This window comes from Vigna angularis, chromosome 3, assembly GCF_016808095.1.
Source record: "Vigna angularis cultivar LongXiaoDou No.4 chromosome 3, ASM1680809v1, whole genome shotgun sequence".
In the NCBI taxonomy this organism is placed as follows: Eukaryota; Viridiplantae; Streptophyta; class Magnoliopsida; order Fabales; family Fabaceae; genus Vigna; species Vigna angularis.
Window position 1 is genome coordinate 34,680,937 of NC_068972.1, and position 72,089 is coordinate 34,753,025.

The 72,089-nt window shown below is 33.0% G+C and overlaps 3 protein-coding genes across 3 annotated transcripts; 1 reads left to right on the top strand and 2 right to left on the bottom strand.

The window, feature by feature from the left end:
* Positions 1–409: 409 nt before the first annotated feature.
* LOC108324479 (uncharacterized) lies at positions 410–1,192 on the bottom strand. The gene has a single exon (XM_017557427.1). It carries the CDS (start codon positions 1,190–1,192, stop codon positions 410–412), a length of 783 nt encoding a protein of 260 aa, XP_017412916.1.
* Positions 1,193–4,813: 3,621 nt separating this feature from the next.
* LOC108326070 (exocyst complex component EXO70A1) lies at positions 4,814–28,592 on the top strand. The gene is made up of 12 exons (XM_017559330.2): positions 4,814–5,168; positions 6,384–6,479; positions 8,180–8,385; positions 9,146–9,406; positions 16,220–16,358; positions 16,431–16,643; positions 19,303–19,508; positions 20,343–20,540; positions 20,645–20,744; positions 27,373–27,482; positions 27,575–27,721; positions 28,320–28,592. Exons 1-12 carry the CDS (start codon positions 5,007–5,009, stop codon positions 28,435–28,437), a joined length of 1,956 nt encoding a protein of 651 aa, XP_017414819.2. The 5' UTR covers positions 4,814–5,006; the 3' UTR covers positions 28,438–28,592.
* Positions 28,593–62,148: 33,556 nt separating this feature from the next.
* On the bottom strand, positions 62,149–65,421 carry LOC108325014 (protein SMAX1-LIKE 3). Its single transcript, XM_017557989.2, has 3 exons — positions 63,976–65,421; positions 63,625–63,853; positions 62,149–63,510 (listed from the first exon to the last, which is right to left on the bottom strand). The coding sequence occupies exons 1-3, from the start codon at positions 65,172–65,174 to the stop codon at positions 62,353–62,355; spliced, it is 2,586 nt and encodes an 861-aa protein (XP_017413478.1). The 5' UTR covers positions 65,175–65,421; the 3' UTR covers positions 62,149–62,352.
* Between the last annotated feature and the right edge of the window lie 6,668 nt (positions 65,422–72,089).

Consider the following 72,089-nt stretch of genomic DNA (forward strand, 5'->3'; position numbering starts at 1 on the left):
GACATGACCGAACGATTTGAGTGCGGTTGCCAGTTTGACGCTCTTGAGTGACGCCTTGCTAGGTTGAATGAATGTTGTGGTCAGGTGTGGCTGAATGACGTGACCGAACGGTGTTCGCCATGTCTCGGTTCACCAGTGACTCCCCATGCTTCTTTGACAGCATTCCCTTCAACGTTTTTCTTCTTCTTCCCAGCTGGAATGTTAACTAGCTTCCAAATTCCATTCTTCCTAACTGAATCAACTTCTTCTCTCATTGGATCCTTCCACACGGATTTCTTCAAGGTCTCAGTTTGACCGTTAGGTTCTACGCCTGCTATATTCAAGGCTTCTGCTTGACCGAACAGTTTTGCACCTGCAAACATAGCTACGTGCACCAGACATTCCTCATTACCAGTCCGTGTATCAGTATTCATCTTGCCAATTCTTCACACATTGCAGACTTCACTAGGTTGATCTGAAATGTTTTATCCTTCGAGATCTTGCTCCTCAAGATCAGGTTTTTCTTTTTATCAAACACTTCAACCTTATTGAAGCCTCCCATTACTACCGTAAAACCCTTTTGAATTAACTGTCCAATACTCAGAAGATTGTACCTTATTGCAGGCACAAACAACACACCAGTTAGAATGGCACGCAAGCCATTCTTCCTTCTGATAACAACATCACCAACTCCCTCTACCTTTGAAGTGTTGTCATCAACAAATTTCACCTTACTCTTCTTGGTTTTATCAAAATTTACCAACCATTCTCTGTGGCAAGTCATATGATTCGAACATATCGAATCCAAATACCAAAGTTTATCTTGAGAATGTGAACTTACTTTAGATGTAGTTGTCATCAATATGATGGATTCTTCTGAATCAGACTCCACTTGAGCTGCGTATGCCTCCTTTCCTTGACTCTTCTTCTGTTCTTCCTTTTCAACATAACACTCACCAGTGTAATGCCCATACCTATGACAATTAAAACACTCAATATTCCTCTTGTCCTTCTTGTGGAAATTCTTCTCAGATTTGCCTTCCTCCTTTGTTGAAGACTCATTCTGGTCATCTTTGTTCCTATCTTTTCTCCACTTCCCTTTACCATGTTTCCCTTTCCATTTTTTGGTTGTCTTCTTCTCTTCATTTTTTACGTGTTGAACTTTCAACGCCTGCTCATCGGTTTTTATAGGATTTCTTTCCCGCATCCTCATTTCATACGCCTCTAGAGAGCTTTACAGTTCCTCTATCTTGAGTTTTTCAAGATCTCTAGACTCCTCTATTGCCACCACAATATGATCAAACGTTGGAGGCAATGACCGCATGATTTTCTCAATTACCATGAGATCTAACAGTGTCACCACAACTATTCATCTGGTTAGCAATTGAGAGTATTTTATTGAAAAACTCACTTACCTTATCACCATCCTCCATCAGTAGGTGCTTGTACTGTCTCCTCAACGCCTGAAGCTTTACCTTTTTCACTTTTTCTCCTCCGACATGGCAACCCACCAAGATGTTCCATGCTTCTCTTGCTGAAGCCGCATTTTGTATCTTCTCAAAATGCATATCATCCACACACTGATGGATAATGAGCAAGGCTCTATCATCTTTCTCTTAAATTCCTCTTTCTCTGTGCCGCGCAAATCAGACGCAGACACCACTCCCTCCATCACGCTGCTGACATCTTGAACACGAAACAAGACACGCATCTATGTGCTCCACATGCTCCAATTCTTGTCTGTGAGAACAGGTAGATTAACAAACATATCTCTGCTGGCCATTCTTTACACCCTTGATCTTTCACCAAGAAACACAATCTTGATCTTCTTCACGCTTCAATCACCTTTCTTCCAAGCCTCCACCAAGCCCTTGATGATTTCTGAAGCTCCCAAGTCACAAACCTGAAGGTCTGGATACCACTGTTCGAACAGAAGAAGAACGAGGGTTTGGACCGAGCGCCTAACCGAATGGTTTGTGATGCCAAGTGTATCTGACCAAACGCTATGGACACACCAGTAGAACACTACATCATAGACGACCGAGAACGACCCAGCAAGAACATGTACAACACCGAACGACCAAGGAGGTAAGTAGAGAAAGAAAGAATAAAACTCAAACGCATAGAAATTTTCGTATATTCACACTAATCTCAAAATCAACTATTTACAAGTATAGAGGTCCAATATTTATAAAATGAAAAACAACTGCCAAGGACAATTAATCGACCGCTGTCCTGGCCAACTAACTAACTAACTAACACTCGGCTTAACTCTAACAAATATAAATAATCATAATCAGCTTTTCTAAAACTTGAAATGCTAAATTAAACTTCCTAAAAGTTAGAAGTAAAGTCCAAACGTAAAATAAAAGAACAAAAAGTAGAGTATACTCTTTATAATTAAATGATATTGTAAGGCCATGCGGATTCATTAAGCTTATATTTATTTATTTTATTTAACTTGCTTTTAATTTTTATGTGCTGTATACTTATGATATTTATACTAAATAAATAAGCTAATTTTTCCTACTAATAACAGGAGTGAAAATTTGGATCAATAACAAAATCACTCATTAATTCATAAGTTCAATACTTTTAAAAATTTAATTATATTGTCTATTATAAATTTTTTTTTATTGGAATATGCAAAATCATACAAAGTTCAAATTATGGAGACCAATCACCAATACAAAGCAAGATATACGACTGGTACTTTTACTAGTCATACATAGGACCATTTCAACTTTTTTTTAATCCTTATTCAAGATATAATTTTTTGTGAGGAAATCAAAATCCATCACTTGTATAAATATGAAAATTGTTACAAATTATTTTCATTTTTAAATGATAAAAAATATAATAGAAATATATCTTTTTTAAGCATTCTGTTAATGATTAAAACCACGTTTATTTAATATATTGAAATAATAAATGGATGGCCAGTCAACACTTTATTTATTTATTTACTTATCTCTTCTACGTTTTCTTTTTCATTTTTAAATCAAATATCTTTAATTTATTTTAACCCTTTTTTATTTATAATAATTATTTATTTATTTTATTATACTTTTTAAACAAACCGAACATTTAACTTATGTATTTTTTTTGAGTTTCTAAAATCGATTTTTAACAATTTAATTCCTTAATTTTTAAAACTTATGTATTTTTTTTGAGTTTCTAAAATCGATTTTTAACAATTTAATTCCTTAATTTTTAATTATCTATATTTTTTATTTTGAATTATTCATAATTTTGTTAACTTTAGATATAACACGATATTAGAAAAGCAAATATAATACCCATATGGCTATTTCCAATGATTGAAAGGGTGGGCACTACGTAAATCTTTACAAAATGTATAAATATAAAAATGTAAATAAAATTATATTAGAATAAAAACATTTTTTTTTCATTACTTCTTAAACAAACGATTTTCCTTTCCACTATACTATTCTATTTTTTTTTTCTTTGAATTCGGTTTCTTTGCTGTAAAATGTACTGAGCTTCTGCTGGGATAATAAATACGGCACCGTTTCTAGTTTTAACTTATTGAAACGACATAATTTTATATTGGATTTATTACTTTTTATGTTATATGTATAATTTGAGGCATTTAGAAGAAGAAGTGAAATAAAAAGTAAAGGGTAGTTTTGTTAACTATGAAGTTGGAGGACATTCCTAATTATGTGCTGCCTCAATCTTTATAAATGCAACATTTAAAGTATCACTAAATTCTAATAATTGATTTGATGCAATATTGCAACTATATTGAACATTCTCAAACAATAAAATAATATATATGTTAGTAACTTCAATAAACGTGTTAGTTATTCTAGTAAGTTATTGTTAATTCGAAAATAAATGATATATTATAAGCATGTTAGTAAAGTTTATTCGATATAGTTGAGACAAAGAATGCAGTGGATATAACTTTAATGGAACTGAAGTTGATGACCCTAATAAATATACATATCGTAAGTATATTAGTGAAGCTCATTTGATATTCTTGAAAGAGAGAATGTACTGGATATTATTCAATTAATGCTTTCACTTAGTTGTGTGCTTCTCATTCAAGGTAAAAACATTTTTCATATAATATGTTATTCATTTCTCTTTTTTCAGATATATTGAATTTAACCATGTATTTTCTTCAACATTATATTTCACTAATAAATCTCTCCATGAATTTTCAAAATATATTTCTTCTTTATAATCATACACATACTTGAAATCTTATGTGAGTTATCCTTCTAAGACATTTTACTTATTGTACTATATAAAATATACCGGAGTTAATGGTCATTTATGGACAATTATCATATATTAATAGGTCATATTACTTTATGCTTTACAAATATACGGTATTAATTATTGATTATTGGATTTGATTCCGTAAAAATATACTGATAAGTAATCGAAGTTTGTCACAAACCCTATAAATAATACAACTGATGTCAGGTATAATGATCTTAATCTATCCTAGTAAAATATATACTTTTTTAAAAAACTGACTTGAGAGTGGTTAATCTCTCGTCAAAATGGATTAAGTTTAAAAAAAAAACAGAAAAAAAAGGAAGACCAAAATACTTATTATATGTCATGTGCATAAACATAATTTCCTCTAATAACCATATGAAAAACTCAATGGTCTCGTCATACAATGATATGTTTCAATTATCTATTAATGATACGTTTCAATTATCTATTAAAAGTTAAAAATGAAAACGATGCCGTATTATTATTACCCAGCAGAAAAGGCTCACTACGCTTTATACAGGAGAGAAACCGAACTCCCTTATTTTTCTGCGATGTGTATAAAAAGTGGTGGCAAACGTGACAAAGCACGAAAATTGAAATTTCACCGAAAGTCAAAAACAGACAAAGTGCGTAAAACTGGTGACAGCAGTCTTCACAGGTGACGCTGTTTTCCATTTCAACTTTCAATTGTTTTCAAGTTAGCAAAAGAAAAAATCCAAATCAAAATTCAGAAGTAGAAGAAGAATAATTCAGAAGAAGAAGAAGAAAGGATGGTAATGGCTGTGGCTAGTGGTGACTTGCTGGGTGAGAAAGCTTCGGCGATGAGAGCGTCTCTGGAGAGAAGCCAGACCATCACGGACGACGTCGTTTCGATTCTGGGCTCCTTCGACCACCGCCTTTCCGCCCTGGAAACCGCCATGCGACCTACCCAGGTCACTCATTCGACTCAAAATCCTTTTTTTTTTCTCAATTGGGTCTTTCAGTTTTTGCAAGGTTTTTTAAAAAGTTTGCTGTTTTTATTTCTGCTGTAACGTCAAGGATTTGGAGGTCTTCATGCCTTTAATTAAGGCTGCACGGTCGCGTTTGTCTCTAATTTCTCACAATATCAGAGATCGCGACGAAATTGAGACCACAGCTGGAAACAGAGACTTTGTTTGGAATCTTGTAATGGAAACTGTGTTCACATTTGTCTGGAGTTCTTACAACATTAGAGATCGCTAACCACAGTAGCGAACAGAGACTTTATTTGGGGTCTGATATTAATTTGTTACGGTCTGATAATTTCAGAAATCTTTTACAATGGATGGAAGACTCATTTGACTAAAGCTAGACCCAAAATAGTTAATTTTTTTTGTTCAGATTCATATCAGGGTCTCTGTGACTGCAAGTGTGGTCGGATTTGTCTGAAATTTTCCACGTTACCAAAGATCGCGAGGAAATCAGATTACAGTAGCGAACAGAGACCTTATTTAGGGTCATACAACTGCAACTGTGGTTGCAGTTGTGTACAATTTCCTACAATATCAAAAATTTGTGACTGCCGTAGCAAACAGAGACCTAATTTGGGGTCTATGCGACTGCAACTGTGGTTAAATTTGTCTGCAATTTACTATATTATCAAAGATAGCAACAAAATGGTAACTTAAGTCAAACAGAGGACCTTATCTGGGTCCTCTGGGACTGTAAGTGCTGTCATATTTGTCTGCACTGTACCCCAATACAAAGGATGGCGATGAAACTGTATCTGTGACTACAAGCAAAGACCCTACTTGTGGTTATGCAATCCCAATTTTGGCGGCATTTGTTTGCAATTTCTGACAATGTCAAAGATCACAGCAAAGTCTGACTGTGTTCACAAATGAATACCTTACCTGGGGTGTTTGTCACTGTAATTGTCACTGCAATTGTCTGTAATTTCTTGCAACACAATGAAACTGTGATTATAAACAAAGACCTTATGTTCTTTGTGATTGCAACTGTGCCTGCATCTGTCAGCAATTTCCCACTGTATCAAGGACTGAATATTATTTCTTGCTTAGCTTTTAAGGAACTTCTGGGTTTTGCCTTTTCTTCTTTTTCAAGATACTCCCATGTGCTGATGAATGTGTGGTTGCTTTCCTTTTCTTCTTTTGTGTTTGGTTTTGCAGATCAGAACACATTCTATTCGGAAAGCTCACGAGAACATTGATAGGACTTTGAAGACTGCAGAGGCCATATTGGTCCACTTTGATCAATATTATCAGGTTCATGGTGGTTACAATTGTTAATCATTAACTGTTTGAAATTTTGAATCACATCATGATCTGCTTCATTCTATACAGTATTCTATTTCTTTTGAAAATTGTTCCATCCTTTGATCTGGTTAAGATGCTGATCTGGGTATAAAAGGCTTTAGAATTTAATTTTATTTGCCTATGCTTTGTCATGGCTCCCTTCACAGTGCTAATATGTTGTCAAATGAAATGCAAGTGTTTGTGAATGAATCTGATACTAGCTTCTGTGTCATACAAGTTTCTAAAAAATCAAAGCAGAAAATTCTGAGAGAAGTTGGATGAAGAGGAAGATTAAAAATGACAAACAAATGGCCTGACATCCCTCTTTCATTTGAAGTTGGAATTGGCTGTGTAAAGATTTGCTAAAAAGCACGACAAAGGCAATTACTGCAAATATATAATGATTATATTATATGTAATGCAATGATACAATTCTTGACTCTTAATTTCGTTGCAACATCATGATGCAATAACCTAAATAATAATTCCAATTGTAGGTTAATACACATTTTCAGATTTAGTGGGAAGAAAAAGTTTCACTGTTTTTCAGTTTATCATGTAAGTTTTATGAGGAAATGTCCTGCCCCGGATAGAACCTCTTTTAGTGCCTGATAACATTGAAGTTGATTGTCATTTTATTAGAGAAAAAATCATATCCGGAGATATCGAGACTGAGTTCGTTAACTCAAGCAACCAGTTGGCAGACATATTCACCAAGTCCTTATGAGGACCTAGAATTGACTATCTTTGTAACAAGCTTGGAACATATGATTTATATGCTCCAGCTTGAGGGGGAGTGTTAGATGTTAAGTTGTGTGTTTATGTTAATTGGGCTCAGCCCATTCTGTATTTAGGGTTTAACCCTTATCTTACATTATAAATAAATCTCACGGCGACGACTGCGGTGGCGATGGGTACCGGAGACTGTGGAACTGGCTTGTAAGAAGTGGACTTAAGCCTAACTCAACCCCACAAAACCGGCTTGTAAGGTGAGGTTTGCACCTCACTTATATATATATATATATATATATATATATTATAATTTGGCCTTTTCTCTAGTCGATGTGAGACTTCCAACACACCCCCTTCACGCCGAGTTATAGACATCTCGTGTGTGATAGTAGAAATTGGGTGGTCCGATAACGGCCCGATAGCGGGTGGAATAGAAGAATAGAATGCCCACTTAGAACTCGCTGGGATAGGCTCTAAACCATGGCTCTAATACCATATGAAATAGTAGAGAAGATTAGGAGAAATCTCCCTTATGTGTTTAGCATACACATAGGATAGTTTATTTATAATGTAAAATAAGGGTTAAACCCTAAATAGAATGGGCTGAGCCCAATTAACATAAACACACAACTTAACATCTAACAAGGTGCGAGTGTTATCGAGTGAAAACTTAATCAAATCGAAGGGATGTTCAGAAATATTAGTGTTTGTTTTATTTATATTTTTTATTTTGCATCTTGCTAATCATATTCTTGTGTGCTTCTTCATATCATTATTTCATCATTCTTTTAGTCTTATATGATGTGTTAAAGTACTACCCTAGTCATGGGTATTTTGAAATCAGTTTTCATTTATCCTTCTTCTGCTTCTGCTTTACAAGCTTAAGGAATTTCCTTCGACTGTCATATATATGGTGTTCCTATTTGTTTAATATGCAGGCAGAAGCAAAAATAATTAAAGGACCACATGAAGATGTGAAGAGCTATCTTGAAGCAATTGATCAGCTGAGACGAAACATTAGATTTTTTAACAATAAAAAGGGTTTTAAGAATGATGATGGTATTGCCATCCGTGCCAATAATTTGATAGCCGAAGCTATTTCTAAGCTAGAAGAAGAGTTCGAGCGGCTATTATTATCTTACAGGTTTGTGTTTATTTTCTTAATGTTGTTGATTTTTTACATTTCAACCCAAAGTTCATTTTCTTGCATAAATTAAATCACCATTGTGGTTCCTTCTCTCAGATAAATGATGTTTCATTAGATAAATCAACCTTAAATAAAAAAAGTAATCTGGTAACGGTCAGGTCCTTTAACTTCTAGCTGCTAACATATGAGCCACTTTTCTGTCATTATTTAGTTATTTATGTATAATATGAATTTGGTTTTTTAGTGAGCCCAATGTCAACTGATGATCCATGTAGCTAAACTCCTTCTTGTGGGATATTGTTGTTGTATAATATGAATGGGGGTAGGTCTTATGAATAATACTTAATATGGGGCAGGTCTTATGAATAGTACTTTATAATATTTGAAATACAACTTTTATGAAATGAATTTAATCCATTTTGAAGTGTATGCTGATGTTGCTCTCTTGTATCATCCACCTGATTGTTATATTTATATAAAGGTTTGGTATTTTTGTTGTAGTAGGTCTTGTGCTTATAACTTTCAACAGTCTATTGTGTGACCAAGATTATAGGGTTGGTAACGACTTGATGATGTCCTTGATAATATTAATCGTAGAAATATGTTTAAATTATGTAGGAAAATGATTACCTGGTGTAGAATCACAGTTTTATTCTTGAGGAACCTTTGACATTTTGCTTGACAAAATAGTTCAGTTTGTTTTTCAATGAAAAATATATTATGTTATTTAGCACCATGCCTTGTTCTCTGTTTACAGCAAACCTGTGGAGCCTGAACGCCTCTTTAGTTCTCTTCCAAACACAATGCGACCTTCATCAGCATCACCAGGTCATGATGATGATTCCAGCAGCAAGAATCATTCTTCTTATATCCATTCTGAGCCACATAAAAATAATGCTGATACTGTTGTATACACACCTCCTGTTCTTATACCACCAAGAATATTGCCGTTGCTCAATAATTTAACAGAGCAAATGGTTCAAGCTGGTCACCAACAACAGTTGCTCAAAATATACAGGTAGAGCTTCTTCTATTGACATTTTCACAGTGAAAGGAAAAAGAAATTGCATTGTTTTGTTCTAGTTATGCATATTGCAAAACAATCCGGAACTGCAAAGTGAGCTTTTTTAATGCTTTTTATTAAGGAGCTTTTTTTGAATGAAGCTTTGAGCTTAGGTGATTAACTTGTGATTGATTCCAGGTGATTGATTGACAATTCAATTGTATATTGATATTAGATGTGGGTGAGATGCCATACATGTTTCAATCTACATTCTTCTAGGCAATTTCTGGTTGGGGAGCTTTGTATTCTTTTTAAGTATGATTGGTGCATCTATGCGAGCTTTGTTTCTTTCTTTGTGTGGTTTGGTGAAGTTGCTGTATAGTTCTTTTGTGTGATCCACAGCCGGTTGGGTTGCATTAGGGACATGAAGGGACAAAGTTGTAATTTGTTATGTTAGGAATAGTGACAGGACTGTAAAGAGGTGGGAACGACCTTTAGAGGTCTATCATAGAAGGAAAAAAGGTGTTAAATTATAATTAGTTGTAATTTGGTAGTTAGTTATGCCTTTTGGGATTAAGGACCTCATAGGTAAGTCCTCAATTGTATTTGGTGGTTTTTAGCTTTCTTTTTTTAACATTGGTGTATATGGTTTTTCAGAGTAAAAGTGAGAGTGCTCTTTTTAAGTCTAATTTTGTTTATCCTGTTGTTTTGGTTGCTATAAGTTTTAGTTTCTATAATTCCTTTGAGTTATGTTGTTCTGTAACAGAGAAAGCGATACTGGCAGATCTTAAGGAAATATTTAATATTTAATATTTGAAGAAATTATTTTCAGACAAAATAGCCAGAAATTAGTCAGTGGAAGGAGTCAATTCACTGAATCTTGGTTGTCAAGAATCAGAAGGAGAGGCAGTAGAAGATGATGAAAGGTATGAAAAAGGAGTTTACAAGAAGATGTTGGACCAAGAAAGTAGAATTACACTTTTGAGGGTCAAGATCCTTTAGGATGGTTGGCATAAGAAAATTTGTTTTTGAAGTTCAACCAATTAGACCTACAGAACGGTTATATTTGGCCTTGATAAGTTATGGAGGGTACTGCTGCTGCTGTACACTGATTTTAATATTGAAAAAAACCAAGAATCTTTCTTTAAAGGGTTTTCTGGAGGTTTTGATAAGGAGATTTGGAGCGAATGGTTTGGGTTTGGTTTATGAAAGATTAGCCTTGTTGAGACAAATTGATGGTATAAAAGAGTACACACTAGCTAATCCAAACGAGAACAAGAAATTGTTGGGGTTTTTCTTTGATTGGGTTGTGCATGATATCAGGAGTTTGTTGTCCACATAACCCTCACGAATTGACATAACCCTCTAAAAATTCAAGGATCTCCAATCAAAGCAACAAGGCCAGACCTAGAGAGAGGAGGCCACATCAAGTCAAGTGATGGTGATCAGAATAGGAGAGCGTCCCCACACGCTGTTGGAAAAAATGGCATCTGTAAACTTTGACCAACGCATGGGAGCGTGTCTGGATTTCGATGGCTGCGATCTCGACGACGTTGGGGTTGCCTGACTGAGATGAGGAGAACCGTGTGGTTGTTGGTTGAAACTAAAGCCTCAGTGACGGTGACATTGGCGGATGGCGACAACAGTTGCAATGGACAGAGGCGACAACATTTTTTCAAAAGAACCTTAGGCTCTTGATACCATATTGAATGTAGTGAAAAATTATGTATGAGATTAATCTTCCTTGTGTAGAAAATACACATAGTGTACTGTATTTATAAGAAAGGAAATATGGGTTAAGGTTAAAATACAAATAAAGGATAATAGTAAAGTAACTGAAGATAAAAGATAAAGATAAGATATCTATCTAAGATATCTAATAATCTAATATATTTAACAATGGTTAATAAAGGCAGTTGAGAAACAACCCCTTTAAGAGGTTTGGCAATCTTACCATATCCTTACACAAATCTTCTATAGTTTTCTGTTAATTCCAGAGCCCTCTCAAAGCCTTAGTATCCTTGGGGCACTTCCCTTAAATCTGGAATGAACCCTTGACACTCCCTTGGCATTATACCTTGTGGTCATCCCCCACCTGAACCACGTAAGGACAAATTGCTTCCTGTTTCAGCCCAAATTTAGTTATCAAATCCTGCTAAATGAAATAATGTGAAGCACCACAATATATCAAAACCACCACTTCCTCCTTCCCAATTGTGCCCTAAAGTTTCCAAGACTTCTTGGTAGTAAGGCTACCCATGGAACACGTAGATAATTGTAAGACCTGTCATTCCTCCATTTCTTATTCCTGATTAAGATCGTTGTTATGTAAATCTTCAAATCCCGAGAAGTTCTTTAAGACATAAGCAACATATGTAATTGTTTAATTCTGCACATATGATTGGGTCCAAATTTCTCATCACAACAAAAACATAAGCCTTTTTTTTGATTTTATCTTGCAATTATTCTTGGGTCAATTTTTGAAAAGGAGCTCCCCTTGTTTGTTGCATTCAGTGCTTCCGGTGGTCGGAACTTCACCCGTTCTCTCCTTTTCCTTTACTAGGGCCATCCACACCCATAGAATTTTCAACTTCTTTCAGATGACTTCTAGTTAACGAAAAAGGTTTGAAGGTGTTACTAGTTTAGTTAACACCTTGAGGTGTTGCTTTTGTTTTTACTCTAACCTTTCCTTCTACCATTTGAGCCTTCATCATTAACTCAACAAGATTGGTAGGTTCATACAACTTTACCTCTGCCCTCGTTTTTCAACCCGTTCAAGAAGATACCTACCAAGTAATCTTGATCAATTCCCTTTAAGAACCCAACATATTGTTCAAATTGCTCAATATAATCATGCACACATCCTGTTTGTCTTAACCCAATCAGAATTTCAAAAGGGTTTTTTAACAAGGTTGGTTGAAATCTGTGCACAACAACCACCTTGAATGCATCCCATGTCGGATTGGGATTACATGTTTCCCATCACTGAAACTAATTTAATGCTTTCTCTTGTAAAGCAATCATGTCAGCCTACATTCTTTCCTCATCACTGACTTCTTTCAATCTGAAATACAGTTGAAAATAAGACTGATTTATTATTCTCAATCATAAAAAATACATTCTGATACTCTCTATTTGTAGTAATCTAATTTTCCTAAAAAGGGAAATAGGGAAACTAGGAAATTAAAATAAAATAAAATATTATATATCTATTTCCTCTAATTAGGAAGATTCTAAAGATATTATCTCAAATTACAACACTCTCCCTCAAGCTGCATCATATAAGATTGTATGAATCAAGCTTGGAATAACAAACCCAATCAGAGATAATGTCAATAAACCAAATTGCACACACAAACAAATGTAGCCCAAGAGACTCCTCAGCATCATATGGAGAATAATGGACAACAATGGACAACCGTGAACTTGCACCATGAAACTTCAACTTGGACAATAATGGACAAGAGGATGATGACTTGCAGCAGCAAACTGCAAGAATGGATGAAGGCTTGTAGTGGTGGATTGCAACAAACTACAGGGACTAGATTGCCATCAATAGTTCGAATAGCAACAAAGCTTCAAGAACTTGATTTCCATGAGTAACATATGGGAGGCCTTCAAAGGCTAAGAACAACGAACCTTTAGGGACTTAACTGCCCTAACAACAACGAACCTTTAAGGACTTAACTGCCCTAACAACAACGAACCTTCAAGGACTTAACTGTCCTGAACAACAACAAACCTTTAGGGACTTAACTGCCCTGAACAACAATAAACCTTTAGGGACTTTAACTGCCCTAAACAACAACTGAAACTTTTCTTTCCTTCACGATTGGACACACGTCAATGACGTGAAGGTGAAAGAACGGGTGAGAACCGATCCATACATGGGGACAAATCTGAAACCCCTAACATCAAACGAGTCAAATCAGCGGGTGGTCTCATAGAACAACTCTCAGTGAGCTGTTACAACAAGGCATTGGCGGTGCAAGGATCCTTTCACCTAGCAGAAAGAACTGACGTAGTGGTGTCGTGAGTGGACATTTGTGGTCCTCAAGATTCTGAACAGAATGATGGTGGAGACAAGCTTGGCCACAGGTGCCGGTGCATTTGGTGGCACAAGCGGCGGAGACGACGACAAGAAGGACCGCCATTGTATATCAGTGAAACAAAGGGAAGAAGAAACCCATTGGGTGTGGCAGAGAACCCTTCACATTGGTGAAGGCAGAGAGCCTTTCTCAATGGAGAAGAAGATGATGGAAGCGGGAGAAGTAGTACTAGGAGCCGGCGCATCAGTGACATCAGTAGCAGAGATGAAGCACTGTTGCTCGAGAAACAAAAACAAATTTAGTGAGAAAGGGAGAAACCTAGTGGTGGAGCAAGAAAGGTCCTGGTCATGAAACGTGAGGTGAAACCCCCTACGGCAGAGCTGGAGGATGACGAAAGCGGAAGAGGATGGTGTGAACTTGAGAAGAAGTCAAAGGGTCAAAAGAAGCTCAGGAGAGTGAGGCGAACAGAAGCCAGTGGCGCGGTGATCTTCCGACTAGGGAAGGGCGGCGCGTGAACAGTACACGCTCGAGATCTACCGGAGAGAGGAGGAGTGTGACGGCGCGTTCGGACGAGACAGAGATGGCGACCACCAGGGTTAGGTCGAGCTTGAAGAGACGATCCAGATCCGCTGGTCACCGATCAGATCTACGACGGTGACTGACGGCGGACGGTAGGCGACGACTTACGGAGGCCGGGGGCGGACGGTGGCCAGCGGCGGTGCACAGCGGAGTAAGCATCGAAGGCAGTGGCCTTTCTTGGGTTCTCCAAAGAAGAGACTTTCAGTCTCTTTGATTCAGCTGGCAGTCAATAAGAATGCCAAAAGGAGCCATAATTGATTGGGCATCAACAGATCTAAAGCACCAGTTTCAGCTATTGGTCCGAAAGGGAATGGGTTCGAATCTCATTCTGATCATACTCAAACAAACTTTGTATTTGGTAATACTGAAAAAAAAAGGCCAGAATTCTAAGGCAGAACTTGACTAGGGCAATTGAAAAGCATTAAAAACACATGTTAAAGAAGAGACTTTAAGGGGGCCGCTGGCGCAAAGACAGCGGAAGCGGATCAGACAAGCTCTGATTCCAAGTTGAAAATAAGACTGATTTATTATTATTCTCAATCATAAAAAATATATTCTGATACTCTCTATTTGTAATAATCTAATTCTCCTAAAAAGAGAAATAGGGAAACTAGGAAAGTAAAATAAAATAAAAGATCATATATGTATTTCCTCTAATTAGGAAGATTCTAAAGATATTATCTCAAATTACAACAAATACCTTCCCATCCTATTAGTCCACCCATAAGCCTCTTCTCCAGCGAACACTGGGATATCCAATTTCCTCCATTTTGATGAAAAATTGGATGTCTCGTTTTGCTCTTCCCCCGTTGCCCACTACCTTCATTCAGTGCTAACACATTTTCGGTGCTTTTCTCTTTGCAAGGAATCTTTTCCACCACAGTGGTGAGCCCTTGAATGAGATCTTCCAATTGTTGAAACAGCTTGTGATACCCATTTTCTTGTTTATCTCGATCTTGCATGATTTCTTGCATCATCTTTTCCATAGTATCCATTCTTGCCTCCATTCTTGTATGCATCATCTGCAAATCCGCCCCACAAAACAAGATTTGGGCTTTGGATACTAGTTTATAAGATCAAAATTACCCAGCTATATAAACTGTTAGGTTTATTCCTCTGCTGCCTATCTCGGACCAATGTAGTAGGAGATTAGACCAAGCAATCAATTACAATTGAGGTGTTTTGAGAAACCTCACCCTCCACTGTGTTTTCCACTTCCCTAGGAAAAACATCATAACCTTCCCACACCTAAAAACAGACTATTTATAATGTCTATATACACCTAACTATCCTAACACTTATTTTTTTCTTCTGCTATATACAATGCCAAACCTATCTTAATTCCATGAGTGATTTAGGCAGTATTCATGCGAGCAACATGTTAGATGTGGTGGAAGAGGAAAAACTGGATTCCTCAAAGGGATAAAAAAGAAAAGAAAATGAGGCAGATTTTTATCATGGTCTTGAAAATTCCATTATTTGGTTGATTAATTTTATGGAACTGGGCCATTCCTCTTCTTATTGAAAAGCAAGTGTAAGACTGTCCAAGACCAACTCTGACTTTGAAAAAAAATCATTTGATACTTGAGTATAATTTTCAGAAAAGTGTTTTCTACAGCAAAATTTGTAAGTATATCTTGTTCTGATACTTCCTTACTGGTGTTTCATTCAGAATGCAGCTGATGGTAACTTTCACACTGCATTTATGGGTTTGTGTTCCAATCAAAATAGAGTTTATGCATGGCTTATCAATTTCCACCCTTTAGTTGAGATAATTAAAGTAGTGATAATTACTTAAGTAGTAATTCTAATTGGTAGAAACGTTGACCTTCTACATCTCATCGTATGTTTCTAGAGCTACTCCTTAAAGGCATATTCTGTTTATACACAAGGAATATCCTTTTGGAATATTCTTAAAACAAATTTCTCTATTCTTTAAGCTTTATGTTTTTTGTATCCTTTTATGTTCTTTTGAGGTCCTCATCAGATATGTATATAACATATACACAATCACAATTGTTCTCCTGCATAACAATTATGTGTAATTAGTTGCTTATGTCCTTGTGCTAACAGACAATTTAAGTCCTCTATGAATTGTATGCCTCCCATCACCTGTTTCAACTGTGTATTAATCATTTGAATAAATAGTACTGTAGTTGTAATTATGATTATCACCATCTTCATCATCATCATTGTTCAGAGATACCCGTTCTAAAGTATTAGAAGAAAGCCTACAAAAGCTTGGAGTTGAGAAGCTCAACAAAGATGATGTTCAAAAGCTACAATGGGAGGTTTTGGAAGCCAAAATTGGAAACTGGATTCATTTCATGCGTATTGCTGTAAGATCACTGCCAAATTTGTTCATATGCTTTTATATATTTTTGGTTAAATATGCAATTGTACATGAACAGGTCAAATTGTTGTTTGCTGCTGAACGGAAAGTCTGTGATCAGATATTTGAAGGATTTGATTCGCTTAGTGATCAGTGTTTTGCTGAAGTAACTACAAACAGTATTTCCATGCTGCTTAGTTTTGGAGAAGCTATTGCCAAAAGCAAGAGATCACCTGAGAAGTTATTTGTGCTTTTGGACATGTATGAAATATTGCAAGAAATCCATTCGGAGGTATTTTCTTTTAAAATCCATTCAGAAAAAGCTTATAAACATTGCCAGACTCGATATTTTTTTGACCTTTGTTTCCATACGACTTCACTATTTATTTTCACGACTAAGAGATATGTTTATTAAAATTCTATTGTTAGAGTCAAACTCATGGGGTAAATTGTAAAACTTTGCAAATTTGTTATGACAGTGTGAATTACATAAATCTTAATTCTCAATTAAAATTTTCATTTTAACTATATATATTATTGGTGTCTTTGCGTCCCATATTTTTGACATTAGACGTGTTATGTTATCTGTCAAATTTGGTGCTTCGTAATTTATGATTTTCTTTAACTTTATTCCCCATAGAGCAATATATATTTTCACGAAGGAATTTTCAAGAAATCCCGTAAGATTAGTGTGTCACACCCAATTCATCTATTTTCCTTCTAACACATAACAAATAGCTTATTCCCCAACAAAATTGCCTAAATTGTACTCTAGTTCATTCATAACAAATTGGTTTATTGTTCTTCAATCAATAATTATGATTAATGTTTTGCTTCATCTCAAGTTTAGAAGAAAATAATTTCTCTCTTATTTAGTCTCTTACATACATGTGATATATATATATATATATATATATATATATATATATATATATATATATATATATATATATAGATATATAATACACATTAATTGGATAAATTTAGAAATAAGCACGGTCTATTCTAGGAAACACATCCCTAAGATTGTGTGATTGATATGCTAGTAATAAAATCAAGATGCAACCAATGTACAAAATAAAAAACAATAGGAATCAAATCTAAAACTTCCTAAAATATCTCAACACACTCCCTCAAGTTGGTGAATAAGTGTTTTCTATTCGTAGTTTAGATATAATTCTCTCAAAAGTTAGTGCTATTCATCCCCTTGGTGAGTATGTGTTCAAACTGTCCTTGATTAGACACATGGGGTGCAAATCAAGCTTTTCTTTGATAAATTTTCTGTCCACTTCAATGTGTTCAGTTCCATCGTGCTCTAGAGGGTTGTGAGCTATGCTGATTGCAGATTTATTGTCACAATATAACCCCATAAGTTCACTGCACTTTATCTTTTAAGTCTTCCAGTATAATCATTAGTCATAACAATTCACATATTCCTTAAGCCATTGCTTGAAATTCTGATTGCAGATTTATTGTCACAATATAACCCCATAAGTTCGTTGCACTTTATCTTTAAGTCTTCCAGTCATAACAATTCATATATTCCTTGAGCTATTGCTTGAAATTCTACTTCACTTCGGCATTAGATAAGGGGGAGTAACAGTTCTATTGTTGTATGTGGATGATATCATTGTTACTGGAAATGATGAAAAAGAGCAATAAAGGTTGAACCAGTGCCTTGCCAAAGAGTTTGAAATCAAGACTTGGCTCTTATACCATCTCAAATTTAGAAGAAAATAATTTCTCTCTTATTTTGTCCTGATACATACATCTGATATATATATATATATATATATATATATATATATATGTATACACACACACATACGTTAGTTGGATATATTTGGAAATAAGCATTGCCTATTCTGGGAAACAAATTCCTAAGATTGTGGGATAGATATGCTAGTAGTAAGTAATCAAATCAAGATACAACCAATATACAAAATTAAAAAAAATAGAATCAAATTTAAAACTTCCTAAATATCTCAACACTTCAATATAAACATAATAATTCCATGTTTCTCAGGACAATAAATTGGCACTTGGCTTGTCATCTGTTTTGTAGTTTTTCTTATAAAGTGCACCTTGAACCTAATTTAACTTCACAAATTTCTCTTGCTGGAGAATAGTAAGAAGAGCTAAACTTAATTAGGTTATTTTAAATAAGTAGCCCTTAACCGAAGTATCAAAACTGGAAGCCAGCAACTTGCAAATGGACCAACCACAACCTTCTAGCCTGTGTGCAACCCAGGGATTAAGGAGGTGTGCCTTGAGCCATTGACTGCCTTCATATTGTATTATTAAAACTGAAACCTGCATGTCCAAACCGTAAGGCCAGCAACCCTCTTCTCTGTTACTTTATTTTTGTCATTGTCAGTTAATTAGGTTTTGTTATTTGTTATTATTGAAAGGTTAACAGATCTGTGTACTTTTTGAACATATATGAACTGAAAATTGAGATGTCTATAACTTATATCGTTCAGAATGCATGGGCTATCTTATGTTATCTCTATGGTATGCTGTATTGTAAAGCTGGAACTTTATTATGGCTATGTATTCAAAATATTATCATGGTGTAAGGCAAACCCTTACTAGTTATGAGTCATATTTACTGCTCTTACTTGAGTTTACAGAAGCTTGAGTTTGTCACAACTAAATAATAATGTCCTTTTGAGTATATATGAAAAGCGGCTCACATGTGCTTTAAGGGATGGAATTTAGTTTATTATCTGTCAAAGTTAGTCTCTTTCTAGGTTTTACTCCCAGCAATTTTCTTCAACCGGTTATACTATTTTGCCTCAACCATGGTAGTTATGGTGTCTATTCCAAGATCTCTGATATATTTTGTGTTCAGCTCATGCAATGTAGGTTTTTACGGCTGTTATGTGGTTAGGAGGCATAGTTCAATGGTTATAACATATTATCTACCTTTTCTATGGACAAATTTACAGATTGAAATACTCTTTAAAGGAAGAGCTTGCTCCAAAATAAGAGAAGCTGTACTGGGTTTGACAAAACAGCTTGCACGAACAGCCCAGGAGACCTTTGGAGATTTTGAAGAAGCAGTTGAAAAAGATGCTACAAAGACTGCAGTAACTGATGGAACTGTCCATCCTTTGACAAGCTATGTGATTAACTATGTGAAGTTTTTATTTGAGTAAGTTCACATGTGCTGCATTCTGCTTCAAATTCTCTAGCATATTCTTGAAATTGTGTCATTTTATATTGTTTTCATGGGGAGAAAGCTACATCTACATTTCCTAAGGATTTGTAGAATTTATTTTAGGTTTTCTTAATCTTTTTGTGGGTACAGCACAGCTTTCTTCAATTTCTTTTGCTAGTTTTCTTCATTTGTTTTATTTATTTATTTGTAAGGTACACTAAAAATTAGTTATTCACTTAAGGGTGTTGGTTCATGAGTCCGAAAACACCTTTTTCTGGAGTTAATAACATTTTGCTAGTTGGAAGTATAAAAAAATTGTGTTTTGGTAATTGGTACAGGTTTGGGGAAAGATTTAGCTTGCATGTGCTAGAAAGATGGTTCCTTGAATGTATATCATTAATAATTTTATGTATGGTCTCCTGCAAGAATAAGCAGGGAGATACTGAATTTGCATCAAATTTCACTATGCTGACAAGATCATTTGTGACTGTGAAGGGTACTATGCTGCAGTATACCTGTACTTTCACTAATTTGTTGTGTTCAACTATGTCTGATCTTTACCAAATCATCCTGATGATTTTTCTTTTGTACTAGTTTGAGTTTTGTTTTCCAAACCTATTGATGCTCAAGTGCAGGAATTGGGATGGGAAATCTCATGCTTTTAATTCTAAGTGAAATTACATATCAACCATTCAATTTCTCACACTTTATGTGAGGATAATGCTTAAAATACTTTCCTCCTTTTTAGTGTGATTGTAAATAATGCCTCTATCTATACTTGAGATCTTGGAATATTTAACCATACTCAAATTCACTAAATATTTGCAGCTATCGATCTACCTTAAACCAACTTTTCCAAGGGATTGAAGGTGAAAGTGATTCTTCACAGCTAGCTTCTGTGACCATGAGAATATTGCAAGCTCTTCAAACCAATTTAGATGGGAAATCTAAGCAATATAGAGACCCTGCTTTGACACACCTATTTCTCATGAACAATATTCATTATATTGTCAGATCAGTTCGAAGGTATATCATCCAAATGTCCTTTATAATTTCACTTAAACATGAGAATTTTACTGCATCTTCTGTCATTTCAAAATTGTTGTTCTCTTAATTCTTTTCTAATTTAGGTCTGAAGCGAAGGATTTGATGGGGGATGATTGGATACAACGACATAGGAAAATTGTGCAACAGCATGCTAATCAATACAAAAGAAATGCTTGGGCAAAGGTGATTTTATTATTGATTGAGATGACCACTTTATGCCTTGCAGTTGCAACTATCATGGATGCTACCTCAGTTTTTTGTTATATCCAAGGATTATTATTATGAAAGGAAGAAAGTAGTGAGGGATTCATTCTTTAGTAGATTTAAATATATTAAATTATAGGAAAGAGGGAGAAAATGAGCTGAAACTATATGTTTCTTAGGTAACATGAATTCTTTATTTATAATATGAAAATGGATTCAATATAATAGAGAGAAGATTCAATATCCTCTAATAATAAAAATATGATAGGAAAATAAATGAAAACGTTCCTAATAATAAACTAAAGAAATATGTACTGAGTTTATTGGGTCAAACGATCAACTCGTAGATGTATTGACCAAGTCATTAAGGGGTCCTCATATTGAGTTTATTTGTTCCAAGCTTGGTACATACAATTTGTATGTTCCAGCTTGAGGGGGAGTGTTAGAATATTTATCCTATTTTATCATCATTATATTGTGTTAAGGGTTACCTTATTTATCATGATTATATTGTGTCTAGGGTTACCCTATTTATCATGTACTTTTGTATCAATTTATTCTTATAAATAGAAGAGTATGAGAGGGATCAATTAAGCCCTCTAGAATTATTTTACAGTTTAATTCTCAAGTTGGTATCAGAGCGGGCCCGCTCTGGTTTATGTCTCGTAATATCTGTCCGGCGTCACCGTCGTCCGTCGCCAGCCACCGTCGTCCATCGCTGTCACAATTTCGTTCGTCTAAACCCTTAGGGTTTTCTTGTTCCTCGCTGGTACTATTCGTCTTCTTCAGAAATGGCATCTGGCAGTACTCTTTCCTTCTCTGGAAGTCCATTAATTACCTCCGACAAGCTAAATGGAAAAAATGATCTATCATGGTCTGCTGCCGTTGAAATGTGGTTCCTTGGCCAAGGGCATTATGACCACCTTGAGCGAGATGGAAGCCATGTGCCTACTGAAAAAGCTGATCAGTGGAAACAAGCAGATTTCCAGCTGTGTGCCCTGTTATGGCAATCTGTGGAACCCAAACTTCTTGTATCTTTGAGGGCTTTCAAAACTTGTCACTCCTTTTGGAAGAAAGCCCAAAGCATTTATGCCAACGATATTCAACGTCTCTATGACACTACGAACAAGCTTGCATCTCTTAAAATGGCAGACCATGATATGGTGTCCTTCATGGCTGAAGCCCAATCTCCTGTCGAAGAACTTAGGATGTTTTTGGAAGCGGACCCATTAGAGGATATAAAAAAGAAACTAGACAAATTTTACATGGTGTTGATCCTTCGTGCCCTACATCCCGATTTTGATCATCTCAGAGATCAACTTCTAACTAGTTATGAGGTCCCTTCCATGGAAACATTGACCACTCGCCTTCTGCGTGTCCCGGTACCTCAAACTCAAGAAGCGCATGAACTAGTGGAACCATCTGTCATGGTTGCCACACGAGGAAGAGGAGGACGTGGCACTAGAGGAGGAGGAGGAGGACGAGGAGGTCGGGGACTTCCTCAATGCACATACTGTAAAAGGATGGGTCATACTCAAGAGAATTGCTACTCCTTACATGGTTTCCCTTCCAAAACCGCCAATATTTCGAAGACTGAAACTTCCACTTCGAAGAATGAAACTTGCACTTCGAAGACTGAAACTTCCACTTCTATGTTTTCTGAGGATAAATATCAAGAGTATTTAAGGTTAAAGTCTAACAGCTTGGCACAACCATCTCAATCTCTCAGTACATCAACAACCTGCGTTTCTCAATCTATGGAAGGTCAAAATTCATGGGTAATTGACTCAGGTGCTTCTGATCACATTTCTGGTAATACCTCTTTGTTCTCATCTATTTCCTTTCGAGAAAAACCTCATTTCATAACCCTTGCAAATGGATCTAAAACTTCCTCCAAAGGAGTCGATCATGTTTCTTTGTCTCCCTCCCTCAATCTCAACTCAGTCCTTTTTGTCCTTAATTGTCTTTTTAATTTAGTTTCCCTAAGCCAGTTGACCAAAATGTTAAATTGTTCAATAACCTTTGATCATAAATCTTTTGTTATACAGGAGCATGGTTCGGGGAGACAGATTGGAGAAGGATATGAAACTGGCGGATTATACCATTTTGGATCTCGTCCAAGGGTGTCCAGTGTTGCTGCTCCTAATCCTAAAGTGCTACATGATCGACTTGGCCATCCTCATTTGTCCAAATTAAAAAAGATGTGTCCTGAACTTAGTGGTCTCCAAACCTTAGAATGTGAGTCATGTCAATTAGGAAAACATGTTAGATCTTCCTTTCCTAAAAGGTCTCAATCAATATGTAATTCTAGTTTTTCCATCATCCATTCTGATATATGGGGACCTAGTCGTATCTCCTCCTTTGGTTTTAGATATTTTGTTACTTTTATTGATGAATATTTAAGATGTACTTGGGTTTATATTATGAAAAATCGTTCTAAATTGTTAGCTATCTTTACATCTTTTTGAATGAAATCAAGAATCAATTTGGTCAAGTAATCAAAATATTAAGAAGTGATAATGCAAAAGAGTATTTCTCATCCTCCTTTTCTGCCATCTTGAGTTCCCATGGTATCTTACATCAGTCTACTTGTCCTCATACACCGCAACAAAATGGTATAGCAGAACGAAAAAATAGACACTTGGTTGAAACTGCTCGTACCCTTTTGCTTGGTGCCTATATTCCTGTCCATCACTGGGGGACGCCATCTTAACTGCATGTTATCTTATTAATAGGATGCCCTCCTCCTCTCTTGATAATAAAGTCCCTTTCTCCATTAATTTCCTAATGATCATCTCTTTCATACATCTCCCCGAGTGTTTGGCTGTGTATGTTTTGTTCATGACATGTCTCCAGGTCTAGACAAACTCTCCGCTCGCGCTCTCAAATGTGTCTTCTTAGGCTATTCTCGACTTCAAAAAGGATATCGGTGTTACTCTCCTGAAACTAAGAAGTATTACATGTCTGCCAATGTCACATTCTTTGAACAAACTCCTTACTTCTCTTCATCTGTTCAGGATGTTTCTATCCTCCAACAGGTCCTTCCTATTCCAATGGCTGAGTCAAATAGCTCCACTGTCTCTGTCATTCCAAGTCTTGATCACAATCCTTCTACACCCGTTTCTCCACATACTGAGATCATCCCACACAGGGTCCCAATGGATAGTCCACCTCCCCAAGACAATGGTGAATCTCCTACTTCAGATTCTTCTCCCTCGTCACCTCCTCCTACGCTTCCTGGTGAAAATGATTCAGCATGGCTTATTGTCCTCAGAAAAGGTACTCGTTCCATTCAAAACCCTCATCCCATTTATAATTTTCTAAGCTATCATCGATTGTCGCCCTCCTATTTTTCTCTTTTATCCTCAGTGTCCCTGTTGTTATACCCAAGAATGTGAAATAAGCACTTGATCATCCTAGATGGCGACAAGCTATGATTGCAGAAATGCAGGCTCTTGACCACAGTAATACTTGGGAGTTGGTACCCCTTCCCGCAGGCAAAAAGGCGATTGGTTGTCGATGGATGTATGTAGTCAAAGTCGGCCTTGATGGTGAAATTGATCGGCTCAAAGCTCGGCTTGTTGGAAAAGGTTACACTCAGGTTTATGGTCTTGATTATTGTGACACTTTTTCTCCTGTAGCCAAGATGACTACTATTCACCTCTTCTTTGCCATGTAGTCATTCGTCACTGGCCACTTCGTCAATTGGATATCAAGAATGCCTTCCTACATGGTGATCTTGAGGAAGAAGTTTATATGGAGTAATCTCCTAGGTTTGTTGCTCAGGGGAGTCTAGTATGGTATGCAAATTGCATCGATCTCTATATGGGCTCAAGCAATCCCCATGTGCTTGGTTTGGAAAGTTTAGCTCCATTGTTCAAAAATTTGGGCTAAAACATAGTGAAGCAGACCATTCAGTTTTTTACTGTCATTCTTCTCTCGGGAAATGTGTTTACTTAATAGTATATGTTGATGATATTGTCATTACAGGAAGTGATGCTGTTGGAATATCGCAAGTACTTGTGTAGACATTTTCAAACCAAGGATCTTGGAAGTCTCAAATACTTTTTAGGCATTGAAGTAGCGCAATCAAAAGATGGAGTTGTAATCTCCCAAAGGAAGTATGCTAGATATATTACAAGAAACATGCATGATTGATTGTAGATCGGTAGACAGTCTCATGGACCCAAACTAGAAATTAAGGACAGAAGAAGGTGAATTATTCTCCGATCCAGAGAGGTATAGGAGGCTGGTTGGAAAACTGATTTATCTCACTATTACAAGGCCAGATCTATCCTTTGCAGTTGGAGTGGTTAGTCAGTTCTTGCAGGCTCCATGTGTTGACCATTGGAATGCTCTCATTTGCATTTTAAGGTATGTAAAGAAGGCTCTCGGGCAAGGATTGTTATATGAAGATAAAGGAAGCATTCAGGTCTCTGGGTATTGTGATGCAGATTGGGCAGGATCACCTATTGATAGACGGTCTACTACATGATATTGTGTTTTTCTGGGAGGAAACATTATTTCATGGAAAAGTAAGAAACATAATGTAGTAGCTCGATCAACTGCTGAAGCCGAGTATAGGGCAATGACATCACTAACATGTGAACTTATATGGGTGAAACAATTCCTTCAAGAGGTTAAATTCTGTGACATCCATACTATGAAGATGTATTGCGACAATCAAGCTGCTCTCCACATTGCATCAAATCTAGTGTTTCACGAGAGGACTAAACATATAGAAATTGATTGTCATTTTGTTCGTGAAAAGTTGTTGACTGAAGAAATATGTACTGAGTTTATTGGGTCAAACGATCAACTCGCAGATGTATTGACCAAGTCATTAAGGGGTCCTCGGATTGAGTTTATTTGTTCTGAGCTTGGTACATACAATTTGTATGCTCCAACTTGAGGGGGAGTGTTAGGATATTTATCCTATTTTATCATCATTATATTATGTCAAGGGTTACCCTATTTATCATAATTATATTGTGTCTAGGGTTACCCTATTTATCATGATTATATTGTGTTTAGGGTTATTCTATTTATCATGTATTTTTGTATCAATTTATTCTTATAAATAGAAGATTATGAGAGGGATCAATTAAGCCCTCTAGAATTATTTTATAGTTTAATTCTCAAGTGATAATAATACATATATAATTTAGACAGTCTAGATTATATAGGATCTACTCCTGAGTAGTTGCAGCAATATAGGTTTGTAAGGGTGTCACCTGAGTAGTTGCAAGCAGTGGAGGGGAAGGAGGTGGAACATGTTATGAAGCCATTGATCACTACCATATTGAATGAAAAACTGATATTAAAACTGAATGCGTATATTCAAAAAATTGTTTTAGTTCTCTATTACCAAAACATATAGATAGATAAGAGAATTACAACTGTTATGAAGGAAAAACAGCATAGTTAGTTATAACTTACTGTAAACAAGAAAGACACATAAATACCCTTCAAATTTGGACACTATGAGAAGTTGTTTAGCCATGAGTTTAGAAGTTACCAAAGCCATGACACGGTATTTTGCTTCAACACTTGATCCCGCCATAACAATTTGGTTTTGACTTTTTTGAGATATGATTTTTCCTCCAACACACAATACCCAAAAGTGAATTTCATATCATTGGATGAGTCGGCCTAGTTGGCATGTAAAGAAAAAAAATTTAATATCAAGTTGGAAGAGAGGCTATTAGAAAATGCTAACCATGCAAAATAGTAGTGTGACAGAAGAACTTGGGTGTAACCGTTTGTTACATTGTAGGCCTCATTGATCATTCTCCCAAAAGGGCCAACTTAAAGGGTGTAAAACCAATGACACTGTTCCAAGTAAAATGGAACCAAATCTCAAGTACCTGTACCACTACTTTCAGAGTGCACATATCTTAATTACTGTTTGCCTCCATTTTGCATGAGATTACACTGAAGACAAAAGAGAGGCAAGTCTAATCTGAAGAAGAATTATATGATGAGTAAGGTTAACATGATGAGGAGATGGGTTGTCCGTGGTTCAAAACCTTCTCATAAAGTAACAGACTAATCAATTTAGGGCTGGGTGCAAATTCAATAAAGAAAATGGCATTTGGTAAGAGACTAGCATGACCTTTTCCATATCACCACGAGCTCTGCCACAATCTTAATTTATAGGAAACAGGAGATATTGAACTGAAACTATGCGTCTGTGAGACATCACAAATGTTTTATTTATACTGAGAAAATGGAATCAATACAATAAATAGAGGAAGTTTGATATCCTCTAATAAATAAGAAATGTTCTTAATAGTACATGTATAATCTAGATATTCTTGACTATATAGGATGTGATCCTTATCTTTATAATTATAACATACAAATTTGTTCATTTAGCATCCTACCTTTTCTACAAGAAATAAATTGTGTATTTAGCATGAGTACACAATCAGAGCCATTATGTTTGTCTTTTTATCAAATTTCTTCCTGAGAAGTAATATCTTTCTGTTTTGTTGAACTCTATGCCCATGATTTAGAGCACAATGTCACCCAATTCTCCATTGATTTGCAATTACTTTAGAAGAAGCTATTGTACCATTTCTGACCTCTTTCTTTATATTGGCAGATTCTTCAATCCCTCTCAATTCAGGGGCTCATCTCATCAAGTGGTGGGGGTAGTACTGCTGGTGGTGATGGGGGCAGTAGTGGTGCTTCAAGAGCAGTTGTTAAAGAAAGGTAGCTTTTTTGTTGCTTCCTTTTGGTTGTTATTTAACAAGTAAAGCCTCTGTCATTTGTTTTCTCACATGTCAGTGTGTCTGTGTTCTCAGGTTTAAGGCATTCAATACTATGTTTGAGGAACTCCATCAGAAACAATCTCAGTGGACAGTACCAGACACAGAGTTGCGAGAATCTCTCATTCTTGCAGTTGCTGAAGTCTTGTTGCCTGCCTATAGATCATTTGTGAAACGTTTCGGGTGCGTATTCTCCTTTTAACGAAGTCTAGCAATACATTCTTTAGTATATACTCTTTTTAAAGTGGAAGCTACAATATCATGATAGACTCATTATGCTAGTTAGACCCACTTAATTTTGTGATTCTCAACAGTTCCATTCCATCCAATAGTTAAGAATGTGTTCAGAGAGTATTGTTAACATTTTTGTAACTATTTTTTATGATTGCTTAGTTTACTAAATTGAATTGGACTTCCCTTCCTTCATCGATTAGTCCAATTTAGTGTGAACTTTTTCTTCTTTGAGACACATTTTCCCCTCCTGATTCTCAGCATCATTGACAGCAGTTTTAATATCAACCCTTTTTATTACAAACGAAGATTTTTGGGGATGTCAAAAAGTTAGACAAAGACAAAAACAATTGGCAATGATAGTGTATCCATGCATGTGAAAATCAATAGACTTTTCCTCTCACGAGAATAGAGCACATAAATTTTCGGACAGTTTTGTATAGTTACCAATTCACTTTTTGAATAGCTCAAGGGTTGTATTCTATGTCTTGTGGTTTTGGTATTGTGGCATTGTTTAGCTATAAATCATAACTGAGATTGTTCTTTACAGGCCTCTGGTGGAGAATGTGAAGAGCAGTCAGAGGTACATCAAATACAGTGCTGAAGATCTAGAGCGAATCCTAGGTGAATTTTTTGAAGGAAAAAACATGAATGATTCCAAGCGGTAATAGTGTGAAGATTTCAATGTCTTAATTTTATCCCTTTTGAGATGCATATATGTAATAATGCATACCTTTTCAAAATTCAAGAGGGAGTTTCTTCCATTTTTCATTTTTTCATGACACTAACTTAATGTCATTATGTTCCAAGTAGAGAACAAAAATAATCCGCACAATAGATACAAGCTATATATGCACACAAGTAATCGGATCTATAAGTAACATAATCAGAAATGATAGCAATAAATAACAAACTAAACCTGTGCTCAATCCTTGCTACGCAATTCTCATTTTCAAGAGATGTTTGGTAGAAACAAAGTCTTCTCGTTTTCGTAAGTTCAGTTTTTGGAATCATGATTTCTGGAAATAATAAAAATATCTTTTTGGTTGATCATAAATATATCTGAAGATATATATATATATATATATATATATATATATATATATATATATATATATATATATATATATATATATATATTTCCTAATAAACACACTAGAGTGATGGTATTTTGGATTTCTTTCCAGAATGGTATAATTTTCTATGAGATTTATTGCATACATAAGTCGTATTTTGTGAGAACGATTTTAAGTGAAAGAAATAATCCTTTTCAGAATCGATTTTAAACGAATAAACATAAGCCTTTAATTTTTAAAAATCGTCTTGTAGACACATTATTTCCATTTACTATTTTTTTTATAGAAATAGTGTATTTTACCAACGACTTCTTCTAAATTTTTAGCTTCCCTATGTTTTTTCTTTACATTTATATGTTTTTAATTTATTTATTTTAGATTTTAGAAGTCGTTATGTTACCACACGATCTATCTTCACATTTACTTTTTAAAATTGGATAATTTTTAGGTTTTTTCAAATTTTTTTGTGAATATATTTTTATTTTTAGATTATTTTTAGTAATTTGATTAATTAATTTTTATTTTTTTTATCTCTTAGTTTTTTATATGATCGAATTAAAAATAATATTTTTTATTTCTTTTACTCTTTAAAATTTGTTATTCTTTTATCTTTAATTTTATGCAAAGATAATTTATATTTTGGAATTTTTGGATAATTTAATTACTAAAGTTATATATGTAAAATGTATTTATTAAAAATATATATGTCAATATTATTTTAAAAATATATGAAAATATTATTTTTATTTTGAAACATTTTTTGATATTTTGATTAATAAATTAAATTTAAAAAATTCTAATAATATTTTAAAAATATATGATAATATTTTATTATTTTAATTTAATAATTAAAAATTAAAATACTGTTTGTCCGAAAAGAAAAAAACAGATTTTTAATATAAAACAATTAAAAATGTATTTCATACAACTTTACTAAAAAAAAATAAAAACATAAAAGTCGTTAATTTATTTATAAGACGACTTGTATGTAAACGTGCAGGATTTCACCTTTTAAAATCATGACTCCGTCTTAAAGTCTTGGTTCTAAAACATAATTTATCCCATTTTTCTAATTTTTTAAAAATTTATCCATATCTATATTTAAATAAAAATTAATCACTTTTGATATTAGAAACTTATTTATTTATTATATTAAATTAAATTATTTGTTAGAAGCATGAGATAAAACTCATTTATAATATATAAGTGATGGAAATATCATTTAATAATTGTGAGGTTAAATTAATTTAAAATTTATTTTTTAATAGTGTAAAACAACTCATCTCATATAAATAGTTTTGTGAGAACTACGTACAAAAATGTTCCTGAAAAACATTATTTATTGATATTTTTCTTTTTCTTTTACATAAATATGTTGAACTTTAGGGTACATTGGCAGTCTTAGCAGTGTAAGAAAATTATCCTATTATGATCTAATTATCCTCGATAGCATCATTTTATATTTTCTTAATTAAGTGTTTAGGAAAGTATTTCATCCATACTACCCATTATCATGAAATGTATCTGAGAACGAGGATAAAATGGTTATTTGATCTAGTCTATAGAGGCGTATAAAGAGAAAAGGGGATGTAGAAAGAAAGACCCTTAATTATAATTATCATCATTCCGACCAATCTTAGCTCTTACTTTTCATGCACCCATCAGAATGACATTTTTTCTTTTCTGGAAAAGTGATTTTCGGATTACATATTTCGGAAGCTTTTCGAAATAACTTTATTGGAATTTCAATAGAATTTTCAAAATACATGAAATATGTTCTAATATTAAATATTTTATTTCCAAATGATAACTTAAACCAATATTATTTTTTTAATTATTCTAACTTTTTATTATTAAAATATACAACATGACTCATTTAAAATATATTTACTCAAATTATATAAATTTTATCTCAAACACTTTCCATTATTTAATATTTCAAACATACCATACATATATACTTACTAGATTGTTGAAAAAAACATTTAACATCTTCAACATATTCATCTCAAAATTCAAACAATTTTAATATTTTCAAAAAATATATAATTCCTACGTAAAATCAAATATTATTGTTACATCACTTGTGCATCCAAATAATCTACAGTAAAGTATTATCAAAATTTAACTGATTTTCCTTATTTACTACAACTTTTTTAAAATTAAAGTCAAATTTTTGACTTCTCTTATCATCCAGAAAAGCTAAACTTGTATACAAAATATTCTCATAAATTATTTAAACATATGCTACGTTTGTCCTAAAAAAAACCACGTGATGCATGAAATACTTTCCAACACAATTCAAGAAAATGGTTAAAGAGAAATTTACTCCGAAAGAAATTCTAATTAAACATACTTACTCTGTTAGGTTTACTTCAGTAGGCTCTGATCTATGAAAAAAAAGAGAATAAAATTATATAATTGGGATTTATTCGATTTAATTCACATGGTGGCACAATGCAATGTGCTTATTATGATTATCTTTTCATGGAAAATTCTCTTTTTGACTGGTCATATATCCTTTGCCTCTGCCCTTAGATCAGAGGGCACCCCCCCTACAAATTATTTTAAAGGTCACATTGAGGAACTTTATAGATACTTCATATTACCTCCACCTTTCGTTATCACTTTTTAATAATTGTTTCATTTTTATCATCTATTATTTTCAAACACTTTAATATCACATTTTCTTTTCCAATTATACACTTGTCAAAGAAAAATAATAATAATGTCGAAATGCCAAAAAATAAATGGGATAACATACATTTATAAAATTATTAATATTTTATTAAAAATAAAAGAAATTAATTACTTTTATTAATTATTTATTATAATATTAAATAGAAAACGGAAAGATAAACTATTCAATGTTTTCTCTCTTTTCACCTACTTGTCTCGTCCTATGTTTTAAATATAAATATCCTAAAGAATTTTTTTTAAATAATTCTAAATAAAGTCATGTTAGTTATAATTAATTTCATCAATAATTTATCATTACATAAAAATTTATTAAAAAGAAAAATAATTAAAGAATACAAAATATAAAAGACCACGTCAAACTCACCATAAAATTTATATTTTATGAAACATAGACAAATTATTCTTTATTATGAAAAAAATGTAAATAAATATATTGATTAAAACATTAAATCATTTATGTTATTCAAGAAAATTATTTAACTTATCAGTACAATTATTTCCGTCACAAAAAAATACATTAGTAGAAAAAAATGATTCTATCATAAAATTTTGATGTGTGAAATCAACTTGTTATAATAAGTTGATCAATGACATTTTCGTAAGAAAAGTAAAAGTTATTATGATGTGACCTATTATAATAGGTGGACACTGTTACAAAATTGAAATTATGCTCAAAATGTATTATAATATATGTGTAGGAAGATCTGTCATAGACTTTTATTATGACGGTTAATTCACCATTTGTTATAAGAAGCTCTGAATCCCTAATTCTTCAGATCATTTTCTTGTTATGTTTCATGTCTTCACGAATTCTCTCTTCCTTAGTTAATCTTCGTTTCTCTCTTTCACAATAATATGTCTCTTCTTCTCTTCACTTGTTGGCCTCCTCACATTGCGTCGACGTGGCCTCCCGCCATCATCTCCATGTTGTCGTATTTGAGACGCCTTCTCTGAACTGTGTACAATCAAGTTTTCTCTCCTTCCTTCATTAGGGTCGTACATTTTGCTTATTGCCATTCAATATTTACTCCAATGTATTTGTTGTTGTTACCCATTTCCCTCTATATACTAGTTAGATGCTTTTGGAAAATAATGCTTTAGGCTACTATGTATTGGGATTGCATTAGTGTCAATGGAAAAAACATGAAATTGGTGTTGTTGTGGAGGAACAATTGTTGTATTGAACCTGAAGACACATAAGTTGAGTTTTTTTGTTTTCTTCTTAGGGTGTTTTGTATCGATAAAAAGAATTTAGGGGGATTCTTCTATTTGGAGGACGTTTTTGTTTTGTTTTCTTCTTTTTCTCCTTTGGCTTTCGATTTTCTCTTCTTGTCTTAATTTTCTTTTTTGGTAGAGTAAGCATAGATGTTAAGAGAGTGAACATTTGGGGTAGAGGATTTCAGTGTAAAGAATACTTTGTACCTTTTCAATTGCCAAAATTCAATACAATTGAGTGATTCATTTTGCTTTAACTTTACATTCTTTCAATTTGTCTCTTGATTCATTTTTTTATTATTTAAGATTTTCGTGCAAAGTTTTATTGATATCATAAAAACTCTCTTGTAACAAACATTTTAAAGATAGATAAAAATTATTATGAAGGATAGGTCTCTTTCTTTCAATTAGAGTGTAGTGATTTCATTAGCAACATAACAAAGGACAATAAGATATCAAAATAAATAGTAGTTATACTATAGACGAATAAACAAGTTGGAAAATATTTTTAATTTAAAATAAATTCGGTTCAATTTTTTTACTTTTAAGAGTTTATTAAAATATAATTCTATTTTTAAATATTATATTTAAAACATTTCAATTCGATCTTCTTTTAATAATTATATAAAATTTCAGTTATTTTATTTTTTTGTTTTATGTGTTACACGTCAATCTTATTTTTCAAGTAATAATTTAAATAAAGACATTCTTTTCATTTATGTTATTTTTCTCTTATATTTTAAGAAACAATTTGTTGATTTAAAAAATCATAATAAACTAAAGAAGAATTACTTTTCAATCGAAGACTTCTGAATATCATTTTTTCAAACATATTCCAAAACATAAATGATCTCCATAAACTTAGCATAAATAGAAGACTGTACCCCTAAAAGATCTAGAAAAACTACCTACATATTAACTCCAACTTCCTCTAATAATACTAGCACTTAAAATCATGACAAACCCTAACTATATTCATCTTAAGCCAATTAGCAAATAAAACTTTTCATATTACATCCATAAATGAAACCATTCTACCCTTTCATATTTTGAATATTAAAAAATTTAGCACCAAAAAATCAAAAGCACTATTACTCAAATGCTTCTTAGATTTATTCTCAATCAAACGCATTAACTCCTTAATTTAAAAAATAACATAAAATAATTGAATCATAAAATCTACTATGATTTCTCATCCTCTAAATAATCAAGATACCTATATATATATATACATATATATATATATATATACATATATATATATATATATATATATGTACATATATACATATGTATATATATATGTATATATATATATATATATGTGTATATGTACATATATATATGTGTATATATACATATATATGTATATATACACATATATATACATACATATACACATATATATACATACATATATACATATATATACATACATATATACATATATATACATACATATATACATATATATATAGTAATGACAACCATTTTAATCACTTTAAGTGTATAGTGATACTTCATAACCCGAACAACCAAATCCAAAGAATACAAATTTTTAAAAACTTTCCTCAACCATTCTCACAACCTTATAGCAATAGAACAATGAAGAACAAATTAGAGAAAGACTCAACATTATTACCACACAAAGAACACATAGGCTTAACATTATTACCACAGAACAAATAGAGCATAAAATCACTCCTTATTTTTGGAACCTCCAAATCAATATGTAAACAACCATACAACAATTTTTAAAGAACTAAAGTTTTAGCTGGTGACATATCATCTAACCAAATGAAGTTCCCTCAATCCACATGTTACATACTAGATGGGAATTTTTTTTTGCAACACTGTGAAAAAGCACACCAATATCATCTAATCTAAAGTCCAATTAAGCACATCCTCGTATTCATTAACCATTAAAGAAGAAAAATCACATAAACTGACAACAAACGAAGGAAAGTTTCAGTGAGTCTTTGGCCAAGCCAAACTAACAACAGAGTATAACATTACTATGTTAGAATAAGGAATTCTAGTCAATTTAGGTATGCAAATGTCAGAATACTAACAAAGATTAATACAATCATCTTTACCTAGTGTCCAAAAAGTATTTCTAGAATAACATCATATGCATCCTTAATATCATGCCAAATTGATGATGATTTAAAGAACATACATTTTTTAAAATTAGACTTAAAAAATCAAATATGCATGAGTTTAGTCCAAGTCATTTTATCATAAGCAAATTCTCAAGCTAAACATAATATATAGACTTTATTCTCCAACTAACTAAATATTAGTAACTTGTAAACTACCATTCAACTTAGAACCACACAAGATAGATCATTTTGTTCCATTTAAAAAATAAGTTTAATGAGCCATTTATAAATCTGAAAACTATAAGACTTGCAAATCTATAATTATTGAATTTACAAACTGAATTTTTTTCATCATTCTAAACAACTTCCTTTTTTCTTTTTAAGGAAAACCATGTTTTATTTTGAAGAATAATTCTTATAAATGAGATTTTTTTTAAGTTAAACTCACTTATTTAGTCCCAGCTTTTACGCTATCATGTATTAATTATTTCTCTCTTCTTTCAATAGGCTATTTACCTATTTTTATTCTTTCACGCATTTTAAGAAAAAATATCTTTAATATTTTAAAAAAATATCATGGTTTAAAAATATGTTTGTATCACAATAAATTATTTAAATTCATAATATAGTTTATATATTCAATTATTCATTATTATGATATTGTAGTTTATAATATGATTTACATTTTAAAAATATTTATTCATAACATTTTTAATTATGTAAAGAATAAAATTGAGTATATATTACACAAACTAAAATACTAATCATAATGTTACCAGCTTGTATAATATAAATTTCAGGATATTCAAACGTAATTTGTGAATCAGGTTACAACGAATAAATACTTCATTTAATTTTTAAAATTGTAGCATTTCGTCGTATTATTTTCTGAAAAAATAAAATTTAATACTATGAAACATTCTAGATTCAATTTAAATTTCAAAAATTAACTTTTCGATTTTAATTTCTAAATATGCATTGTCATTATTATCACTTAATTATAGAAGGAATGGGACTAAAAGAATTAATTGATGTTAGAAATTTAATGAAACGATATAAGAAAAAAAAAGTTTCAAAGTAGATTAATAACTTTTTAATTAAGTATGAAATATCTAACAGCTTTACTAATAATTAACTTTTCCATGTAACCCTAACACCTTTAAACGATATCTTTATAAGAAAAGTTATTGTATAATGTATTCATTTATTTTTTAAGTTTTGCTGTATCATTCTGAAAACCTTGTTTCAGTTTCTTTTACTATAGTGGAAAAATAATGTAAAATTCATACTTTAATTCTTATTTTTTATTTAATTATTGATATTTAGAAAAAAAGTATTTTTTTATTTCTATTATTCAAATTTTTAAATTTTATGTAATATCAATTTATCCTAATAAAAACAACTGTATATTAGAATTAATTAATAAATTTGAATAATTTCAATGGAGTTTCTACTAATTTTTTTATTGAATATTTAATTTTTATTTTTTCCTATTATCTTTAAAAAATATTTAAAAAGTATAATGTTATATAATTAATATAAAATGATATTATAATTAATATAAAATAATAATTAAATTTTATTATTTTCATTACATTTAACTAAAATGATTCTATCAATGGGGACAATCTCTAGATTATGATAGGTAATGATGTAAAAGTGATATAAAAATTCAACGATCTTCATATCTAACATGTTTTTCATTCGTCATTTTATATTAATAATACCACTTTTATATTAACTATAATCTTACATTCTTTTGACAGATGAATAAAAGCAAGCAAGATTATGGGATAAAATAATATCTACACCACCTAATTAACAGAAAAGGAAAACAATAAAAACTCAGTTTAAAAAATACAATCTTTTTTATAAATTTAATTAAAAATACTCAAATTTATAATAAATTTAAATGAATTAAATATAAATATTATAAAAAAAAGGATTTTTAAGATATGATTATATGTAAAAGAGTTAATATAATTAATGATTTTGTTGTTTACGTAGTTGATATGGTTGGCATAGTTAGTTAAGAATCCAAGGTGATATTGCAGAAAAGATAGTATGACTGTGTAAGACAGTGATGGCACAATTATATAGTATTTATTATTGAGAGTTGGAGATCCAAGAAATCCCTTACTTTCATGCAATGGAAAGAAGAAAAAAAAGTATATAAAACAGCCATTTTGGTATTTATTTTTCCTAAAGACTGCAAAAGCTGAATGCGTGGAAACCTTGTCTCCATGCCAAACCTTCACTCAAAAGAGGAAAAGTTGCATTGCCTTTTGATGAGTAGTGTGAACATTTTGAATGTTAATTTCTTTTGTTTTCAAATATATAAAAAAGCTTTAGTGAGCCCTAAAAAGAAGAAAACTAGTGGGCTCATCTTCTTTTCAAATTCTCTTTTCCTACTATTCTTATGATCTTTGATCGTCTTCTTTCACTATCTTCATATATTTATCCAACCTTTTTTCTCCTCTCGGGATGAACACTTCAATCATAACTTCCACACTAACAACTACATTTTCATTTCAAAACATTTTTCAGACACCATATGGACTTTATGAACCCAACATCGTTTTTTTATGGTTAAATCATATCATTTGTTTTCATTTTTTTAAGACAATCCTAAATTTGTTTTTTTATGTCTCAATTTAATTTAGTTTTTGTAATTTAAAGATGTCACGTGTCAATTCATAAATTTTTTAAACTTTTATTTATTTTTTAAAATTGACATGTGTCAAGCTGAGGCTAGCATGTTGTGATAATGAAAATATCACGTGTCACTATCACACTAAATGCCATCTTGTCTAAAGTTGTTGCCCATGGTAGTGAAGCAATTAGGGTTTTCTGGTTTCCTATGGCAGTGAAGTAGTTAGAGTTTGCACGTTGTTGTTGTTTCGCGATGGTTCTGTGTTGCAGATGTGTGGAAGAGACGCGATTTTTTGGTGGTCTTCTCTGGTGATGCTACGAAGTGTTGAACTCGCAATTTGAGATTTTCTGGTTTGGAGAAGATGACAAATGACGTTGTGCGTGGTGAATGCAATTAGGTTTCGTCACAGTTTTGAAAGGGAGATTTGCGCTGGTGTAAACTAGCATGACGATTTGGGATTGCAGGTTCGAAATGTGATTCACGATTTTGGGTGCTAGCGATTTTGGGGTTTTGGTTTCTTTTCAGATTTAGGGCTTAGTGTTTGATAAGTGTGATAATTACCTAGTATTTTCACTTATTATAATCTCTTTTGCATGTGTTTATGTGTCAATTCTCACGAAAATATGTAAAAATTGTATATAATTGTTTCTAGATGAGTATGATTGTTTTTGTGTGTTTATTTTGTAGGAAAATAAGGATTGGAGAAGAATAAATGTCTCTTCCTACATCATTCGCTCAAGCCAATAGTCAAATTCGCTCAAGCTACTTAAATTAACCCATTCGCCCAAGCCAGCACAAAATCTGGCCAAGCTAAGCAAAAGGTCCATTCGCTCAAGCGAATGATGCTACTCGCCCAAGCGAGTTGTATTATTTTTGTATTATTTTAACTCGCTCAGTGAGTTGACTTATTTTGGGCACTCATTAAATAAGTCAAGAGCGAATAGCAGAGTTAGTTTTTGACAGTGGGAACACTGCATAAGCTCTCTAGCTCGAGTTTAGGTGCTTCCAAGGTACAAGGACACCATCTTTCATGATCCACTCCACCATTTCCACTCCATCTTGCTTCCTAGATGTATATGAGTAGTTAAAACTCCATTTCATTGGGGTTGAAAGTAATGTATCGAAACTCTATGTAAACTTCTCTGATTAATGCATAATCTTTGATGAATCTTGTGTTCTATTTTGGTTATTCACACATATGATGGGAATCTGAGCTATTTGAGTGGTTTTAATCATAAGAAAATGTTGAGATCATGGACATAGGTAGAATAACCAAGGGAATTTAATTCTAGACATAGATTAAAGCTTTTGGCCATCATAAACATCATGCTTAATGCAAATCTTATGTTTGAAACAACTAAGGGATTAGTGTTTTTGCATGAAGGTTTAGAACTTGTCATCTAAGGGATTAGAAACTTGTATGCTCATGATGTTCATGTATGATTCTAGAAGAACTGTATTTTGTAGAGAAGAACATTGAGTTTTGAACATGAAATCCAACTCTAATGAATCTAAACTGGACTATTTTTATTAATATGTAAATCTGAAATTTTTATTTAAGTTGTTTATAAAAGCATTTGATGTTCATAATTGTAGCCAAATTAGTAAATAATCATAATTAGCCAATTTGATACAAATCTCTTGGAAAAACGATACTTGAACTTACCATTTATATTACTTGTGCAATTCGGTGCACTTGGTGAAGATAATGCCTAACACTTTGTAGGTTGAGATTTCGAACAATGATGGCTTGTAGTGTGTTGCTATGTGGTGGTTGACGAAGACAGAAGGTGTAAGGATGGCGAATCATCGGTGATGGTGGAAGGAAACCATTGTGATTTGATGGTGAGAGGTGAAAAAAGACCATAGGCAGCTACGTTAGAAAAAATGGGTCATGTCATTCACTGAGGCTCACATGGACACTGTGTCGTTAACGATTTATATGCCATGAAGGAAAAAGACTAAAAATACAAAAATTATGACCACTTTGAACGCCAAAAAAAGTCGATGACCATTTCGAATAGAAGTTACGAAAGTAGGGACCAAAATAGGTATTAAGTTTTTAATTTTTGTATAAATGTTATACAAATATGTTTATTAAAATTAATATTTTTATTAAATATTTTTAACAAAATTAAGTTTAGTTATATTTATATTTTACATTCAACTTTATTTGAAATTGTTTCCAAGTTTTAAATTTATTTAGTTTAAATTATTGTAAAATTGTTTAAAATTATTTAAAAAATTTACATTTGAATTTATAAAATTGTTATTTTTAAACGAACTCACATATTTGAATAAAGATTGTTGAATTTTATACAATTTAAAAATATACAATTATTTAGAAGAATTGAAAAAATTGATAAATTTATTTTATATTATGGGATACAATTGATAAACAAGTTTAACATATTTGTTAATTAAAATTAATTTTACATTATTTTCTATTAATGTGAAATCCCAGAAAATGGTGTTTTAGAAGTGGTGGTAGTCTAAAAATAGTGAGACTCGATTATTTTAAATATTAAACCGGTTTTATTATAAATAGTTTTGTTATAAACAAGTTTCATTATTTTAAGGGATGCTAGAGTTTTCTTCAATTGATGCTAATTGTGTATGTTAGAGGATGCATGAATATGGAACTGCGTGAGTAAAATTATGTTCTATGATTGAATGTAGAGAAATCAATTAGGTGTTTGACGTTTTGTGTGTTGATGAATGATGTATAATATGTTGAATCTATTTATATATGAGATTGATGTTGAATTTAGTGTTGATAAAGTGAATTGTGATGATGGAATTATTGGGAGTTAGGGTTACTCTTGGTTATAGGTTATTTTGGTCTAGGAATGAGGTCTTAGAAAGTGAAAACTGTGAGAGAAGTCTTGTGAACTGGTTTGGAGTATGTGAAGTCTGTTTTGAGTGTGTTGTGAGTGATTAAGATGTTTAAAATGGATGAAATCTGTGGGGAGAAAGTTTGGTGATAGATAAGGTAGAGTTCTACTTGGTTTAGAACTCAATTTGAGGAAGTGAACTAGTGAAAACTTGAGTTAGAGGTTCTATGCTAAAATGGTCAGTTTGGAGAGTTTTGGTAAGTTAATTGGGACTTGCTTGAGTCCTTAACTTGCTTGAAATTGTGCCAAAAGTGATAGATTGTGATTTGGGTCCCTAAGTTGATAAATTTGATGTTCTAGAGTAGGAATTGATCCATAAACACTTTAGATTGATGTTAGAAAGGTTTAGGAACGTTTAGTCAAGTCTAATTAGGTATATAACACAATTTAGGAGTGTTAGAAGTTAGGAAAAATAGTTAAAATTGGTAAACTTGGGTTGGGTTGCTTAATTCTGCAGAATTCGTGTTGCATAATTATGCAGACTCGTTGTGCGAATGGATTCGCACAACAAGTGATCTTGGAGAGCTGCTATCTGTTTGAGCAATTTGCACAGTGAGGGGGTGCGCTGTGCGAATGGCTATGGGGTTTGCTCTCTGTTTGATGATTCGCACAACGAATCATTTAGCTGAGCGACTGGAGGTGGTTTGGGGTCACTGCCAAATTAATTCGAATAGCGAAAGGTGGTGCGTAGTGAGTGTTTAAGGGGTTTGGGCCACTGTCTAGACTTTCATATAGCGAGTTGGGCCGCTATGCGAAGGGGGTTGAGGTCTGGTACTACTGGAAGTTTATTCGCACAGCGAGATTGGGTCGCTGTGCGAGAAATCTCGGGTTTCGCTATGCGAGAGGGTGCGCTGAGCGAATGGTTCATGTTTTAATTTCCTCTTTAATTCTTTGTTCCTGTTTGATTTAAATGAAGTTTTCAGATCCATTAGGAAGCATGTATGAATGTGTATTAAGTTATATGATTGATCATGATCTAAGTTATGTTACAAATCAAAGTATATGGTTTCAAAGTATGGTTGATGGACGTAATTCCATGATCCTCACGGAGAGGTTATATGGTGGTTCCCTGTGTATGTTTAGAATGATTGCAGGAAGCTCAGTCTTGGGGGTTATCCTGAAACTCCAATGGTTTTTCACTCTCACGTATGCTTTGTTCTTTTGTAGTGATTTGGGGGAGATGATTTAGGGGAGATGATTTGAATGGATTTGAGTGGATTTGTGGGTAATTGAGAATGGATTTGGAAGTAAAGTTTGTGAGAATTAGTGTAGGATTTGATTGATGTGACAGATTTAAAAAATTTATTTAATTGGTAGAAATTAAAGATTATCAAAAAACCCCTAGTTATTAAAATAATATAAAATGATAATTGTTAATGTTATATTTAATTTCAAAAATGTTTATAAAGAGTAAAAAATTAAAATTAATTATTAAAATTATTTTTTAAAATGTAAAGAAATTGTAATTTAATAAATTAAAATAATTATTTTTAATCATGAGAAAAAAAAATTAAAATAATTATTTTTATAAGACAACATATTAAAGTAAAATTTTAATTCTTGTATTTTTTATATCATATTTTAATTCTTATAATAATTAAAATACTAATAATGTAATAATATTACTACTGTATTCACAGTAACAACAATATTCACAGTAACAGCAATGTAATAGTAATTTGCTGTCAACATAATAAAAAACGAGGTCCATGTGTTGATGAGGGAAGAGCTACACATAACAACTCACATCTCCCTCTATGCAATTGAAAATTTTCATTCCCTAGGGACTCTTGTTGCACTAACCAACAGGGATTTGAATATGAAAATTTTATCTTCAATTTTGCGGCTTTCATCAATGCAGCGACGAAAGTCGAAGTGGGGGTGGTGAAATTTCTATTGGGTTCCAAATTTGGATTCAAAGTTGATAAATTTCAGTGGTTTTTGTTGGTGGGGTGGGGAAACTATGGAGTTGTCGGCTTCGCCATGTTCCTTGGCGAGAAGCTCGCTGGAGCAGATGCTGGATTCACTTCGGCGGAGGGACGAGGAGGAGAAGAAGAAGGATGCGCCACCGACCTTGCCTTCGACGCTGACCTCGCGCAAGGCTTCCTCTGACACGACAGTCGCTGTCGAACAATTTTAATGAGGAGAAGTAGTGAGCGCCGTGTCGTGCTGGAGAACGAAGTTGCTTCTAATGAGGAGAGTGAAGTGAAGGAGATGGATTTGGGGCAGAAGATGAGAAAGTGTGGTTTTGGGAGCAAGAGGTTGAAGAAGGATGTGGAGTCTCCTTATATGGCAATTTCTTCCAGTTCATCTGGGAAGGTTTGGGAATTAGATGGTGATGATCTCTCTTCTTCGTCTTATTCACCTTCTTCACGCTGAACTCGTTCTCTGCTTCGTCTTCTTCATCTTCAACGTCTCTCATCTTCATCCTCAACCTCCATTCTTCTTCACAGTGAACCGATTATATTAAGTATAAAAAATCATCTGGGAATTATTTTGAGTTATAGGGGCATTTAAGAGAATTTGCATTCCATCCCTCCAAATCTCACCACAACCGCGAGTGAGTGAACAGTACAAGCATCCCGCATTTCACTTCAACCGAACGCGTAATGAGCTTACTTCCTCGCTCGCAAAACTGTGTGAACAGTTAAATTGCTTCAAACGAACATAGCGGTAGAGAAGATTGATCCATATTGTGAGGAGTAGCAGGAGGTTCTAGTCTTGGGTGCTTTCAGTATGATCCAAGGTGAGTGATAACGGACTAACCACGTGGTAGGGTGAAACCCATCTGCAATGGCTTTGCAAAGCAGTAGAGGCCACCACGAGTGCACGACCCACCATAGCTCGACAATCATTCTAAGTCCGGACAGTCGGTTTAGGTCTTTGCATGTTAAGATGTTTGGATTGGATTAAATTATACATGATTCTTATATGAAAGGCTTTAAACTTATGATGTATTGTTTTCTATCTAGCTTACCCTTGTTTTTTTGTGTCTGTCTTTGTATGTTGTTTCTCTATTGTGATGATCACCTAATGGTGTGAGCTTAGGGATCCACCTTTTCAGTTGTTCCAGCTAGAGTTGGGAGAAGATACATATGAGTTGTTAGATAGATCTACAAAAGTAGATCTCTTCTTTGAGCGATGTTTGTTTTATCTAGTTTTTCTTTTAGCATCTATGTAACGTTTCATTTGTGGTAGTTTTATACTATTAAAATGGGATGTTACCATTAACATTACTTTTTATTTTATGAAATGCAATCTTTGTTTAAAATATTTTTTATATTTACAATTTACCAAAACCTAAAAACCAGAAAATGCTCCAAAACCATTCAGAAAACTTTTAGCACATATTATATTTCAAAATTAAAATTATTAAAATACAAAATATAACTACTAACATTAAAGCTATCAAAACTAAAACTATTAAAACAAAACTAAAACTAAAATAGATTATGTGACATATTTAATTAAGACAACAAAGAGAAGAACAAAAATATGTCTCCTTCACAAACATTGAATGTTACTCAGTATATTGTAAGAACTTATAAATCCCCTTTTCATAATGTGACATTCATTCATGTAACTTTCATCTATACTATGTTCATAACAAACTCCATCAATCTCAGTCTTTTAACTCTCACAAGGTAAGACACTACCCATTTAGAAAAAAAATATTATTAATAATTTGTTAACACGTATACGAAGAAGTCTAACATCATAACTTTGATAAAATTTTGACAGCATTTTGCATTGGTCTCTGAAGTACACGAAATGAAAGTTATCACTCATAACCACAATCGTCTCAACTGAAATGGTCTCAACTGAAATTTTATCAAATTTATGCATAAACTTCAATGTACACGTTATAGCGAATTATGAAAAATAATTTATCCAAACTGTCCAATTAAACAATTCGAGATTTAATACAAACTATTAAAAGTTTAATCATTTGCACATAATTTTAAATCAGAACTAAGGTTCGCCCAATGTTTAACTAAAATTATAATAAATCTAAAAAAAACTAAAATTATATAAATATACAACATCTAATAAATCTAAAATTAATCAACTTACTAATACAAACTAAAAATATAATTTAATCAATCACTTAATAATTAATCAAACATCATCAATAAAACTAAATTTGAGTGTGAAAATATTCTACAAAGTTAAATGAAACAAACATGTTAACAAAACTAAGAAATAAAGCGGTGAGAAAAACTTCTCATAACAAAGTTTCTCAAATCCCTAAAAAATTTGGTCAAGATAAATAAAATAATAGGAAACATAATGGAAAAAATCACATGCAAATTAAGTCATATCCAAAATTGCTAACATGTATACGAAATATTCATTCAATATTTAGTGTACATAACAAACCTTGAACAAAGTTGGAAGATGGTAGAGGAGTCGTCGCCGCCATTGTGGATGAGTCCTCGCTGGTGAGGGAGAAATGAGAACTCTTCTCGTTGCTTGAAGGTGTTCAAAACACAGTTCCTACACGAAAACAATCAAGGAAAACAAAAGAAAATCATACCCAAGGAAATCAAGCAACATTCATTTGTATTAAATGAAAGAAAAATTGTCTTTGATGTGGTCGCACTTGTCACCACAATTGTTGGGAGGCCTGAGAAAAGAAAGCACGAAGAAACAATGAAAGAGAAATGTTATATTGTGGGCAATCGTCTAATGAGTATAGGAAAATGACTTTTGTGCTAGATTTTTTAATGTTTTAAACATCATATGACGTTGGCCACTCTTACAATCTAATGTCTAATGAGATATGATGTTGGCCCGCATAGAATTTGACTTCTAAAAGATACAAGAAAGTCCATTTCTAGTTGGGTTTTTTAATATCTTAAATATCATTAAACGTCAACTCCTTCACTATTTGACATCTAAAGAGATATGACGTCGGACCCCTAACTATCTGACGTCAAACTCTTCTAGAACATTGTCTTTCAGTTGAGTTTTTAAAATTTTAAAAACCATATGACATCGGTCTCCCTCCAAACATACGTCTAAAGGTAATATGACATTGACCTCCAAATTATCCAACAATAAAATCTTCGATAACATGAGTTCCAACTAACTTTTTTATATGTTTAAAACCATATGTGGTCAGTCCCCCCTCCATATAGTCGTCTAAATGTGATATGACATCATTCTCACTTAAACTCTTCATTTTATTTACAAAAAATTCACCAATTATTTTTAACATTAGTTTTTTTATAAGCTGATGTTGAATGAAAGAAGTTATAACCACATTTTGTACTAGTGATTTTTTTAAAATAATAAATAATTTGTTTTAAAACAATTAAAAATTAAAAAAAATAAAAAAGCATAGACACATGACATTTCTTTAATATTGTTAATACAATACTAACATAAAAAACTTGATTTTATCATTTTTTAAAATAAGGATAAAATTGAGATGTATAGAAAAAAAGAAGACTCATTTGATATTTTCTTATAAAAAATAAAGACGAAAAACATGATTTATTTATTTTTATTGATGTTAATGAGAAGTCTATTTCGAGTTAAGTAGACCATTGAATCAAATATATAAATTTAAATTTAATCAATTAACTGATTCAATCAGTTAATTAATTCAATCGAACTAATTAACTTAATTAATATTTGTTCGTATGAAAAAAATTAAATATTGTAAATCAGTAAAATAATGTCGAGAAGGTGATTAAAAATAGTTATTTATACTTTTTAATAAAAATTGTTTTCTTAATAATGTTAGTAATATTGTATAGTAATAAAATACAAAATTATGTTTTAATATATGAAATTTCAACATAATTTTTATTCATTGAGGTATATGGTTTTTCCAAAATTGACAAAATGAAATTACATTGAATCAAACAGTTAAAACTTCTTCTGAACCAAAAAAGTAATTTGTTAAAATTTAACTAAACTGAAAATTAGTTTAGAGTTTTTATTTTATCAAACTCTATAACATTAAAATGTACTCAAAATGGTCAAATTATGTTTTAACACCCAATGTCAAATTCAGCCACTAGACTAAATTTTTGTCGAGGTCAATTGGGTCAAATTTAGATGAAATTTGGTTGGATAAACTAGATCAAATTCGACCAAATTTTAGTCATTCAACTAAATTAAATTAAATTTCAGTCCGAGCCAACTCAATTGAATTCGACCAAATTTTGGTTATAGCTAACTTGGTTAAATTTGACCAAATTTTCACAGGGGGCAACTCAATCCAATTCAACCAAATTTTGGTTGTGACCGATTTAGTCGAATTCAACCAAATTTCGACTAGAGCCGACTCGTTCAAATTTCATTTGGTAATGAATATCAAATATTCTAGAAGATAAACTAGTAATTCTAAAATTTAAAAGCGAAATTTAATAACAATCAAAAGGAAAAACATATAACACAACCCTCCAATCAAAATTCAACATCAATATCATCAATTATTTTATTAAAGTGGAAAACAAATGAACGAAGAGCAAGAACAACAAATTGCGGTGTCGCGAGTTGTTTTGTGTGGATGTGAGAGAGGATGGAGATGAGAGAAAAACAATTTGGATAAGTGAGAAAGGTGAATTAAGGTTAAGTAATTGTTTCTGATTTTTTTATTTGAGACTACTAGAGGGATGACAAAAAGAATGTTGGAGTGAGAAAGATGAAGGAGAAATGGTTGAGAGGGATGAGAGAGAGATGAGTAAGGGTTGATGTTTTTTGTTTTATTAATTTTGAGAATGAAAATTATTGAAACATCGTTGACTTTAAAACTTAAAATCCATAATATATAAGAGTATTTTGTTTTTACTATAAAACCTGATAAATCAGCACCTGCATATTTAATTTTTAATGAAACCAATATTTTAAAACTATTTTTGTTGACAAAAACCACAGTGAATCATTACAAATAATAATTATTATTAGAAGAGATAATCAATTAAAATGATCATTAGTTTTTTAAAAAAATAATTTTGAAAGCATTTAAAGATTCTGTCACAGTTATGATGGTTCATATTATTGTCTTGAATAAAACTTTCCTCTATATAAATTATTCACGTATCCAATTAGAAAGAAGTATAATACACAATACAATTTAGTTTCTTCGTCAAACATATTGAAATGAGAACTCTTCAAATATGATCACGTTGCTGACGAACTTAATCAATAGGTTATATAATTTAAACGTATCTAAATATAAGAGTTGGAAAAATATTGTATAATTAATGTATGTTTAAAAGTAAATATGTATGTTAGGAATATTAGTTTATATAAATGAGCGAATATTAATTTTATTATTTTTCACAAGTTGAAATAGTTAACAAGGAAAATAATTTTGTTTTTTTTATTTCGCTGAGGCATATATTTCTTTATTTTTATTTCTTCAAATTCTAAAATTATTATTTTAGTTTCTATAATTATTTTAAGAGAATAAGTAACAATTATTTTATAATTTTAAAATAATAAATCTATTAGATATTGACATGGTGCCACACAATTAATAAGGGTTACTTGAAATGATCACTTTATCTTTTATTAAAAAAACAAGTAAATAAGGAATATCCCATAATAATAAAAATACAATTAAACATTTTAACTTTCTTAATAATGAATAAATGTTTTGAAATGAATAAAATCAAATTTATTTTTAAAATTAAAAATATATTTAATATTTTAAAAAATTAGAAATAAAAGTGTCTCAATTGATGGTAATGAAGACTCATAAGTCAGAAGCTGCGTCCTTTTCTATTTTTATTTTTGACCTATTTTGCAGTTGTTAATTTTAAACAAATGAGACAAGGTTTTATCCAAAAATGAATCTTTTTTATTTTTGATGACCTTTTGTGTGTATAATGATAATTTCCCTTTTAGTGTTTTTATTAACTAAATTTTACATAATATGATTACTAACAACGATAATAAATATTTATATATAAATTTATTAAATTGTTAATTGTTATATGCTCATGTATACATAAGTGTGTCTCTTTTTTTACATGGTTTTATACGGTTTTGGTCATTTAATTTTGCTGAACACTAATTATACCTTAAATTACCAAATTTATCACTTTTGATTTTTCAATTCTCAACTTTTCAGTTTTAATGATTTTTTCAATTCTCAACTTTTAAGTTTTAATGAATTTTCAATTTGTACTCATTTTTTCAATTAAATACAACAAATAAAGCCTAAATAAATTTCCCAATGGAAAATTTACTTTATATTTGAGTCATAGATATAAATAAATATATTCATATTGTTGTCGAAAATTTTAATAAACCTTAGAATATTGAATTGAGAAGTTCCACAATCTTCGGGAAAAAGGAAGGTATAGGTTTCTTGTAAGGTGGGTAAGGAACTTACCTTTGGATTAAATTATGGAAAATTTAAAAGCTTAAAGATCATTTTTTTTAATTTTATGTCATTTCTTTTCCCCTTTTTGTCTCTTAACCACGAAGGATTAAATAATTAAATATTTTGGTTAATGCATGCTAGTAATTACGATAATTCGTGTTTTTTATTCTTTTACTTGTTAAAGTAACTTAAAGGGTGATTTTAAAAAGAGGAAAGAGGAATTATACTTTGTATGTGGTAGATTTTTCCAAATTAGTTAAAGAAAGTTCTTATGCATAGTAAAAAAAGTGTCTAAGAAGCATGTTATGATAATGTTCTGGTTCAAATCCTGTAACAATTATTGTCCACAATCATATTATAGTGTTTCTTTAACATAGTCTTCTTTTACAAATGCAAAGATAAATAAATATTTTCATATTTAGTTAGAGTCTATAAAAATATATCTTCAAATATGTATTCAAAGATAACTTAATAATATTTTCATGTTTTAAAAATTTTATATTCTTAAGTGAAAGAGGAAAATATCTCATATGTAATATAGTAAGGACCATTAATGTTTAATATAGATACTTTTTTCATACAAACGTTTTTTTATTATTAATTTTATTTTATTACTTTTGTTTAATTTTTCAAAAAATTATAATATATCAGTCACTCTTATATAAGTACATGGCGTCTATTAGTCTAACCATTAGGTTAATCCATCTTTATACCATAAATTTAATTACAAATAGGTTTTTATTAGGAATTTAATACACAATTAAAAGATTATATGCTATGAATCACTAATAATTTATTATTTTATTCGGTAAGACATTCAATTATACAAGTTATACAAGTTTGTTTTGAAGAAAGTATGAGATGATTGTACATTAATTAAGTGTACACAAGGTTTACACTAATGAATGTAAAGTAAACCTTTTAATAAGTTTTCTTGGAATATTGATTATATAATATCAAATATTATACTGATATGTTGTTCATTCAAATAAAATTCAATTCAATAATGAAATGATAAAATAAATAAATAAATTATATAAAGTGAACTGTTGTAATTAAGTGTAAGAATTTGTAATTTGTTTTGAGATGTTTCGAGTTATAATAAAAAGAGTCCTTACTATTTTTCTTAATGTAAGTAACTTGTGTGGTAGGAGAGTTTCTTACTTGTTTAGAGAAATTTAAACAATGACTCAATAATGTGAAAGTTATTCTTTATTTATTTTTTATATACAAGTAATGGTTTTCATTAGTATTAGTGTAGATAAATGAAATGATTATGCAAATAGATTACAATTATAATAAAAAAGATAAAAGATAGTATATGTTCAAACAGTAACATTTTTAAAATTATTGGTAAAGAATAGATTAAGTTTAGTTAAATTTGTAGTCTATCTCATTATACACTACAATTCTCTGAAAGAATTGTAGTTTATATAGAGAAATAAATTATAATTTTATGTAAATCATATTTAATTTAGTTTGGTACCATCCCATTTTCATTTGTTTAGGTTAGTGTCTCCTTTCTTCTCATTTTTTTTTCTTTTCTATTTTGTTTTTTTCCTTTCATTTGACCTTAAGCCCTAAATCCTTATTCGTGTTTAGTTTTTTTGTCATAGTGACCATACACATTATTGTTATCCTTGTGTATGATTGTGTTATTATCTATATTAGTGTTATTTACGTTCTCGTTTAAACATGCTCTTAAGTTTATATTCCTTTCTTCAATTATTTTGTTGCGTTTAAAAAGACTGTATATGATAATATTATTTTATTATCTAAATTATTATACATTATTTAGATTATTTTTTGTTTGAATATATTGTTTGTATAATTATTCTATAATCAGTTTATTATATGCACAAATTTAGTTTTTTTGACGTTGAGATTACATTGTTGTGATTTTGATTCTATGTTGCTTAGTTAAGAGTAAAAAAAAAATAAAACAAAATAGAAATTAAAAAAATCAAAAGAATAATAGATTGTAATTAAAAGAACCGTAATCTAGAAGTGATTTTTAGAATACAGTTCCCAATATCTATTTTTAATTGTCACATCATCCCTGTTTTAAATTATTAAAACAAATTTAATTTATTTAGTATCCTATAATAATCTTATATTAATTTTCTTTTTTTTGTTTGTAACTTCTAACGTCCCAAAATCTCACACTTGATAATTCATAATTGATATATAGTAACATTACATTTAAGGTAACATCCCTTGATCTTACGCTTGATAATTCATAGTTGATATATATATATATATATATATATATATATTTTAAACTCAGATTTCAACTATAAACTCATAAATATAACTCGAATTCTTCTAATTTATTCTTCTATCTCTTTCTTCATTGGTACCGAATCAGACGACATTCCTTCATCTGCTCCCGTATAACGAATTATACGATCATCGCACATACACAAACACAAACACAAACAAGTAGGGTGAGCTAACATGCAACCAATCATTTATAAAACATGCATAATTACTTTGATACACTCAACAAACCTAATATAATAATTATGTCAGACACCCTCATACCATCATACAACAATCACATCATCCATTACTTTGATACACTCAACAAACCTCATATAATAATTATGTCAGACACCCTCATACCATCTTACAACAATCACATCATAGATATTCATCCATTACTTTGATACACTCAACAAACCTCATATAATAATTATGTCAGACATCCTCATATCATCATACAACAATCGCATCATAGATATTCATACCATCATACAACAATCGCATCATAGATACTCATACCATCATACAACAATCACATCATAGATACTCATACCACAATACCACAATTACTAATAGACACTCATCCCACAATACCCAATAGACACTCACTTCCACAATACCCAATAGACACTTATTCCAATGATATGTTGATGAGCGGTCACGGGAGGTTATGCACTTGTGATGACTTCTACTTCTTCTTACAAATACACTTTCAAAATACTCCATACCATCCACAAGGTTAGTCCTCAACACTATGTCCAAAACCGGCACATAGACCAGGACCTCCTGCCCTCCATACCATCCACAAGGTTAGTCCTCAACACTATGTCCAAAATCGGCACATAGACCAGAACCTCCTGCCCCTCTCACCACATAATTCATCCTTCTCTACTTGAGACTGGATGATTATTAGAGTATCAGGATAACCTCCAACATCAGGACCCTCACTAGTAAAAAAAGTGGTATCTAACGCGCCAAATACGCTTCGGTTAAACAAAAACCGAAGTATACAAACTTATATAACTCGGTTACTGGATGATCCGAAGAAGAATGCAAATATAGCCTCGGTTACTGGATGACCCGAGACCTATACCTCTACACATAGCACTGCAAATCAAACTGACAGCCTTTTGAAAAGCACTACTGCCTCAATTGCCTCGATTGGCTACAAAACCGATGCCTATACACGTTTCGACTTCGGGTGTAGATTTTAACCGGTGCCATATGCTATTACTTCGGGTATAGCTTTCATTTTCTGACCTTAACACGTTTCGTCGCTCAGCAGCTTCCTCTTCCCTCTCGTGCTGTCCCATTCCTATGCGCAACATCTTCTTCGTCGTGCACTCCCATTCTTCCTCTGTCACTCCTTACCTCGCCGCGCCGGTCATTGTGCTGTCGATGGTCTTGCCTGCCTCCTCCCTTCGTCGTCGCGCCAGTGCTCGCGCCTGCCGCTTGTGGTTGGCGTTCTTTGTCGCGCCTCCTCCCGTCGTCGCGCCAGTGCTCGTGCCTCCTCTGTATCTTCATCTTCATCCACCACTCCAGATCCGTCGCTTCAGACCTGCCGCTCCAGATCCACCGCCGCTGCCTCCCCGCTTCATCCACAACGTCACCGCTGCTGCCTCCCCGCTACCGTCTCTGTTGCCGCCATGCCGCGTTGTCCTGGGTTTTTGGATCTTGTTCTTGGTCTTCTTTTGGATCCAGAGACATTGGAAACACCGTTTTCAAATAAAATTCTCCACTGTCAATCTTGTTCTTGGTTTTGTTCTTGATCCAGAGACATTTTTGTTGTTCAATTTTTCAATGATGGGGACTCTTTCATGGACTCTTCGAAACGGTGGGAGAGTATAGCAGGGGATTAATAAAAAAAAAACCAAAACCTTATGACATCGGTTACAGTGACTCGAGACGTAATCCTATCCCTTTACGCCTCGGTTCATAACCGAGGCATAAAACCTACCCCTTTTTACCTCGTTCGTATACGCCTCGGTCGTAGAACCGGTGCATATAAACAATAATAACCAGTGTCATTTCCTCTTATTGCACTAGTGCCTCAACATCAACATATACACAAATACCATATCATTACAGAATCTCTCCACGAGACTCATACCATGCTCACATTCCTCAATTCATATTATACCATTACGAAATCTCCCCATAATACTCATATCATGTTCAGATGCATAAATTCAAATCTAATATAATAAATTACAATCATCACAGAAATAATACAAAATGAATATATCACAAAATAAATTAACAATACTAAAATATCACCATAAATGGTCACCGGAGAAGAATCAAATATTTAACGAATCAAACTCACCATAAACGCCAGTACATATGACTAGTCACAACTTTCTGGATTTGACCAGGGTTGCTCTATGATCAGGGATGTACCAACTTCGGTTTTTAAGATTCCTCTATCCTACCATCACAATTATAATTCATAATTCCATATCTACCACAATAACATGAATTCATCAGACATTTTCATTCCAACGAGATATATTGCACAATAATTTAACAATACATAATCTGTTCAACAAGATTTAAGTTAAAAACTTGTCGAGTAGACTTCCAGGAAAGAGAGGTGCGTCACAATGGACAACTTAAGTACCAAGTCTTTCCTTAGCCAAAGTGTTCCTCAACTAGTTTTAACAAATTTCTTATTTACAGATTCAAAACAACAACATATAATATTAGCATAGAAATTCACTATAGATAGATATACAATAAGCACCTATGTTTTTCATTAATAGTATTCACACAGAATTTCAAGACATGAATAGTAATAAAACAATACTAAATCATAATATAAAAGCTTAGAAAGGTTAGCTCCCCTACCTCTATTCCAGACTTCTCTTGCTCCGAATTTGTTTCCCCAAAAACCCTCTAGAGCCTCTACTCTTCTTGTAACTAAAAATTTCTTCCTAACTCTTTCTTTTCTATTTCTCAAGGTTTCTCACTTGATTCTTCCTCTCTTTGTGCAAAATAGCCTCCCCTCTCATGTCTATTTATAGTCCAAAAATTTTACTATTCAATAATTTTTTAATATTATTTATTATTTTAATATTATTTTATTATATTAATATCTTAATCACCACTTACATAATGGAATTCTCAATAATGCCTTAAAACATGGAGTGCTTTATCCAGTATCAATATTTTAATTTTTTTTTAACAAAAAGGTAGAAAAGAGTTTGAACCCATGTTCTTGAAATCACCACAATTTTCTACCAATTAAGCTACCAAAATTTCTTATTTAGCTTTCCACATTTTCTTTTTACATAAACTTATCATATTTTCCATTCACAAAGAAATTTATTACTACTAGTAATAAAATTGTTACTATTAAGGTAAATATTTTTCATGGGTCTTACATAACTTATTTTTAAGATATAAATTTGATCACTTTCATTTTTTCTATAATTATTTAATATTTATTTTATTATTACTTGATACATGAATGTAATTATAATTTTTTTCTTTGACATTTGAAAAAAAATATGTATCATTTTAATATTGACATTGAATACTTAATAATATCAATTTTTTTATTATGATTTTTCTTTAAATGATATAATTAATATTTAAACTAGTAAATAGATATAAACATAGATACATATATGTCTATTCTACATATACAAAATATAATGAATTTTCTTTTATACTTATTAAATGTAGAAATGAAAATAAATTTATATTTTAAAACTAAGGATGTGATAATAAACATTTACCATCTTATTTCCTTGTCATACGTAGTTGTTACTCTTAGATGATCACAATCAATGGAAATTTGATGCATACCCTTCAACATAAGATTTGAAACTTTATAGTATTTATTTTCTTTTTATATGTAATTTTTTTATTTAGTAACGAATAGAGGGTACTTTTGGCAATTTCCATAAAGTAGAGCACTCAGCACCAAAGGAAAATTGAGTTAATTTAGGTACATCAAGAATAATAAAGGACGAGGTGTCATTAAGCCCTCATGGTTGAATGGCTAACCTTTCTCAACATGCTCTCTGCTTTGACTCAAGGAACATTGGTACGGAATGGTTCTCTCACTAAAATAGACAAAAATGCATCATAAAATGCATCATAATATCTTCTCCTACTTTTTGTTCTTTTCTGTTTTGCTGCCAATCCTTCTTTTTTCTTTCATTTTCTTTCCTTAATTGCTTCTATTAATGAGTTTTTTTTTCTTTTTTCACTTTACAAATTGTTTTTATCTCATCTTCATCTTTTAATAATTTTTTAAAGATTTTCAAACATTTAAGCAAGTACTTAGAGTCAAAGATTTGATCAAATTATGATGAGTGCAAAAGGTAAAGTCAAAATTTGATTAAAATTATATTTATAAGAATATTTTATAAGAATTCAATTATGAAATCATTGAACCATTGATCCAATGATCATTTTACCTACCATGATGTACAACCAGTTTTGGTTAAGTTATATGTTTTATTAACATATTCGATAGGTACAGATAGTACCCAACTCGAGTAAAGAACGTGTCTATCAACAAATGAGACTTGTTCTTTGGTTAGGGGAACATGGTACTTGACATCTGACACTCAACACTTTATATATCGTATTGTGCTTACTCTTTTGGCGGACGGAACAAACATTTGGTGAACAATCATCAATCTTCAATAGCTAGCTTAACATTTACAAAGTATCCAGGAATCGACATGCAACCTCTACTAAGCATAGATATCCAATATTTATTATTCACACACGTGAGAGATTAATAATTAACTTTTTGGAGAAGATCCATGAAATAATAACGATTACTTTTAACATAAAGAAAATATGTTATTAAAAATATAAATAAAAGTTGCAAAAGAAATCTATTACCAAGATGTTGGGGTAGATCACATTAATGATCCACTCATTCTTAAAAAATAACTAATACACATATAACTATAAAGTCATAGATGATAAATAACTACCTTTTATTATATTTTTTATTTTGAAAAATAATTAATACACGTGACAACAACTATAAAGTCATGATGATAAATAATTACTGTCAGACCTCGGAAAAACGCACCCAAACCCCTGTCAGAGTCATTTAAAACGCACCCAAAACCCTCTGCGCGGACGCCAAGTGTCAAGCGAAGAGGATCCGAAAATCAGTTAGTGGAAAACAGGTGTCGACGGAAGGGGGGGCGTTCGTTTTGACGTGTGATGCAAAACTTGGATTTTCAGAAAATCTACTCCACTCTCTGCATGCACCCTCTTTTCAGATTTCTGAAGAAACTCATTCTCTCCTCCTTCTCTCTACATCCTCTTCATCTTCTCTCTGAGAAAACACTTACTCTCTCCTCCGATCACTATTCTGGCACCGTAGGATCACTTCCGGCGTCCTAAGCTTTAGTTTGATCCGATTGGTTTCAAATTCTGAACGAGTAAGTTTTTCTTGTCTTAACCGTTCGTTCTTGTAAACATGCAAACCAAGTTCTGGTTGCATGAGCCCTTAGTTTTCTTCTGAACGAGTTTGGTCTGTTGTTTTACTTTGGATCGAAGAGTCGTTGAGCATTGAGGGTAGAAAGGATCGTAGTTCAGCTAACTGAGTCCCAGTCTGGAAACGTTCGTTCACGCTCAGAGGTAAGGGAAGCTTATTTAATTTAATTTGTATGCTGTTGAAATGTTTGAACGTTCGTTTAGTTGATTGAATGATTTTGATGCATGATGGTTGATATGATTGGATTGAATGAACGTTCGTTTATTTAATGAGATGAAATGAAATATGGCTGAGTTATATTATAATGTATGAAATATATGAAACTTATATGATATGGATTGTATGAAGTATGAAAGTCGATTATGATATGAATGTATAAAGTTATGAAACTATATGTTTAGAAATGAGACAGATATAAATGAATTCTGAATATGAAATTTCTCATATAAAATTGTACGTTCGTTACTGAACGGTCCTCGACCGTTCGGTTTTCTAGTGAATTTGGTTAGTGTTGGATTCTTTCATTTGGGAAGAATCCTATTTGAGAACGAGCGTTTGTATTTCAAGCCACTATGCTTGAGCGTTCGGCCAAGTATAGCTGTATATTGTTGGCCTGTTATAAATACGATCCTAGTAGTATATAAGTATAACTATCAAGCCTTTTCTCTTTCAGTATTAGTAGCATTTGGTTTCATACCAAGTGTTCGTCCTAAATAAGTGTTCGGTCTTACACCTAGCGCTCGTACTGAGTAGTGCCCGGTCTTACACCAAGCGCTCGTACTGAGTAGTGTTCGGTCTTACACCAAGCGCTCGTGCTCGTTTCCTTATATAACCTATCTTGATGAAAAATAACGTTCATCTAACTTCAATAGAATTTTCTTCTCTACCGTGCCCGGTCTTGGACTGGCATTCGGATTTCTTGATGTAAATTCAAATAAGCTAAACATTCTTAAGCGTTCGTTTTCTTCAGGTGAATCCTTCTAAAGTATTCTTCTATGAAAGTCTTGAAGTATATACGTCCATTTGGTTCCGGCTTAGAGCTTTAGTATTTGGCCTAGTTCTTTTTGCGTTCGGTTAGAACTCTCAAGGGACAGTTCATCTAATTGACTCACTTTGTAAGTACCGTTCTAGTCCTTTTTGCGGTATGCAGTTGACCTCGGTTTCTTTTGTAATCCGATAGTAACCCTCTCGGTCTTACTCTATTCTGGAACTGGAGACCTCTCTGTCTCGTTCCAAGCGTTCGTCCTCGTTCTGGGTGAGGATAGAACGTTCGGTATTTGGTGTCTTTATAAACCTTTGAACAAAGATGAAATTTAACTTATTGGCAATAAAGATGAATTTGAGAAAAGTGATAATGAAAGATGGAATTGAGAATGATTATGAATGAAATAAGAAGAGAATGTGATATGAATGAAATGATGTGAAGTTGAACGAGCGTTCCAGCGAGGAATGACTCATGGATGAATGTTGGAATTTGTAAAGTATGATTGTGGGAAGCTAATGCTAGCTGTTCATCCTGATGTTTCGTGGGTACTCGTCCTTACGTAGAGGAGGGTAGGTCATGTGTGGAAACGGCAGGAGGTCCCGTCCTTAGGGGTACTTTGGATGAATAGGATTAACCTCGGGTGGCAGCTGATGATGAGTATTCCAGTTACTACATCACCCGGGTGCACGAACGCCTGTAGCTACGCATATTTCATACAATCCGGACAGTCAGTCTAGTGATAGGCTTTGTATGATACGTACGTTGAAATTTATTTGGTGTTGGATTATTTGAAATGTATGTTTATGCATGAATTAAATTACATAAGCTTACCCTGCGTTTTCCTGTCGTGTCTGGTTTTGTACGTCCGTCCTTGTCATTGCAATGATCATCCGTGTGGATGTGAGCAGAAGGAGACGAGCGGTTGGAAGAGGCGCTGGAAGAAGAAAATTTGGAAGAAGTTGAAGCAAAGATAGAATAGTAGAACGTTCGGTCCTTTGTCTAATTAATGAGGTGGTCGTTCAATCACCTTCCCTTTCGTTAAGAATGACCGTTCGGTATTTTTTCTTTTGTAAACCGTTCGGTCAGGTTTACTCATCTTGTACTGCTTAAATTTGTAAATCCTTTTAGTAAGGCCGTTCGGCCATGAGCGGACGCTCGACTCTAGTGTAAGATTGATTCTAGATTATTATTAATGTGATTATTCTAATATATAGTTTATTGCTGTATTTTTGGGATGTTACAATTACCTTTCATTTTTTTTATTTTAAATTAAATTTTAAAATTATTAAAATATCTTTAGATTTAAAGTATATTTTTTTAATGGAAATTTTTTTTAACTTAAAACTTGGTACACTTTACTAAAATGTAGTAACTAAAACAAATACCTTACATAAATTAGCAAATCATATATATATATATATATTCATGCATGTGAATTAAGATACAGTACGAAATCATGAAAAACGCACTCATTTCTTATTCTTAACGATGCACCTACAACTTAATTCTCCAATTTGCTTCGTATTTGAAGTATTAGATCCTCATGCATGAGCTTTAAACGAATTTAACTTTTGACTTATTGATTGTGAAAAGTGCTTTTTTTTTATGTACTTTGAGAAGTTAACAACCCTTTTCCTTTGCTGAATGCTTACGCTATGAATCATTCTTTGATGCATATACCCTTGGATAAACCTTTAACCTTTTGACAAGTCTCATTTCCTTAAAAGACTTGTTTGAACTGTCTATAATATAAAGTGGGAAGGAATAACATGGGCTTGCATATCTCATCTGCCCACTTACGTGGAGTAAATAATCTTAGTTTAGAGCTTAATAATTAACACATCTTACTCATTTTACCAACACATAGGAATATGTTCCTAGTGTGTTCAAGACTTGTCAAAGTTCTTCTAGTCTTCCTTATTCACTATTTTTATCAACAAATTACATTATTAATCATTTAATGAAAGAATCTTCCACTTTTATAACTATTTTTCTTAAAACTTTTAATATATTAATTGCTAGACAATGAATTCCATGCCGTGCTTTGTTTGGGAAAAAAAATTTACTTGCCAGAAAAAGAACAGGAAAAACACAATATAAAATGAAAATGACATTTTTTTTTAGCTTAATATGTTTTAATCTTTTCATAGGTATTTTCAATTAAATTCATATTAAACTTTTTTGTTTTATCAAGTATTAAAAAAATTTATATTTTTATTTGAATATTTGTTGTTTAATTTTTCCGTTAATTGTATGACATGATTGTTGTATTAATATATGAGATTTTATGAAGGTTTAATACCCAATTTTGTCCCTAGTTTGGTTTGCAAATCTCAATTTAGTCCCTCTTTAAAAAATTGTTTGAAATTGGTTCTTACTTTTAAATTTTTGAGTCAAAATAGTCCCTTCCGTTAAGTATAACTAAACGGAGTTAATGGGTTAATGATGTGGCACTATTTATTGATTACGTGTCAAAAAATATGCTTACGTGTTGGTTAATTAGGAAATAAATTAGGGAAGAAAGCATTTTATTCAGAAATGATTTTTTAATTGGGGAACAGATCCAGATCCAGCCCTCTGCCAAACCGGCCACCGCGCCTCTTCCGCTGCCTTCTCTTCTTCGCGCGCGAGGCCGACACACTCTCCTTCTGTCTACCGCGAAAAGCCCTCCGCCAAACCGGCCACGGCGCCTCTTCTGCGCCACTGCTTCGTCAACTCCAGCCACCGTGCCACTGCTTCTCCGATCCCGTCTGCTCTCTCCGACACCGGCAACCCAGGGAGGGGTTCGTCTTCATCGCACGTCCAAACCTCCACCCGACTGGCAGCCGCAAGCCACCGGAGCCGTCGCCAGTCGAGGCGAAATCTCTCCTCCTCCGTCGCTCGTCACACGCGGGAAGTTCTCTCCCTTCTCCGTCCGTATGTCTCCCCCACCTCCACAAATTCCAAACTCATTCATCACTCCACATACAAATACTTCATCACCTCCGTTCACCCAAACCCCAAACTCACAAAGCACCTCCATAGCCACCAATCAAAGCTGCAGATCAGATTGAGAACCTGTGCCGTTCCCGCGCCCTCGAGGCCTTCCATCTCGATCCCTCCTGGTGGCCACCTCACCCACGGCTACTACACTTTCGGTGGGAAGAAGATCTGTCTAGGTTCAGAAATTTTCTAGGTTTGGATTTAGGGGAAGCTGAAAGAGAAGGTTCCCAAATTGGGAAGTGAATCAAAGACAAAATTTGACTCCCCATCTTCCCAGGACAAATTCAGTGAACGTCATGTAAGCGAGGTCGAACGGAGGCAGAGGCGAAAAGGGAGTGGGTGGTGGCTACAGTGTGATGAAAGTGGGGCGAACGGAGTAACAGACAATATAATTTTTCACAATTTAAAAATGACAATATCCAGCTCAACCTTTGACAACTTAACATGTCAACGTATACAATATAAAAATAATATAAAAATGACACGTTATCACTGCATTATGCCAGATAATCACTCTCTTAACTCCGTTTGATTATATTTAACGGAAGGGACTAATTTGACTCAAAAATTTAAAAATAAGAACCTATTTCAAACACTTTTGTAACGAGGGATTAAATTGAGATTTGCCAACGAAACTAGGGACAAAATTGGGTATTAAACCTTTTATAAATGACTTTTACATCATTACTAAAATTGAACATGAACAAATGTTAATCTCATCATTGATATAAATGTATTAATTACAAAATCTCATAGTTTTTAACATGTAAAAATAAGTCAATAACGATGTAAAATAATCCTCACGTCATCTAATTAATGACAAAATTTAAATGACACATGCCCAATTAAAATATATAAAATTTTAAATAATGAATACATCAAAATAATTTAATAGAGAGTATATTAAAAATACCCAAAATTTATGTGGGACTTAAAATTTAATTAAGCATTTCTTATTTTTAATTTTTAACTTGGTTTTAAAATATTTTTAAAAAAATGTTCAACTTCTTTTAATTATATATAATTTAAAAAAAAAAACAGAAAATACTAAATTAGTAGTTCGAAATGTATCTTGGCTAGTAAATAATTATCTCTTCTTTACAAACACACAAACACTATCAAGAAGGTATTTTTTATCTTAGACAGTATTTTCTTTTCATCTTTTTTCTCTTACAATAACGGATCTTAGCATAATAAATCTTATTTTTTATATCACCTATTAATTTTTCTCACATATTGAGGATAATGTTTATCAATATAGATTACACATGTGAACGTAAAAGCTCATCTTTTTGTTATTCGAACACGTTAATAATTAAAACTTATCTAAGCCATATATGTAAGATTAAATAATCAAAATTATGCCTTCACATGCTGAAGCACTCTGAATATATAATACTATAAAATGAACATGTTTTAATAATATTGAATTTTTCTTTTTTAAACTTTCTGTGCATGCTAATTAACACCAATGGTTACATACGATCATACACTTAATTTGCTTAAAATTGTGATCTTTAACTTTCTGTGTCATGCTTAATCGCCAATGTTATAAATGATCATTTATTAATTCATTTATACGTATATATATACAAAGTAAGAATGCAATTAAATGATAAGATAAATGAAAATACATAATTTACATAAGTTATTAACATAAAACAATAGACACACTCTTGCATGAAAAGTTAAGATAAGATTACTTAACATATATATACAGATGCATCCCCTAAGTTTACCATTCAAAAGTGAAAATTACACATTAAACTGTACCTATATTGCTTTAGTTTCCCTCACCAGTGTCTAACTAAGCATCACTAAACAAGTGGAAAATATATGTAGAACAAAAGTATGCACCCAAAAAATAAAAACATAGAAAATTATTTCTCATTCATACTTGAAACTTAATTTGGTTATCAACTAACTCCAGGATCTCAGCAGTGACTTCATCTAGATGCACATTTTTTTGCGCATCAACTTCAATGGCCATGTTCAGATCCAAAGAAAGGCATGGAATTTTCTCTTCTGAGTTATTAAGATTATCTTTTTCCATGTTTTCATCAGAAGATGGAGAAGTAGTTCTTGCAGGAGAAGAGGCTTTTGACGCTGAACTAAAGTTTTCACAGCTGAAAATGACAATGGCATCCTTGAGAGGCACAGATTCACCACAAGGAAGGGTTATAGTTCCATTTTCAATTGCTTTCTTAACACCCTTTTTTGAAAAGTGATCAACTTGCTCCAAATCTTCCATGAAGAACACCCTGTGAGGATTCTCATTCACAGCTTCTCCAAATCTCTGAAGATAACTGCCACCAAACTCATCTCGTGGTCTTTTATTTTTGGACTCCTCGTTCGTGGAATCACCACCTCTTGAGGTAGAAAAACTGCTTACACCAATGGGGACAAAGTTGCTGTAAGAGCCAAAGACAACTTTAGCTAGCTCTTTTGAGACCATTTCTTTTGCTCGAGAATCCATACCTAGAAAGAAAAACCAAGTTTCTTGTCTATCTTCTCTCTTCACCAAGTGATTCTCTCCTTTTCTCATTCCTGACCTGGAAAGAAGCACACTGCTTGCAATCTCCTTAGCCATTTCTTTATTTTGTGGAACCTTTTTCTGCAATGCATCGCTGAGAATCTTTAGATTCTCGTCATTATGCTCTTTGAACATTTGAGTGCTATCCAAACCTTCAGCTGCCTCACTTGAAGAAGCAGAATTGGGACTAGAATTGGGATTGGACAAAAGATCTGGCCTAGGAATGTTTCTCTCTGGCATGAACATTATCAAGTTACCTTCATAACACTCATCACTGACAGTAGTCTCAGTGTATAACTGACATTCTTTAGGCACTTCTTTTGGTTCAGAAATGACTGGCCAATTTAGGTGGGTGAGATTGAAGCTAGACTTTCTTTCATGTGAAGAGGCTGAAGTAGGGGATGAAGGCGATGATGAAATGAACAAAAATTGTTTCTCAAGATTGGAGGGATAACCATGTGCTGAACTGCAGAAAGAGTTCCATTTCTTGCCTATTTCCTTAAGCTTAGAATTTTCCTGGTTCAAAACAAAAACACATAAACGTCAGTGCCAAGACTTTTGCTCATCAATTATAATACCTTATCATTGAGTATTTGGAATCAAGAATGATTAACTAATTGTGATAATAACCTGATCATCCATCACGTGACTTCTCTCTTCCTTGCAATTTTTGAGCCATGTTGGCAAGCTAGTAGTGCAGTCTCTCTTGCTTATAGTAATACTATTGGCGATGCTTTTAGCTTCTTTTTCAAAATTCAATGAGCAATCTCTGCAGCAAGTTAAATGTTTGCGCACTTTGGCCCGTTCTTCAAAAGATTCCTTGAATGTTGCCTTGCTTCTCTCCTGAACTTGAAAATCACTGAAACAAAGAAAAACAAAAACCAAATAGTATCACTACGAGGCATTCACTAGTAATAATAGTAACAGTAAGAGAATTCCAAGCAGAGAAATGTAGAATATATAAGAATGATAGTTAGTTACCTATCAAAATTTAAACCCAGGCTCAGGCTACCAACTGGAACTGTGAAAGGGTGAAGATCCCAAATAGTTTCAAGGGAAGGGTGACATGCTTTGCCCTTCATGTATGTTCTAAAAGTTGCAATCCCCATAAGCCACAATCTACCATTCTCCCCATTTCCACCGATTAATTTTTTAAGCTCCATCACCATATGCTCCACAGAACTGTAGTAGTTTGTTCTTTGCTCACAATAACTTGACCAGAACTCAAACAACCACTTGAGATCACCCAAGTATAGAATGAAGCCTCTTCCCACGTGACTTTTTACCAGGCTTCTAAGCTCTAGCAGTTTCCTTTCAACCTCCTCCTTGCTAATGTTCCTGAAGGAGAAAAGAGGAAGACTCACAAATTGCACAAACCTCAACTCTCCTTGAGGATTCTCCAACCTTTGCATCACTCCCCTAGCTACTCCCTCAGCACTAGCAAGACTCTCCCCAACAATTACCGTGTTTCTCCTCTTGCTCACAAGTGAATTCAAAGCACTTGTTACATCATCTACACCAGCAGTTTCATCATTAACATGGTCCACAGACTTGATAAATGAGCCCCCGAATTGACTAAAAGATCTTGGTGGGGACGTGTTCCTACCACCAAGAACTTGAAGCTTGGTGGTGTTTTCCTGGGAAGCTTGTTCTTGTGAACAAACGTCCATTGAAACAGCTTGTTCAACCCTGGTTTTGACAAGGGCACTGGAGAAACCAGCTTCTCTCATGACCCTGCTAATGCTAGGGTCATCAAGGATAGAGACTATGAGCTGCTCCACCTCAATCTTCAAGGCCAAAATGGGTTGCTGCTGGTTCTCAATGGAACCACGGCGTTGGTGAGCCTGAGCTCGCTTGAAGGCTGCAACCAAGGCATTGGAGAGTGAGGGAGTGGCGGAATATGAAGCACTCAGAAGAGGGCTTGGTGTGGAGGCTGGCAAACGGTTGAGGGAAACATTGAAGCAAAGTTCTAATGCCTTGTATTGGAGAGGATGAGAGTGGCACTGAAGGCAAGCTTTGCGGAGAAGGCCAGTGGAAGTAGCAAGCATGACAGTAGCAATATGAAGAGGTGTAACTTGAGCATGTCCTCTTCTTGTGGCAAGAGTAACAGCTTGCTTAACTAGGGTTGCAGCCTCTGGTGTCAAAGCCTGTAGCTGTATGCTGCAAACTCCTGCTCTCATCTTTCCAAAACTTTGCTTCTACCACAAAGAGAATTTGGAGTTTTGATTAAACCTAAAACTTGATGGATCTCAGTATTTTGGTTATGTTTAGAAGAAATAACTTAAATGGGGTTTGGTTCAAAGAGGTTCATAAAATTTTGGGTTGAAAGCAATAATAAGAGTTTAATGCTAAGATAGTGGTAGTATGAGGAAGAGGCAGATATATATTTATATATAGTGGTAGCTCATAGTAGTGCATTTGAGGACACCAAGACTAGTGTCTGCGCCATTGATATGATGAGGGTTTTGTGCCTTTCTTGTTGCTGAGGGAAATTTTGGCTTTGCATGTGAAAGTGGATTGCATGTGATGAAACTTTCTCTCTCTCTCTCTCTCTTTGGTATATAGGTAAAAGTTATTTGGATTATCAAAAGCTGCTTCTATTCAATCTTGTGGTACTATAAAATATGTTGCAAAGCAACAAGCTAGCTTTAATCACAGTGAATGGAATAATTGCTTTTGTCACAAATAAGCTCAAAACTTGATGATGGAAAGACAAAGAGAAAAGAAGGTGAAAAAAAGAAAAGAGGGAAGTGTATAAAAGGAGGATGTTCTGCCAATAACGAGGTAGTGAGGAAAAAGAGGAGAGGACGGTCTGTCTGTTTGAATGGACAGTGAACAGTGGTTGTTGATTGGCTTTTCTTTTGTCTAATCTCGAGGAGATCAAGAATAATCCTTGAATGATTGATGGAATAATGCTTCACTAGATCGAATAAAATACTAGCAAGTTTAGTATGACAGCATGTGAATGTTCTTCAAATGTGTCTCTTTGTGTTTCTCTTCTAACTTCTAATTCATTCCAAAAGTTGGCTTTCTTATACATTTAATATGTCCAAATCATGCTTGCATAAATAGATAGTCCTATAATAAGCTCACAAATTCGAAGAATGATATATATAGCACACGGAAAATGGCTCATATACATATTTAAAATCATGGGTTTTCTGTTGACTGATACACTGATAAATAAGATGACAAAATAGATGATATAGTTCATACAATTTGTCGGCTTTCAGAAATGCAACAAAAGATCGCTAAAAGATGAAGTGGCATTTTATTGAATTTTAAACATGCTGTGCCAGAATTTTGCAAGTGAGAAGATTCATCGAACAACAACATAGGAGAAATATAATTTAGGGTTATCACTCCCGTTAAAAACTAGATCATTTATATCAAACTTTCCATATTGGTTGGTAAAAAATACCAAAGGAATGCATTATAATATTTAGATAAATAATATTTAAAGTCCATTATATAAGAAATTCACACAAAAAGTATTTTTTGTGTCGATAGATCATTATTGCATCTAACGTAAGAGTAAAATTTTATATTGCTTACAAAGAATCTATATATAAAAAGTCTATTTTTTCTTTTTAAATCTCCTTTTTTTTTTGGTTTTATGGTTTGTGTTGTCGTAGTTGTATGCTCTGGAGTTCATTGTCATCTTTATCCACCTTCATCATTTTCTTCCTATTGTGTGACAACCCCTGCCTAGCTAGTCGCACGTTAGTAATCGCATCAAGTTGTGCTCACATCTTGCTCTATGACTACTACTGCCCGGAGTTGCATTGAGTGATTTTTATTGGAGATTTTACATAGTTTAGATAAAGTAAATTTATGATATATAAGAAGGTGGAAATTGTAATTTATACAAGCGAATTTATGGTCTAAGTTAAACTTTATTTTTTTAGGTCATATCAAATTATCTAAAGTCTTAGCTAAATTTTTTATTATTTGTTGGACCTATAATGTTCACTCTTATAGAAACTTTCATTAATATACAATCTCACGTTTGAGATATATATCTCTCGGAATGAGGGGATGTGTTGGTGATCATTCCTTTGATCCACGGTAGTAAAGAGTGTAGGATAGATTTTTTCATAATTTATTGATTCTGACTTTATTTTGGTGGAGGCACTAACAATTGGATGTCAATAATGCCTTTTTACATGGTGACTTAAATGAAGAGGTTTACATGCAAATACTACTGGGGTCCTTGCAACAGGTAAAAATCAAGTATGTCTCCTTCATAAATCTCTTTATGGTTTGAAACAAGCTATCAGATACTGGTATGACAAGTTATCATCTTTTCTTCTCTCTCACAACTTTTCACAAGCATTTGGAGACCACTCTCTTTTTGCAAAGCATACTGGGAATAACATTACTATAATTCTTGTTTATGTTGATGATATCATACTCACTGGAAATAATATTCATGATATTGATCAAATAACTAACCTTCTTAATGACAATTTTAAAATAAAAAATCTTGGTAATCTATCTTACTTTCTGGGCTTTGATGTTTCTAGAAGAAGTGTAGGAATCCTTTTAACCAAGAGGAAATATGTCATTGATCTTCTCACAGAAACAAGGATTCTTGATGCAGCTCCTGTCAACACCCCTATGAACTTCTCCACCAAAGTCTCTTCTGATGGTGTTCCTCTTGATGACCCCGTTGCGTTCATGAGGCTAATAGGAATACTTATCTACCTCACCAACACCCGTCGAGATATCACTTACGCTGTACATCGTCTCAGCCAATTTGTTGCTGCTCCAACCACGCTCCATCACCAAGCTGCCTTTAGAATCTTACGCTATATCAAACAAACTCCTGACCAAGGTATTTTTCCAATCGCAAATAATAACCATCAATTAAAAGCTTACAGTGATTTCGACTGGGCCGACTGCCCTAACTCTCGCAAATCCACCACTAGCTACATTGTTTACTTGGGGTACTCGCCAATATCATGGAAATCAAACAAGCAAAACACGGTCTCTAGCAGCTCGTCCGAAGCAGAATATCGCGCTCTTGCCCATACCATTTGTGAGCTCCAGTGGCTTAACAATGTTATGAACGATCTCTATCTTCCTCTCACACAACCTGCCACCATATTCCATGAACGAATAAAGCACATAGAAATTGACTGCCATCTCATTCGGGAAAAAGTCTAACAACAGGGCATTGTGAAGCTCCTCCCCATACACACTACTCTACAACTTGCTGATATATTGACCAAGCCTCTTCCTCCTTCAACCTTTCATAACATAAATTCCAAGCTTGGCACTCTCAACATCTACGCCAAGCTTGAGGGGGGCTGTCAGAATCCTCCTCCATAATTTAGACATAATATATATTTTATATTCACATAATAACATTGTGTAGAAAGTTCTTTCTCCCTCCTATGCTCTGTAAGTCTCTTTTTGCTTATCACGACACACACAATCTCACACATGGATCACCCACTTCATAGACATGATCCTTCAAGAGCATCCTTTGCCGCTCTTCCATGAAAACTTATTATATTTTATGAGGTTTTTCTTTGTTTGCTATGTAAACTTTATAGGTTCTTTTGTTACTCTAATATCATACTAGTTGTTCATTATGTATTGATAACGATTGATTTCACCGTTATTTAAGAGTAAATTTTGATATCAAATGAACCCTTTTTAACTTAGAAACTTGTTTGTTCTCTTGATTTTGGTTTATTTTGGGAAATAATAGAGTTGAGGTTACACTTGAAGATTTTATCACTAAATCCCCTTGGTTTTGTAGGAAATTGGGATGAATTGGAAGATGAGTTATGTTGTCAAGAAGTTGGAACTCATAAAGGATAGAAAGAGCACCAGAAGAGAAGGTTGCAGAAGGTCGCATTCACGCTTGGGCGCCCTTTTCATGACCCTCAGCGCTAGAGCCTCGCAGTCACGCCTGGGCGCCCTTTTTGGGGCGCTGAGTGCCATCTTTCCTGCAACGTTTCACGCCTGAGCGCCCTCCATTGGACATTTCTCGCAAGCACGCCTGAGCGCCTAAGTAGGGGCGCTGAGCGGTGGCAATATTGGCCCATGACCCAATTCAGTCGTATTTAAGGATTAGCTCGACCTAGAGAGGGTATCTCTTGATAGAATTAACACAAATTCAGATTTTCTTCAATTCTTTGGAGACAGAAGTGGATGCGGAAGCTCTCCTCTTCAGTTTTTAGGGTTTTTCTATCTTTTTCATTCCATTATTCTTCTAGTTTCCCCATGATGATGGGGAACTAAACATTATTTGTTGTTGGGGGATGATGTAAGCTTGTGAACTCTCATGTATTTGAATTGATCTTAATTATATATGCTTCTTTCATCAATTGTTAGGGTAATTCTTCTTTACTCAATTCTCGTTATGTTTAACTCATTCATGGCATGATGTATGATTTGCATGAGTACCGGGAGATATCTTACAATTCATGTTCTCAAGGATTGCTCCCAAAAGCAGTATTGCTCAGGGATGGGGATATGAGTTTTGGTCATCTTAAGCTCCTAATCGTAATGCAGAATTAATTATTAGGGATGCAAGGGATTGTGGTCTAGTAATTAAGGATAGACTTTCTTCACCGAGAAATCGGATTTTAAGTAATTTAGAGAGTGATGTTAACAATTGAATGAAGAAGATAAATTCATATATGCATGAGAGTAAACTAGGTGAAATCTAAACCCCAACAACATATTCATCTCATATTCAAGATCATCCATTCACGTTGTGTTTTTCTTTCAATTGGTCAAAAGTGCATTCATATTTACTTTCTTGTTTTGCATACAAAATTTCAAATTATTCTTCGAAAGTCTTAATTAGTTGAGTAATCACATAACTGTTTAATGTCGTGAGTCTTTTGGGATACGATACTTGGTCTTACCATTTTATATTACTTGATACGATTCGGTACACTTGCCGACATCTTAACACATATCTAGATGGGTAGATTATTCAATGTCATTTTTGAAATCAAATATTCTACTCTCTTTTTTGTTCAAAAAATTGTAATATATCTAGGTCAATTATCAGAAAATACATATTGCTTGCTTTCAGTTTTTCAAACTTTTATACAAATTAATGTGGAGATTTTTTAAGCAAAATAACTATCGAAACAAATTGAGAACGTAAAATATAATATGCAATGGATTGAGGAAAACAAAATAAAAGAAGATGAAAAGTGAATTCACGTATTCAAGAAACAAAAGTAGAAGATGAAAAGTGAATTCACATATTCAAGAAGTAAAAGATTCCTCTTATCACATATTTATGAAGATTCATATCCAAGTTTGAATAATTAATTGACTTAATTTATCAATTTAATCATACAGATCAAACAAAAATATTATAGAATATTATATATATTAATTATCAAATCAAGATTCAATCAGTTTTTAATTTAATTTTAAAATAAAAAACACAAATTATAATCATAAAGTGCAAATCTAAAATTATAGAAAAGAACAAACTCAAAATATTAAACCATTAGTGCAAAACTTAATTTGGACTATCTGATCATGATTTTATGACACTACAAAAAAGAAGGGCATTACCGAAGGCCAGAAGCCCTCGGAAACAGCCCAAAACCGTCGGTAAAAGGTAATTATCGAAGGCTTATCGACGGCCAAAGAGTCCTCGGTAAATCCCTTGTCGCTAACATTTACCGAGGGCTTTCGCCCTTCGGTAATTTCCGAGGGTCAGAAGCCTTCGGTAATTTCCGAAGGGCAAAAGCCTTCGGTAATTACCTAACGTGGGTATTTAGCGAAGGGCAAAAGCCTTCGGTAAGTTGGAGGGAAATGTAAAAGACAATTGTATTTCTTATGAAACCAACAACATAAATAGACCTGCATAACAGTTTTCAAGCACAAACAGACCTGCATAACAGTTTTCAAGCACATACAGACCTGCATAATGTGCATCTCAAAGATGCAATCATTGATCAATATCCATACAACATCCATTAATTAATCCATAGAACATCCATTAATGCATAGAACATGTATTTATATTAATAACATATAACAATGTAACATAATGATGTTCTAACATCCAAATCATCCAACTGATCTAACATCCAAATCATGTAAACTCCAAATACTAAAATATCCAATTGTTTATATAACAACTAATAACAAAATGAAACTAATATTGTACATAGTTATCATCAGAATGATCTTCATCATCCTACTCCTGTATAGATGGTTGAACTGCTGTGGGTTGGACTGATGAGGGTTGGACTGATGAGGGTTGGACTGATGTGGGCTGCTGAGGGACAGTGGGTGACGAGGAGGGTTGTGGCTGGGTCGGAGGGATATTGAATTCATCCTGTGAAGTACCAGGCAACACTCTCATGACCAGGCCTTAAAGTTTGTAAACTCTGCTCTCAAATCAGTGATTTCCTGGTCACGTTGCTGCAGTGCCTGCGTGAGGCGGACAACAACCTCGTCAGGAGTAGTGGTGGAAGAAGAAGGTTGGTGCTTCAGAGTACCTCCTCTCGATGCTGTATAGTTTGCAGCAAGTTGTCCTGCACCGTACACTCGTCCCTTTTTCTTCCCACCAACGATGTCGATCCAACACTGTGTCCTACGGATGTCATCTTCTGCATTACTGGCATCATCCGGTGTAGGAGCTGACTCATGTTCAGATCTAACCTGTGAAAGTCTCGTAGAAAATTCTTCCTGTTGAAACATTAAAAGCAATGTTAGGGAATAATAAAATAACATAAATGAAAAATTAGTAATAATAATAGTGTTATTTGCTTACATGAGTCTTCCGAGATCTTTCATCAACGAATTGATTAGTGCCCTTCCTTACATGAGTCTGTGCAAAGACCTCATCAACATGGACCGCCCGTCCCAGAGCTTGTGCCTGTAAAATTCTGGTTGGTAAGAAGTCAGATGATCTCAGCCAAGAAGTCAGAGGATTTATATTCTCTAAAATTCTGGTTGGTAAAATTTCACCTATATTTCTTTTTGTAGTTGACTCCCCTAAATTGAGGTGTACATTAGGGAACTCATAATCCTTAATTTAAGGTTAATAATTGCGATAAAATCAAAGACATATATACTAAATTTTGAAGTTAATTACAATG

Excerpts from the sequence above, each read along its gene's own strand:
- LOC108324479 (XM_017557427.1), bottom strand. The coding sequence starts at position 1,192 with ATGAGGATGCGGGAAAGAAATCCTATAAAAACCGATGAGCAGGCGTTG.
- LOC108326070 (XM_017559330.2), top strand. The coding sequence starts at position 5,007 with ATGGTAATGGCTGTGGCTAGTGGTGACTTGCTGGGTGAGAAAGCTTCG. Across the intron at positions 19,509-20,342 it reads TATGTGAAGTTTTTATTTGA|CTATCGATCTACCTTAAACC; the intron begins GTAAGTTCACAT and ends AAATATTTGCAG. Across the intron at positions 27,483-27,574 it reads AGAGCAGTTGTTAAAGAAAG|GTTTAAGGCATTCAATACTA; the intron begins GTAGCTTTTTTG and ends CTGTGTTCTCAG.
- LOC108325014 (XM_017557989.2), bottom strand. The coding sequence starts at position 65,174 with ATGAGAGCAGGAGTTTGCAGCATACAGCTACAGGCTTTGACACCAGAG. Across the intron at positions 63,854-63,975 it reads CTGGGTTTAAATTTTGATAG|TGATTTTCAAGTTCAGGAGA; the intron begins GTAACTAACTAT and ends TCTTTGTTTCAG. Across the intron at positions 63,511-63,624 it reads GTCACGTGATGGATGATCAG|GAAAATTCTAAGCTTAAGGA; the intron begins GTTATTATCACA and ends GTTTTGAACCAG.